Here is a 72,089-nt window from a genome sequence, read left to right on the forward strand (position 1 = left end):
TGTCTTGGTGGGGGTGCCCAAAGCCAACACCAGCCAGCCAGACATCGTGGAAGGGGGAGCCGTCTATTACTGTCCGTGGCCCGCTGAGGGGTCTGCACAGTGCAAGCAGATACCGTTTGACAGTACCAACAACAGAAAAATCAGAGTTAATGGAACCAAGGAACCTGTAGAGTTTAAATCAAATCAGTGGTTTGGAGCAACAGTGAGAGCGCACAAGGGGAAAGTCATGGCCTGTGCTCCTTTATATCACTGGAGAACTCTTAAACCAACACCAGAAAAGGACCCCGTTGGCACTTGCTATGTAGCAATTCAGAATTTCAGTGCATATGCTGAGTACTCTCCTTGTCGAAACAGTAATGCTGATCCTGAAGGCCAGGGTTACTGCCAAGCAGGATTTAGCCTGGATTTTTCTAAGAATGGAGACCTTATTGTAGGAGGACCTGGAAGTTTTTACTGGCAAGGTCAGGTGATCACTGCCAGTATTGCAGATATCATTGCAAATTACTCCTTCAAGGATATTCTAAGGAAATTGGCTCGAGAAAAACAGACAGAAGTGGCTCCAGCTTCTTACGATGGTAGTTACCTTGGATATTCAGTTGCTGCTGGGGAATTTACTGGAGACACACAGCAAGAATTGGTTGCTGGCGTTCCAAGAGGAGCACAGAATTTTGGATATGTTTCAATCATTAACTCAACAGATATGACCTTTATTCAGAATTTCACTGGTGAACAGATGGCATCTTATTTTGGATATACAGTTGCAGTATCAGATGTTAACAATGATGGACTGGATGACGTATTGATCGGGGCACCTCTCTTTATGGACCGTGAGTTTGAGAGCAACCCTAGAGAAGTAGGGCAAGTGTACTTGTATTTGCAAGTGAGCGCTCTCGTCTTCGCAGACCCGCAGGTCCTCACAGGCGCTGAGGCTTTTGGGAGATTTGGTAGCGCGGTGGCACACTTAGGAGACCTGAACCAAGACGGATACAATGACGTTGCCATTGGTGCACCCTTTGCAGGCAAGGATCAAAGAGGCAAAGTGCTCATTTACAATGGGAACAAGGGCGGCTTAAATTTTGAGGCTTCCCAAATTCTACAAGGGGTGTGGGCCTCACAGGCTATCCCTTCTGGATTTGGCTTTACTTTAAGAGGAGATTCAGATATAGACAAGAATGATTACCCAGATTTAATTGTGGGTGCATTCGGCACAGGAAAAGTAGCTGTTTACAGAGCAAGGCCAGTTGTGACCGTGGATGCCCGGCTTCTGCTGAACCCAATGATTATCAATCTGGAAAATAAAACCTGCCAGATTTCAGCGTCTTTGACACCTGTGGCCTGCTTTTCTTTAAGAGTATGTGCATCTGTAGCTGGCCAGAGCATTTCAAACACAATAGGCCTTACTGCCGAGGTGCAGTTAGATTCCCTCAAACAAAAAGGAGCCATTAAACGCACTCTCTTCCTTGATAACCATCAGTCACATCACGTCTTCCCTCTGTCTATAAAGTGGCAGGAATCCCTCCAGTGCCAGGATTTTATCGTTTACCTTCGAGATGAAACTGAATTCCGAGATAAATTATCCCCAATCAACATTAGTTTGAATTACAGTTTGGATGAATCCACCTCTAAAGAAGGCCTGGATGTGAAACCAATATTGAACCACTGCAAGGAAAATGTTGTTACTGAACAGGCTCACATCCTGGTGGACTGTGGAGAAGACAATATGTGCATTCCTGACTTGAAGCTGTCAGCTAGACCAGATAAGCATCAGGTCATTATTGGAGATGAAAATCATCTTATGCTCATAATCAATGCAAGAAATGAAGGTGAAGGAGCCTATGAAGCTGAACTCTTTGTGATAATACCAGAAGAGGCGGATTATGTTGGGATTGAACACAGCAGCAAGGGACTGCAACCACTGAGCTGTGAGTACAAGATGGAAAATGTAACCAGAATGGTGGTGTGTGACCTTGGGAACCCTATGGTGGCTGGAACAAATTATTCTCTGGGCCTCCGGTTTGCAGTTCCACGTCTTGAGAAAACAAACATGAGCATTAACTTCGATCTCCAAATCAGAAGTTCCAACAAGGACAACCCAGACAGCAATTTTGTAAGCCTGCAAATCAACATCACTGCTGTTGCTCAAGTAGAAATAAGAGGAGTATCCCATCTCCGCAGATTGTTCTGCCCATTCATAACTGGGAACCAGAAGAGGTGCCCCGGAAAGAGGAGGGAGTTGGACCACTGGTGGAACATATTTACGAGCTGCACCATATTGGACCAAGTACCATCAGTAACACCCTTCTGGAGGTGGGCTGGCCATTCTCTGCCCAGCATGAATTTCTCCTTTACATTTTTCATATTCAAGCTCTGGGGCCTCTGCAGTGTCAAACAAATCCTGATATCAACCCACAGGATATAAAGCCTGCTGTCCCCACAGAGGACACCCCTGAGCTGAGCGCCTTTTTGAGAAACTCGACCATCCCTCATCTTGTCAGGAAGAGGGATGTGCGTGTGCTGGAGCTCCACAGACAGAGCCCTGCAAACATACTGAACTGTACAAATATCGAGTGCTTACAAATCTCTTGTGCAGTAGGACGACTAGATGGAGGAGAAAGCGCAGTCCTGAAAGTCAGATCACAGTTGTGGGCCAAGACATTTCTCCAGAGAAAAAATGATCCGTATTCTCTTGTATCCCTGGTGTCCTTTGAAGTTAAGAAGTTGCCTTATAAAGATCAGCCAGCAAAACTCCCAGAAGGAAGCATAGCAATTAAGACATCAGTGATTTGGGCAACGCCAAACGTTTCCTTTTCAGTCCCATTATGGGTAATAATACTAGCAATACTTCTTGGATTATTGGTTCTGGCCATTTTAACCCTAGCTTTATGGAAGTGTGGATTCTTTGACAGAGGAAGACCCCCTCAAGATGATATGAATGACAGGGAGCAGCTGACAAATGAGAAAACGCCTGATGCATAAAAAGGAAAACCAAAGACCAAAAAACTCAAGCACTGGTCCTGTTCAAAATAGAAAAAGAACATGAGGGTGAAGCAAAGATTATCCTAGACCTGCCAGTGCCCTAGGAAATGGAAAGGTGCCAGAATATACCACCTCATCTACACTGTGCTTTGGAGAAGTTGCCAAGGAGCTCAGTGACCCTTTTGGGAAAGGAAACATACTCAGCGCTGTAGAAACAACCAACGATCGTGAATAATTTATTTTGCTTGAGTCATTCTGTATTTGACAGACTCTTTGAAATGGGTATGGGAACTAAGGTTGCATTCCAGGTAAATCCAACTTCAGTCACAAAGACAAAATGTCTGAACTATGATAGAATTTAGAAGGTGAACTAGGACTAAACCTTCCAACACTACTGTACCCAAAGGAACATTTGACACCTCCCTATGGAAATGACATTATGGCTCAGGGAGACAAGCATATGTTGTTGGTACTGTAAAAGTACTTTTAAAATGACAAAGATAATTTTGTAAGTGAGGATAACAATTTATTTATTTATTTTCCATTTCTCTAGGCTAATACTCTAGTCACCTAGAGGATTTGGAAATTAAGACTTGGTTAGCTGGTTTTTGAAATCATACACTAAATTTCCTTCTAAGATAAACATTGTGTGCAGAATAAATCATTTAACAGAGCCTCTTCAGGATTTAGTGTTAAGGAAAAACAAATTGGTATTAGGTGACAGTTTCACTTAATACCTTGCTGCCTTCTACCTGAAACTACTTTTACTCACACTTTACAGGGACTCACATCTGCTTGATTTAGCTTTGCAAAAAGTTTCATTTATATTTCCTTTTATTTAAAATAAAAATATTTCCATAGATTTGATTAGCAATATACACATTTCAAGATACTGTTGAGCCTGTGTGGTGTTTAAAAGTAATGGTAAATGACTAGAGTCCATTAGTAAAAAAGCCATTTAACTAAATGAGTAAACATATTATATTTGTGATCTATGAGAAGCAACACCAATAGTTATCTTGGGATTAAATGTTTTATTACTATACCTCAAACTTATATACACAAAGAAGACATGTTAAACATAAATAGCAAGGGAATATAAAGTTATGCAGATGTGAGATAAACCTAGAAATAGACTCCTAAGGATTTTGTTTAGAATTGCCTAGTCCAACTTCATTTTCACTGCTAATCTTTATAGTTATAACTTTAGAAAATAATCATTATTTAAGCTATTTTCCCAATATCTTGAATTTAACCATCACAAAAAACTTGATGTTTAAAACTCTTGTAAATAATCCATAATTGTGTGTAATATTACCATTTTTGAAGTAAAATTGACCAGCCAAATTAAAAAAAAAAAAAAAGATTTCATTTTGTTAGATTTACCCATTATTCCATCTTGTCATTCTCAGATCCTGACTTATCTTCAAACATGTTTGCTATCCTTCCTATTTTTGCAAATTGACCTGGCATGATATCAATATTTTCCAAGTCAGTAATAAAAGGTGTTAAATAAGCAGAGAGTTCTGTGACACAACACCCCTTCCACCCATTGACACCAACCAATTAATTAGTTTCAGTGGGTCTTACTGTTTAACAAGTTATACAAAACACTTAACAAACATTCAGGCTATATACTCCCTTTATACTCATAGGTATATAATGGGAAATTTCAACAAATACCACACTGAAGTCCAGATTCATGTAATTTCCCAACCCACCATTTTAGGATTCTCATTAAAAAAGAAAGTCATTGTATGACCTAATGGGCACTCAAGACCAAAAGGGATGTCAGATACTATCTGATTAAATCTTTTTTTTCTTAAGAGAATTTAAGTAATTTTCCAAAAATAGCATAGGTAGTGAACGGTATAGCTGATTGGTTATTTTTTAATAGTTTTTGAAAAGATTACATTAAAGAGTCTAGTACTTAATCGGCCACCCGTGTTTTCTATGCTCAAGATTTGGCTTTTAAGTTATATCTCACAATGTGCCAGCAGAAAGTATCCAAGCATTTCAAGCAAAAATTTTAATTCAAAATTGGTCATCATGATAATCCAAATAATTTAACAAAGTTAATATTGATTTACTTAACATATGTACATCAAGTGCTTACTGTGTATTCAAGGCATGCATTTTGTGCTTGTAAGTATAGAAGTGTTTATGAAAATATTATCTTATGGTAATCAAAATCAGAAAAAAATCTTAGAATTATATGAAATAAGTATAAAATGAGAATGAATGAAGTTATATCTTAAGCATGTTTATAACCCTAAATAAGTTACAGAATGCTTTCACACACATTATCTCATTTAATCCTTACAGTAATCAAATGAGAAAGGACCTCCTGTCCAAATTTTACAGAAGGGTAAAATAGACCTGAAAGAGTTTAGGTAGTTTGCTCAGACTCCAAACAGCTAATTAGTGGTAGAAGCAGCAATCTGGACTCCAAGTCTGATGTACTCCGATGTAATATTGTTGCCTCGGGATACAATGCCTTTTAAAAATTGTCCTCTAACAGCTCATTTAGTATCTTCTTGTGTCAAGATTTTAGTTCTAGTCTGCTATGAAGAATTGATTATACACTACAGCAAGTAGAATTCATGCCCAACTTCAGAATGATTAGAAAAACACATGTGATTTAAAACCAGCAATATTTATTGTATTGTGTTATTATAAAATACTTGTGTGCTTCTAGATTATCCTGCTAAAAAAAGTGTTGAAATAAATTCTTAGGAACAGTTTGCCCTCTTAACGTTGGAATAAGTAGAACCAATCTGTAACATATAATTTCAATGAACTCTCAGTATAAAGACTTCTTCTCAGATGGAAATGATACACTTAATTTTTTTGGAAAATAGAAAACAGGACAAAATAGGCCTTAAAATTAGCAGGATTTTTTTTGTTTATCTGACCTTCTATAGAACTTTAACTCTTCATGTACCAAACTGATGAGAAAAATTATTTTGAAGTTATATACAAGGTTTAAATACGAAACTTTGCAAATTATTAACTAATTTAGTTTACTGTTTTAAGGGTTTAGGCCTCTTTTGATTTAAACAATAATAGATGTACTAGGAATGGAATTGCTTTTCTGATTTATTAAAACTTAAAAAATGTCAGATTCCCACACAATAAGTGCTTGTATATTCCATCCCCAAATAAGAGTTTTTCAGTTACAAAAATTTTCATATGATTAAATAATGTATCTTTGCACTTTATGTTTAGTTTCAAATACGACAGTAGTCAAAGAAGTAGAATTTGGGATGTTCACATTACATGTGGCCAATGGCATTTAGCAGATAAATAATATTGTGATTTTGAGAGGAGGGAAGGTAAAAGCACTGTGGGAATTTTTATTTGTAATTTGTACACTCTGTCAAGAAAAGGGAGACGATTAATGTACAGAAAGGAAGTTGTGATGCGTCTATTGTCCTCAACAAATAATTCATGCACACAAAAAAAATGTCTGAATGAAAAAGAAATCAGTGGACATTATAAGTAAGCATAAAATCCTCTCAATTATGGCAGCATTTCTCGACATATCTTGCTATCATCATATAAAGCAACAATTTGCATTACTACCTTTGAACATTTGCTCATGTAAGTTTCACTAGACAGAAATACTAAAGTCCTTCATTGTGGGAGGAAAATACCCACTATAGAGCCTAGAGGATTGATTTCAAATAAGATATATATTTATAAACATATAGACAGGTAAGAAAAATAACAACTAGTATATATGGTACATATGTCTGTAAGAGCATGATTTAAATGATTGTTGCATAATCCTAAAATTTTTCTATCCAAGAAAATTAATTCTTGAGTACCTTTCATTTATTTAAATGCACTTGATATTTTCACAAACTGTGGAAGATGAATTCAAAGAAACGTGTTCCTTTTTTGTGTTTTATTTCCTTTAAATCATAAAAAAGAAAACCCCACACAACCTTGATATTCAACATCCAAGTTCATTTTCAACAAGAATCAGAAAACTGTCAAGGACAAACTATTTTCCATCAGATAAATGACTTGGCCACAGAAAATAGTATTATACAAACCTCAGAGCCTGAATGACCACATAAAATGGGTTCCAAGCTTTCTGATCACAGCAGTGACGGGTTATGAATTGCTAAAGGATTGTCCTCCAGAAAATAACAAAAAAAATGACTGGAGAGTACATTTAAAATAAAGTGAAACTGAAATAGAAAAATCACCTCAGTTTTAAGAGATCAAGAAGACAGACACAGGGAGCATATAGATTATATTAGAACCACTCTGGAAAGAAAACCATTTTGAATTGAAATGTTATGCATATGTTAATAGATGGAAATTGGAATGTATTTCAACAGAATGAGTAATGTTACCTGCTTCATTTCATGTCAAGTCTAGATTGTAGAAAACTATGGCCCACTATGTTTACCACCCACCTTATCACTTGCTGCTGGCCCAGTTATGCCCACAATCCTGGTCACTGCTAGGAACTCTGAAGCTCCTGTGTCTAAGTCTTAGCTGTGTAATATGAGAGTGAATTAGGAACTGTTACGGAAGAGAATTAAAGTCTAATTAATGAGATCTTACATTTCAGTAGGACTCAAGGAAACCCAGATTAAAGTATAGACTACCTCAACTACGTAAGGATCAACAATCGTCGTCTGTAAAAAAGCCAATAATAAATGAACTCCAGGAAGGCATGGACAAATATGGTGTAGACAAGAAATCAGGAGTATGAATTTCAACACTGAATCCTTTGATATGTATTCTCAGGTCAGTTAGCTATTTTATACGTATATGTGCACACACACACACACACACACACACACACACACACACACACACATCTCACATGTTCCTGCGTACAATTTCAGCCTCATCTACCACCACTCTTTTCTCATTTCCTTACACTTCAGCCCAGCTAGCCTTCTCTCGGAATGTGTCATGTTCCTTTCTGACTCAGAATCTTCACAACTGCACCTCCTTCTACCTAGGCCCTCCTCCCTGTTAACCAGGGTAGTAACACCTATTCGGGCTTTAAGACTCCTTAAATGTCATTCCCTGCTACAGTTTCACAGAACCCTCAATATATTCAAGCTGGTTGTGGTTAATTGTAATTTCTGTGTCTTGAGTAAATGACATACTCCAAAAGAAGAGGAATATTATCTTTTTTGATTTTTTGCACAAACTGTATTCCTAGTGTCTAGTATAGTACCTGGATCACAGGAATAGCTCAAGGAATGTTTGTTGACTGAAAGGATGATTGAAGAATTCTTTTGATTAGTAGGGTGTTGTGTGAACACTTCACAAAATCCTGCTGTTGCATATGCAGGGACCAGTGCCTTGGGGACTAACAGGAAGGCCTCTTGCTGACACATAATTGCTTGGTTTTATTTACTTCCTGGATCCAGATGCAAACTCCAAGGCTTTCCCTGTAGATATTTTGGTGATCAGGAAAAGTAACAGATGCCTGGAATTTAAGAGTAGATACAAACTGGAAGAGGCCTCTGGCCTAGTCTACCTGTAGAGGGAAGCGACTGACCCTATGAATCTTTGGTGGTGTGCAATGGAGACCTCAAGGTCCCCCACAGAGACTATAACCAAGTGGCAAATGACAGAGGGTCTTCATGAGACTTGGAGTAATTTCATCGAACTCTGGAGCATAGTATAATCTACTTCAATATAAGGCTTGTTGATTATTTTAACCTAAAGCAGTGTGGTCACCATACTTAAGAGAGGAGCCCCTGGTCTTGGGAGTAGTATGATTTCGAGAAAGGCCATCAAGATGGGTCTGGACCAGTAAAAGGTCTAAGTAACACCCACAGATCTAAGAGGGAAAATGCTACTATTGTCAAGATGCATTGCTGATTTGCTGTGTGTTATACATTATGAAAGCCTGGCTCACTCAGCCCTGACTCCTCAAAAACAGACCAATCAGTTAGTCCTGCTCTGAAGTATATTTCTGAGTTGGTGTAATATTAACATTCATGCACACTTTCCATTTTGTTCCAAAGACCACCCATACATTTGGGAAATATTGCACCTATATTACCTTCTTGAAGAGTCACAGTGTGTATATCACACTGATGGGGAGCCCTATACTGAAGAAGCCTTCAACTCATTTGGCCATGAAAACTTATTCTTCAGAAAACATTCATGTGCCAATCAGGATAGCCTTAAGAAGGCTGCTGTATCAACCTCTAAGCCTCAGAGGCTGAAAATAACAAGGTTTCCTTCTCTCTCATGCTACATATCCACTGTTGGTTGACTGGAGATCCTGTTCCATGTAGTTCTCGCTCTGGGATCCAAGGTTAGAGCAGTCACCGTCTAAGCATTTCTGGATGCTCTAGCAGAGACAAGGTAAGCTCTGCATGTTTCCACAGTGAGGTGGGCTAGCCTGAAAGTGACACTTGGAATTTTGGCTTACAACTCATGGTCCTACCACATGCCTGGAAAGTAGACAACCGGAAATATTCAGTGAACTGCGCTGACAACTAAACCTGTTAACCTGACTGAACATCAGTGGTCACTGAAGTACAGTGGACATCCCTGCTGTTCATGATTTTGAAAAGAAGGATGGATGATAATTACTATTTGAGAATGTTTAACACTTTTGCTAAACTTGCATGACCATACTTAATCAGAAATAATATGTGGAAGGATGATTTTTGTTTTCATACTTGTCTGAGGGGGAGGAGAGGTGTCACAAAAAAACTATTCTTTTGGAAGATTTTATTAAAACAATTTCTTTTCACTTCAAGTCTCTAGTGGAGTTCCCACAGCAGATAACAAAATAGTTTTCTAGCCAATTCTTCATGGTTTCTTTCAAATACAAATGCTTAAAACAGAAAGCATGGGTAACTCTGGGCAGCCGATTTCTAGGCTACTAGAGAGAGGTATGCCATAAATGCCCATTTACGATGTTTTCACAAATGTGCAAAGTTAATGCTATCATCAGATGAATTCCATAATGAAAGCAATAAAGTTGGCCTAGAGTTTGTCTAAACAGTTAAATGTATTTTGTGCCACTATTATAACCTCTCAAAATTAATTTCTGATGAATCTGCTAAACCAAATGATCTGATGCTTTGCTATCTTGATTGATAATTGCCCATAACTCTATCACATAATGACACAGCACAAAAAGGCAGTGACAATATTCAGAAATGAGTACCTAAGTTTTGAGATGTTATCGCCTGCATTCCAAGCACAGTGAAGGTACGTACCAATAGCCACTCAAAAGTCTTTGACTGTTTTTCTGTGAGAAATGAAGGGCATGTTAAATTCATGTCATTTATTCAGCCATCTCCAAGCTCTTCCCCAGTTGTTCTCTATATACAGCCTATATACAATCATAATGAAATTGCCTAATACATGTGAAATGCTTTGAGCAATGCTTGGCACACGATAGTCACTGACTAACTGCTGGTTATTATAGTTGTTATTATTACTTCATCTCTTACAAGTGCTGCTTTGTGTTACATGCCCTGCAGAGATTCTAAAGTATGAGTGCTCTAGCAAGTTCAATCCAGTGCTCTCAGTTGGGATGAAGTCTGATATGTAAGGCACATTTTTCTTGCTTGGGACAGAACAGGAAAATCACCTTAGAACTGATCAAATTGTTTCTATGAGACTCCGTCTGTGTGTGTGTGTGTGTGTGTGTGTGTGTGTGTGTGTGTGTGTGTGTCTCTAGATAAATGCTACCAAGTGATTATCTGAAATAGTAAATGTTGAGAATTAAAAATAATTCTTGATAATTACCACCAGAAAAATGCACTGAACCTAAACAGCCCCTTCTCATATTGCACTACGTTCAGACTATGGTAAATCATGTACAATATTATTAAACTATTGCACTATATATTTTATTTTTATAATAATGCATCTGACACGCTCTAATTTCTTTTGTTTTGTTACATATCATCTGTACATCATTCATTCCATTCACCCAAAGCACCATCTTCACGTCCAGGTATTTCTGTGGGTGACTGGTCAAGAGAAGTGGTATCTTTGTATTTCACTAAATTCGGCTCGGATTGTATCTCAGTTGTTGAGGCTTTTGTCCCCCAGAAGGCCTTGACTGCCACCCTGGGAGAATAAGCAAAAACAAAAACAAAAACAAAAACATCTCTCATGAAATGAAAACTAAAACTAAGACTTATATTTAGTTGTCTAGATAGAGACATGCCTTCTTAAGCATGATTTTAGTTTGTGATGCATTGTGATAGCAGATGAGCCCTCAGAGGGACATACCAGGGTATAACGCTCATGTAGTTATTAGAAATATTCTCATCCTCACATCAATGAATTAGTAGGTTACGGTAAGTTTTAGAGTTTGGACAATACAAAATTTATTCAATAAACTTATTATTTTTTTCTGTATTTTTCTAGAGTTGTTTATCAGATATAAACTTTCAATTCAGATTTCCATTTCTTTTTTTTTCCAGTAGTAATAATCATCAGGTGTGTGTTTTTTTCTCTAGAGTTGCAGATGAGAGGATCAAGCCGACCAGAAAGTGATGCAGTCCTAGTGTTTGTGCTGACCATTGGAGTTATTATCTGTATATTCATGATCTTTATACTGATCTTCATAATTATAAATTGGTAGGTGAAAAACTGGAACTTAGTCATCATTCTTGATTGACATCCTCTTTGTCTGCCCTTCCCTTTTTCAATGAATCCAAAGCCCTATTCATGATGCCTCCCACCTGGCTCTTGAAACTGTACAAAACAAAACCCTTCCTTCCTCTAGCCACCATCCTAGTTCAGGCTACCTAATGTTATGACTTGCTTCCAAGCCATAAGAGAGCTTAAAATGCAGTTTTTACAATTTTACAGAGTAACAACATGGATGGAGCTAGAGGGTATTATGCTCAGTGAAATAAGCCCTGCAGAGAAAGACAAGTACCTAATGATTTCACTCAACTGTGGAGTATAACAAGAAAGCAAAAACTGAAGGAACAAAACAGTAGCAGGATCACAGAACCCAATAATGGACTAACAGTTACCAAAGGGAAAGGGGCTGGGGAGGATGGGTGGGAAGGGAGGGATAAGGGCAGGGAAAAAGAAAGGGGGCATTACGATTAGCATGTATAATGTTGGGGGGGGCATGGGGAGGGCTGTGCAACACAGAGAAGACGAGTAGTGATTCTACAGCATCTTACTATGCTGATGGACAGTGACTGTAATGGGGTGTGGGGGGGGACTTGGTGAAGGGGGGAGCCTACTAAACATAATGTTCGTCATGTAATTGTAGATTGGGATTTAGTGTGCAAATGATTCATCTTCCTGGAACCAACCTCAAGAGTCCATGGTGTCCTAAGATAGGGCAGTGAACAACAAAACAGAATCACTTTTATGGCCACATACATGCAGCACCAGTAATAGCTATCCAGGGGTTGTCTTTAATTTCCTTCCCCCTTTCCAATGTAGCATTAGCCGTGCAAATGCCTCCATGAGCTCTCCTCTTACTTATCAGTGTAGACACAACAAAGCTTAAGTTCTAAAAACCCCAAGTGGAAAAAGTCATGTTTGAGGCAGTCACGGAAATCTACATCTGGGGGACTAGGTGATGATATTACCAAGGGCTCATTGTTCCCATTCAAGTGCCCGGACAGCACTGGTTATGCAGGCAAAGGTCTCTGTTTTTTCAAAAGTGCACACAGATAAAGATGTAGAGATGAAAGGACCCATATGTCTGGAGTTTCACTTATCACAGCAAGAAGAGGAGGTGGAGCGAGGAAGAGAGGAGGAACGCAGGAAAGAAGGAAGGATGGGAGGGAGGAAAGAAGGTGGATGAAGCAAGTTTGGTCAAATCCTGGTGAACGATGAAGCTCGGTGATGGTTTTTATGGGGGTCTGTTAGAGTTCTCTGGCCATTGTTTAGTGTATTTGAGTATTTTCATGACAAACTTTTTTTTTGTAAAAGACAAACAAGTGGAACCTCTTCAAATCGCAGCGATGTAAATCACCCCTTATGTGTGTAAATTCAAGTTAATAAAATGTCTTTCCAGACTTCATTCTGATGCCATAAGAATTCTGGGCAGATTGTTTTTATTTTAGCAAGCACCACTAGTCATAGTGATGGTCCCCCTATATGCGTCCAGGAAAGTGAGGCTCAGATGACTCATGCCACCCCATCTTGCACATCTCTGTGGGCCCAGTGGTGCAGGGTGGGGGCACATGGGTGTTGGGGAAGGAGGTGGGTCCGTTGGGAAATTTCTGAGATGTGCACGGCCTCCTGAGGGTGAGTCGGGAATCTGACTACAGGAAAGGAGGCATTTCCTCAGATTTATTAACTGAACAGGACACAGAAAACAGAATTCACAACTTTATTGAAAATACAAAAACATGCCCTAAAACAGAGGGGCAAGAACTTTGGGCTGCTGAAACTTCAGCGGGCATTTGGGGAATGATGCTTGATGGTGAGATATGAGTGCGAATGTGGCTCAAAAGCACGCAGTGCCACACAGATCATTCCTGAGAAAATGGGGACTTCAAAAAGAACACAGATGGTAAGGCACCAGGCCTTGCCCCCTAAGGCCAGGCACGGGGAAGCCTACGTGGGAGCAACCAGGGCAGAACAGGCAAGACAAGAGGAGGAAAGTCCCGCAGGTTCAGCAGAGGCTGCCCCGGTGGTCCTGGCTCCGGAAGAACCCATATGACATCCAGCTCTTGAAGAATGGAGGCATCGCACAGTCCGAACAAGGTTAAGACCACGGTGCGGCCGAGCAGCACGGGCTGCGGCAATCTAAACCTTAATGGCCTCTGTTGTCTTCTCCAAATGGCCCTCCTCCTCCTGAACCAAACCTTCAATCGCAGAGAAGAAAGGAATTGGTTGAGTACACTGAGCATTTAATGTGCTCCACGTAAACACACAGCAGGCAGTGCTCCAGGCCCGTGACATTTAAACCGCATCCGGACAAGCTTTTCCCTTCCTGCTAAGAGTGCAGGAAAGTGGCCACTGTGGCCTCCCTTCAGCGCACCCCAGTGACCGCCCACTGTGTGCCAGGCTGGGGCTTGGCTTTCTGCTTCGACCCTCTCCTCCCGACTGCCATGTCACTTCCCCACGCTTAGAAGCTGAGGAACTGCACTCTGCCCCTGCCGGGACTGCAACTACCCCTGGGATGGCTGTGCCCTGACAACTGCCCTCAGCTGTCCAGCTGCCACTGACCCGTACTCACTAGACCAGTGGCACCCTGCTTGCGGGGGAACAAGTGGGTGCCTTTCAAGTCATACTGAGGGGAACAGCACCCATTTGGAGAAGGCTGTGTTCAGGGTCCACTAAAGAGCCAAAAGGATGAGCCCGTTGAATCTTTCAACAGAAGCTTTCCGCCAAGGATGAAGGAAGGCCCATCCACCCTCTGAAACCTCTCCAGAGTGAAAACGATGGTACCGCAGGGAGGCTGGGTCACGGGGGCCCAGGGAGTTTGTGGCTTGTCTTGCTGGGACACAGTGTCCACCTGAAGCCTGGACACTGCCTTCGCCTTGCAGAAGTCGGGGGTAACGGGTGCTTACGCTAAGTGCGACCAACCTCAGCAAACCTCTTAAACCCTTGCCCAGCCCAGCGTCTGGGGGGAAGGAGGCACACCGCGGTCAGGGCCGTCAGTTCTGCACGCTCCACCCTGTTCCACCCTGCAGACCTTTCTGGGCCCAGGCCTGGGTTGGCTCTCTCTGCTCTGGCTGCAGGTCCAGGATGCAGGGCCATAGCCTCTGTTGCCCAGCACGGTGGGGTCCCCAGGCCCTGCTCCTCCCCCAGGAGATCCCCATGCCCTCCCTCATTCTGAGGGCAAGGACGTGGCGCTGACCTTTCAGGCAGGTAGCCAGCAACTGTGTGGGTCACAGAAGGGCTCCTCCCCAATATCTGCCAACAATTAACAGCCACAAATAAAGCCTGCCCTTCGCACTCCACTGTCCCCTCAGCATCTGAGTTAGGGAACTATGTTGGATCTCACATTTCTGGGAGTTCCTGGTCTGCGCCATTGTCAGGAGACAGAGGGCCCCCCCTCCCCCATCTGTGCCCTCAGATTCGCTCTGCCATCTCAGCATGTGGGTCCTTCTGCTGCATGAACAGGCAGTCTGCAACAGCCAGGGCCAAGGAGCTCGTCTGGGGGAGCCCAGGTGTACTAGTGGTCAAATCTGCATAAACATAACCAAAACGCAGAGCAGGCGACTGAGGTACAGGCCACTACTGGTTCCATATTACTAATCCTGGTTTCTTATTCAAACAGCTCCTGCTGTATGTGCAAAGTAGAGTGTGGGGCAGCCGCCATTAAAATACCGTCGGGGCAAATACTGTCTGAGCTCGCTCATACGTGGGACCTTACAAACAGAGGAAAGGAAAAACAAAATCCTAGAACAGGAGATGAAGATTTGCAGTTACCAGAGGCAGGGCTGCGGGAGGGGGCATTTGGAGTAGGGCGGTCCTCTTCCAAAAGACACAAGCTACCCTTTACAGTGTTAAGTGAGTCCTGGAGAAGGTAATGTACAACATGATGCCTGTAGTTCACACTGCTGTATGGCACACAGGGAAGCCAAGAGAAGAAATCCTAAGAGTTCTCATCACATGCAAAACACACTTTTTCTTTCTTTCTCCGTAGCCTTGAAACACAATTTTTCTTTCTTTCTTTGTAGCCTTATGGTAGATGTTAACTACACTTACGGTGGTAATCATTTCACAACATGTATAAGTCAAGTCCTATTGCTGTGCACCTTAACCTTATACAGTGCTGTATGTCAACTATATTTCAATAAAACTAGGGACCACGTCCTAGGGAAGTTCGGGCAGTAGAGTTTGGAAATGGATGGAAACCTCAGGTCGCTCTCCTTATTTGTTTCTGCCGTGTCCCCTTTCTTCCAGACCCCCACTGACCGAGCACTTTGCCTCCAGGGAGGGGAACCGACTCGCCGGGACGTCAGGGTTGCTCTTCCTCTGAGCTTGCTTCGCCTGCTTGAGGAAGCAGAGGCCTGGGCCTCCCTAGTCCTGGCCTGACCCGCCTGGGAGCCCAGCCCCCGGCCTTAGGCTGCCAGCACCCAGCGGCCTGCTTTGTTGGGCTGCTTTCCTGGCCCCCTGCCTGCCACCAGATCTGCTGCCTGCTTCCTTCACTGCACTCAATATATCTACCTGTGTGTGTGTGTCTGTGCGTGTGTGAGTGTGTGTCTACCAGGTAAAGGATGCACGGATCCAAGACCACGTGAAATTCTCATTCACAGTTTCTTTTAACTTCAAAATGACAAACTCTCAGCCTGAGGGAATCTCGCCGCCACCTCTCAGTTACTGCTCTTACCCATTTTATGGATTAAATTAGAGCCTTAAAATACTTTGATTGCTCGCTCGTTGGAACCTTCTGTTTATGTATCTATCAGGGCCAAAGAGGATGAAGTACATTCGTATATACATATTCCTGTATACAAGGAATGGTATATTATGGCAATTTGTTTTTCCTTTAGGAAACCAGGTTCCCCTGGTAATGGGAAATTTCCAAATGCTGCCGTTCATCTGTCCTGTTTGGCACCCACCAAATCCCCAAAGTTCAAAACTTATTTCCTAAATAGGAAGAAGGCAACAGAAACACAGGAATGTCAGAAAGCGTAGGACAAGGGTGTCCAAGCCCCGCAGCAGGTTTTAGAATTGCTGCCCTGACTAACTGCTTTTTCGGGTGCACTCACCTGCACTGTGGCTTCAGACACATCCACGATTCCTGCAAGTTCCTGTCTGAGGGGACAAAATCACAAGTGTTCAGCGTTTGGACTAGTGGATGAATTTAAGTATAGGATGCGATCTCATTAATACTTTTTCCTTTTCAGGGAAATGTCAGTGATTTATTTTATGGACCAATTTCTGCAGTAGGAAAACTCACACCATGTCAAGATTTACAGTGAAATTAAGTCAACACAAAGCAGTTAAGAAAAGCCAAGTGTCCCAGGAAAAGGAGGCACGGTCCAAGACCACATGAAAATCTCATTCACAGTTTATTTTAATGGTACGAACTTCAACATGAGTAAAACCCTCGGCCTGAGGAAATATCGCCCCACTTCTCAATTACTGATCTTACCCCTTTCTATGGATTAAATTAGAGCCTTGAAACACCTTGATCGCTCACTCGCTCGACGTAACCCTCTGTATCTGTGTGTCTATCAGGGCCAAGGAGGCTGAAGTACATCCCTGGTAGACGTGAATGGACGGCACAAACTCTCTGCAGTTCACTCTCTGGTTCTGCTTAGCTTCCATTTTTCTGTGAGCCGCTGCCCCCATCCTCTGCACTACACTGTTCTGTACTATCCAGGCTGAAGCTTCCTTTAGGGACAGTTTTACCTCAAGAGCGAACGTTATGGAATGCAGAGAAATTACTAAATCATGATAAACGCTTTTCAGATGCAGCGCAGCGTTTACAAATGTAAAAGTCAATACCGAAACGACCCACAGTGAACTGATTTATCAAAATGTGAAAGAAAGGTAGGGACCCTGCCCTGATTTGCCCCTGCCGCGATTCTAGCACAACAGAGGAGCGCGGCTTGGTTTACCTCAATCCTGTGCACAACTATTTCCCTTGATTCCCGAAAGGCAGGGCCCTGACCCCCACCCTAGGACCCAGGTGTACAGGAGGGGACCCCAGCAGTCCTCCAGGTGGCTTTTAGCTCGAAAGGGGCGGAGGCATGTGGGAACCAAACGGGCCCCTGGGGCAGCCCACAAGCCCGGGGGTAAATTCGCGCCAAGCGGGGCTGTCGCTTACCGCAGGGCCGTGCTGGGATAGCCAGTGTGCTGGAAAACGTACTCCATTAGCAGCAGTTGGGAGTACGTGCAGGGGTGACGCTGGGCCCGCTGCGGCTCTTCTCTGGGCTCTGGATCCCCGATGGCGGCCTGCGCGGGCTGCTCCTCCTGCCCCGCCTCTCCAGGCTCTCTAGCTTCACGGCTGCCAGTGCCAACGGCCTCGAGGTTTCGCACCTCCACCAGGCCAGGGGCTTGGCCGCCATGGTCGCCGCCGCCGCCTTCTTGCTCTCCGCCTTCCGCAGGCCTCGCTTCTGCAAAGGAAGAAAGCCAAAGGTGAAGATCAGGGCGCTGGGGCCCAGGCTGTGGGAAGGAGGACATGAGGGGCAGCATCTAAGGGGTGTCCTGTCCGCCCGCCTCCCCCATGGATTCTTTCTTGGGAGTTGGCTGCAGTACATGTCCCGTCTGGCACCGACCACGCAGCTCTTCGCGGTCGTCCTCGGCTTCCCGTCTGCGAAAGCGGGCAAATTCGCGGCGGCACGGGGGCAGAGGCTCCATGTCCTGAGTGCGCACTCGAGGAGGCTGTGTGCGTCTGCAGATTCTGCGCTGGGCTCTCCTCAGATTCCTGGGACACAGAAAGCGCCAAGATGGCGGCCAACCTCCTTCCCCTTCCTTCTGACGCCTAGAAAGGCTTACAATGTGTCTAGCTGTACACGGGCTATGGTTTTTGCAACAACTCCTGGGGATGGGGGCAGGCCGAGGTGCGCATGCGTCCATCGACGGTTACAGTGTATCTAGTTGTACCGGGGCTCTGATGTTTTGCGACACTTCCTGGGGCTTGGGCCTGCCGGGGGGGGGGGGGGGGGGGGGCGCCCACCACCTGCTCCATCGCCTCCTCCCCAAGGCCTCCCACGACCCCTGCCACTCTGAGGCTCTCGGGCGCGGGCGGCTGGGCTGCTTCCGGAGGCGCCGCTGTGGCCGCCACGCTGACGGCTGAGGCCATTCTGGTCCCGGCCGGAGAGCCAACGCGCGAGCCAGAGCGGCGGCCCGGCGGGGGGCGGGCGGCTCTCCTGGGCTCGGCGCTCCTCGACCAACTGCGGCGCTTCCCCGCGGAGCATCCCCTTCACGGCTGCGCGAACCAGGCTCCGGAGCCGTTGTAGCCGCGACAATAGGGGGCGCTCTCGTGAGCGGGGCCTTGGCGTCCCGAACCTGATGCCACGCTCCCGCCCGAAGCCACGGAAACCCGGCCAACAGTTCCAGGCAAGCCGACAGACTGCAGCCCAGCGCAGTCTCTCTCCCCGGCTCCGGAGGAAGCAAACACACAAGCCAGCCCCTCCCCCTCACCTCTCCGGTTCAGACACGCCCTCACTTGCCCAGGTAGTCACCCATTGACAGTGGGGTGAGCTTCTCTCCACCCCCGAGGATATGCAAATGCACCAAAGCCAGGCCAGACACCCGCGAAATGTTACAATTTTACCCACGATGCATTTTTAAATGTTTTTTATTTACACCCACTTATTCTTTTATGTAATACTATGTTAGTTGTAAAACGGCGATTGGCATGATGAAAATTGAAGGAATTCGTACAAGTCCCAAACAGAAAGAACAAATCCACTCACATCTCACAAAGATGAAATAATCAGGGCTGATATCGGTGATATTCAATGCTGGTTGATATTCTCACAGACATCCCTACGCACACAAGTATAGAGAAGAAAGGGTGAATGGATGAGTGTACACAGAGAGAGAATCTAGTAAGACTGGAATCATACCGCATATGCTTCTAAAAAATAAAAAGTACTAAATATAAAATTTACTTCATTTAACAGAAGAAAAAGAAAGAAAAGAGATAGAAAGAACTGCTGAACCTGAGAAAAGTATTTCTTGACCACAAGAGACATTAGTCTCACAAAATTCCCTTTTCTCCAGGCTCCAGTGAGCTTGTCCCTGAGACATAATGTTTCTTAATAGTCTCCCAAGATGCCCACCTATCATTAAAAACAGCTGCAGAAATGTGCCAACAAGTGCAATTAGGTCAAGTGAGGCCTGCTTCATTACCATGGGGCCTCCTGTCCTGGACACTCGTGACGTCCTGGTCCTCACTGGTTAGAAATTGGAGATCAGAACTGGGCAAGCAGAGTGAATCGCTAAAAGAACCAGAATATGTGACTCCTTAAGCGAGCTTCTTTCCATTACGCCACATATGCCTCAGGGTATGCGGTGGCGCTAAGATATATATTATGGAGTAATATTTCTGAGGACTTCCTCTGTAGCTAGACATGGTGCTAGGTACTTAACGTATGTCATGTCATTTACTCTTCTCATCAGTTCTATGACATAGGTATTGCTATTATTCCCATCTTGTAGACAGTCTCCACACAGAAGTCCTCCCTAATGTATATATGCATGCATATACATACACATATATTTACTTATATTACATAGAATATATTTATACTTTACTTACATATAATATCCATATATATACATACACTTACTTATATACAAGGACCAGAAGTATTTTTTTCTTTAGAAAATCACATTCTCTGGTAGTGGGAAATTCCTACAAGCTGGGTTTTACATATCCCATTTTCCACCCACGAAGAGCTAAGGTTCAAAACTTATTTTCCAAACATGGCTAATTGTTTTTTGTTCAATATTATTTTCATTTACACTGACCTGCCTGCTGGCTTCAGTCACATGCATGCATCTTGCAAGCTCCTTTCTGAGCGGAGAAAACCACAAACATTCAGCATATGAAGTTGTAGATGAAATTAAATACACCATAGTCAGTTCATGGTTGCTTTCATTTATTCATTTTTTATTTTTTTAAATTAAGGTATCATTGATAGACAGTCTTACGAAGGTTTCACAGACAACATTGTGATTTCAACGTTCATCCATACTACATGATCGCTTTTAAATACTCAACCCACAATACCTCTCCCCTTGTATATTACTCTGTAGTACCCAGATGGTCTTCTCTCCACACTAAATTTAAGGGGCACCAAAAACTCAGGATTCTGGATAAATGACGCTTTTTGCACGACTTTTAAAAATCCAAATTATTATTATGAACGCGTTAACAAAAACTTGAAGATAGGATCTGACCCGCCACTTGCACAACCAGCCATGCCTTACTCTTCTCACCTTGATCATGACCCTGGCTCCAATCAACCACTGTATTCAAAAACCTGGCTTCTGCTGAAGTGTCCCTGCTTCATTCATTTTAATGACACATGAAAATAATTACCTTGGTGCCCAAGGGCAGGAGGTCTCCCAGTTGCCTTGGGACCCCCAACTGGCCTTTGGCTTAGGAAGGGAGGGAAGAGGCTCCGAGAGAGAGAAAGAAGCCTGGGTCCAGCCAGTGCTCCCTGGAAAGTGAGCGTGCCTGAGCATGCTGCTTACCAAGCCAGCATGGCCAAGTAGGGAATTCGTTGTAAAACGCTCTCCCACTCCTGTCGCTGCAACACATGAAAGTGGGACGGTAGAGGGTCTGCTGCCTGTCCCCAGGCTGCCTGGGCTCCAGCCCACCGTCCTCCCAGAACACTCCATCCACAGGGCTAGCAGCTCCCACGCCAACATGGCCCTTTGCTGGTGCTCCTGCTCCTTCCTTAGGTTTGCACTGTATTTCCTCCTCGTCTTCTGATGCAATCAACGAGATCACAGGAGGTTTTGCATCTGGAAAGGGGGAAAGGCAAATAGACAAATGCTCCGCTGTCCCACGGAAAGTTTATTTCCTATTGTTGGCTGAAGCACCTGTCACCATCCAGGCACTGACCATACAGCTAATTCTCCCCAGTACTCATTGACTCCCGGGTAGTCATTTTCATCCCTGCTGCACCAGGGCAGAGACTATCTTCATGTAGCCGTGCCTCTCTGCAGACTCTGCGTGGGGATCCATGGCAACCCCAGGCTGGGGTCCACAGGTGTAGCCAGCAGCCCAGTCAGGTGCTCTAGGGGTGTCTGGGCGCAGTGACAGTGTGTGGGTCTCAGGTTCAAAGCACGCGTACTACATGTTAGTCACGGGCTACTCGCTTTTTCACTGCCAGTTGCAGTAGGTGGGGCCTGCTGGTGCATGCATGTTAGTGGGCGACCATCAAATATAAAATGTTGTTCATAAATATAAAGAACCCTTACAAATATAAATTTTATATGGCATTTGAATGCATGGTAAAAAACATATTTGCTCTTAGAATCATGTGCACTACTAAGAAATCTTACAGAGAATGCCCTTAGTGGTTCTTATCAACTTCAAAAAAGTTTTAGATGTTTTTGCATTTTATATGTTTATGTAAATATAAAAACACTTAGGAATAACTTTGTTTTATATAAAATAAATATAACCAACCTAAAATTTTTATATTCAGAATTATTGAATTCTTAAAATATGGGCATATTTACATTTTAATATATAATTAAAACCTAAATGTATGATTAACATAAAATGTATTTAGAATATAATTATTGAACTATCAAAATATAAATATTTAAATTTTTTATATAAATAAAATCTAAATATATAATAGAATATGGTAACATAATTTATAATTTTCTATTATGAACATTTTGTATATTATTTACAAATGTTTTATATATTTATGCATACTAAATTTATAAATATATACCATATAAAAGTATTTTTTAAATGTTTGAGGCTCACTAGATTTCTTAAAGGCATTCTCTTTATAGCATTTCTTATTAGTGCACATGATTCTAAGAGCAAATATATTTTTCACCATTCATTCAAATACTATACAACAATTTATTTGAGCATATATCCATATACACCAAAAATGTGTTAGAAAGACACTAGAAACGTCTCTGACCAATGAAATCATAAGTTGAGGAAGAAGAAGGGTGCCTGTAGGGTGTGTGGGTGTGTACTGAATGGGGGATCTATAGTGCAGCTCAGCCAGGTACACCCAAGTTAGTGGGGTGCCTGTCCAGAGCACGGGGCTTTGCTTGGTTTTACAAGCTGATTTGGATACGAAGAGGAAAGAGAGGAGACCTCATTCTAGCTCTTGGAACAAAGTTTGGAGATGTCTTTTGACCCAGCCCTCCATATCCAGCAGCCAGTAACGTCAAAGGGGCTAGTAATTAAACTGAAATGATTGGCCTGGAGGCTGCTTGCTTTAAGTATTTGCAGTGATGCTGAAATCAAAGCCCTCCATGCAACCTGTAGCTCTAGGGGATGGATCTTGGGGAGAGATTTGCCCAGCACTCTGGATGGTCACATGCAGTCTGGAAGAAACCCAGTGTGCCCCTTGAGAAAGTTTAAGTGCTCCAGAGTTTTACAAATGAAATCCACGTCAGAGGACAAGTACAGATCCCTGCCCAGTGCCAGATACTTGGGTTCTATCCTCAGCCAAGGAAGAGTGAGGAAGGAGAAAAAGCAATGAAGTAGGGTAAGAGAAAAATAGGAAGAGAAAGGCCACCAATAATGAGAAGAGGCAGTTAGGAGCACAGGTCCAAAGCCTGGCTCACTGTGTGTCCTGGGCCAGTACATGAGCCTGTCTGACTCTCAGCTTCCTTACCTGAAAAATGGCGATAATGACAGTGCCTACATCATAGAGAGTTTTCGTGAGGGTTCAATGACTTAATGCATGTAGCTTCTTTCTGCAACTCCAAACATCCAGCTCATTAGTATATCTTAACTGCATCTCAAAAACACATCCCCACACCTTTCACTTTTCCCACATGCCTTAAATCTAACCACTATCATCCTAAAGCGGGGCGTTGCATTAGCCTCCTGTCTCCATGTTTTCACCTTTCCTGCCTATGACCCTTCTCCACTTGGGAGCCAGAGTGATGTGATGGGTAAAATGTGAATTAGACTCTGTCATGCCTGCAAATTATGAGTCATATAGTGCTTGTCCTCCTGTTGGACCCAGAATAGGCACGTAAAACATGGAAACTATTATTTCATTACTATTTTCTGGCTCCTAGGGATAAAGTATCTAAGGCTCCAGAAAAAGAACTGTTGATTGACATAAGCACTCTTCTGATACACTTGCTGGCACAGAGCTTATACATGAAGAAGCCAACATAGGCTTATTGGCTGAAGCACACTGGTTAAAAAAAAAAAAAAAAAAGACATGATACAAGTGTCATTTTCACACGAAAATGTCCCTATCTTCACTGAACACTGCCAGAGGATAGCAGTCTCTCCTCTCTTGGACCCTTGTGAATAAAAAATATGAAAGTGACTGAAGTAGGAAATGTGAGGCTGCACAGTGTAATGGTCATTTAGGAAGTTTTATTGTCATCAGCGCAATTCATCCTCCTAACACCCCATTACAACTACTAGTTAAAACTGTTATCCCCATTTTAAAGATAACTAAACCAAGGCAAAGTGAGAATAAGCAGCTCGTCAGAGTAGCCAGAGAGCAAGTGGCAAACAAAGCCAGCATTTGGAAGCCAGCAGTCTGGCTCCAGAGCCCTTGATCTCCCAATCAGATCTGTCACATCAGACCATGATTCCTAGCTACTTTCGCTTGGAATAGAACACCACCTTTATTTTAAAATAAAAATTAAACTACATCTAACTTAAAAAGTTGAAGTAAATACTGGAATAGCTGGTATGGAGGTAGAGCAACACTCACCTAGAGGAGAGGGACTGGAGGTTAGATAACAGTGGAGCCCACTGTGGAAATCTGTGGAAGGACACACCCCCTGTGCTGTCACAGATTTCCTAACTAGTCTATTGCAAACCATGAGGAAAACCCGTTGGGTCTCTCGTGTAATAACTGATTCAAGGTTGAAAATCCATCATCAATAATCTAGCCAAGAGGAGGGGAGGCCTGCTAATCCCCAAGTGCCAGCCTGCAAAGGAAACAATTTGGTTGAAGTCAGAGAGAGGTTGTGGGATTGCCATCCCTGGACATCTTTTTAAAAGTGAATTAGTCAGTCACCACATTCTAGCTGAATTTTAGGTGTCCTCCAGAAATATGAAATGGGAGGCACTTACCCATTAGGCGCAGGAGGTGAGGTGCCTCAGCTCCATGATACTTACAAGGACCCGCAAAAATGGTTTCTTTCATAAAACGATGCTGAAGACACTGGTGGCTGCCACGGTAAAAACAGGGTAAAGGACATAAAATTCCAAGCCTAGGGCCCACTATTAGAAGCCACTTTAAATATTTGGGATATGAACACCACTGGAGCATCTACAAAACACGTCTTGAAGGGAGAACCACCGAGCCCTCAACCTGGCCCGGATCTTTTTTATTTGACTATAAATAAAATGTTATTTTTTCCTGAGCAAGAGGTCAGGATGTTATTTCCAGGAAAAGGGAGGAAAGGGGCTAGTTTATATAGGGAGGAGGAGGAGGAGGAGCAGGCAGAAAGGTGGAGGATACTCACCTGGGTTCACAACAGGAGCCCACCCAGCACAGGGAGCACCCGAGCCTGTGTGGGGAACATAGCAAGATGCTGGAGTGCAGTGCAGCGGAGGAAGCATCCTCCCCAAGGGAATTCAGATCGTGTACTCCACTATGGAATCCACTGTGCAGTGCAAGCGTTCTTGGATGCACTAAGCACGGGGCTGGGATCTGCACCTGCACTCTGATGCAGATTCATTACTAAAACTTTGGAGAACTTGAACTTTGAGGGACGCTTTGGGTTTCTTGCAGAGCACACCCGACCCAGAATGCTCTGCAGACCCAGCCTCAAGCTCCTGTGCCGACACCCTGGGGAACACGGTGGGCTCTGCCTTGAGTGCACGTGCAGAAAATCAGGAGGAAACAGCCCCCTAATTAATCATTTCAGCTTATTAACTCGTAGCATATGCAGGATGCCAAATGTGGAGGGTTGGACCGTAAGATGGTCTCCTAACTTTTCACAAGGGCTCCCCATAGTTGGTGTGAGGTCTCATGCCTTCCATCTCTCCCCACTCCCGACCCCTCCCCAAAATCGGCTTGCATAATCTCGCACAACAGACACGCCTCCTGACTCATTAGTAAGCTGAGCTGTAGAGCCCTGACTCTGCACACGCCCATCCCCCCACCACACGTCCTTCTCATAGCACCCCTTGTGGCCACGCCCCAGCCGCTTTCGCGCCGAAGCAAGTCCCACTCACTACAACTGGCGGGAAAGAGACAGCCAATAGCAGTCGTCTGAAGGGGTGTGGGCAGGCCTAGAACCAGCCCCAAACCAGTTAGAACCGGTAGCTGGCGCCAGAAAAAACGTCTGTGCCGGCCGCTCTGTTCCTGGCCAGAAGTTTGTGGAAGCGCACGGCTTTTGCCTTGCTCCAGCCATGGAGCGTCAGCCCAGCGGCAATTACTATGACCTGGGCATCTACTATAACCTGGGCTACTTCTGCCTGGGAACATACGAAACCGGAGTAAGATCTGGATTCGTGCAGGGTGCAGCATCAGACGAGGAAGGAGGTGGCCACCCTGGCGAAGGAACTCCAGACCTCCCGGGCGATTCCAACCGTGAAGGTGACGGGAACCGTGAGGGCGACGGGAGCCACGAGGTCGACGGGAGCCACGAGGGTAGTGGGGGTGGCCAGAAGAATCAACAGCCTGAAGACCCGGCTTGTGCGGCGGCGGCTGCCGAGGCTGCGCTGCCCCACCGTGGGAAGCGACGTGCCTGGCGCGTTAAATTCATGCCGGAGCAGGTGCGGGTGATGGAAAGCATTTTTGAGCAAACTCGGTACCTGGACAGGCTCACAAGGTAAGTGGCTTGCTCCAGGGAGCACTCTGTTCTTCAGGAGGTTTAGGTTCATTTCCAAGCACCTTTGTCTCTCCCCCAGCCTCCTCTCTCCCTTCCTAAGCCAAAAAAGCCACCTGTGCCCCAAGGTTGGGGGATGAGAATGCCTTCTGTGCAGCAACAGAAATATTTTCACACAGTAGTTATGTGAATCAAGTCTGGAAACTGGTTGGTGTTTTTTTTTTTTAATTGTAAAATTTACGTAAAGGCAAAATTTAGTATCTCTGCCATTTTTAAGCCTACAGTCCAGTAGTGTTATGTACGTTCGTATTGTTATATGACCGCTCTCCAGGACTCTTCCTCTTGAAAACTAAGAAGTCTATACGCAGTGAGAAACTCGCTGTTCGCCCACCCAGCTCAGCCCTGGCACCCGTTTTGTACTCTCTATTGCCGTTAATTTGACTGAGTGCCTCATGTAAGTGGAATCAGTTTTTCTTTTTGTGACTGGAGTTTTCCTCTTAGTGTAATATCCTGAGGCTTCATTCATGTGGTAGCATGTCTCAGAAGTCTCTTCCTTTTTAGGGCTAATATTCTGTTGTGTGTAAATGCCATATTTTCTTTACCTGTCCCTTTATTAATGGGCACTTGGGTTGCTTCTGCCTTTTGGCTGCTGTGCATAATGCTGCTGTGAACTTGGGTGTGCAAGTATCAGTTGGAGTCAGTTTTCGATTATTTCAGGTATAAACCCAAAGGTGGAATTGTTGGATTGTGTGGTAATTCTCTTTTTAATTTACTTTAACAACTGCTCTACTGTCTTCCGTAATGGCTGCACTGTTTTACATTCCCACTAGCAGTACACAACGATTCTGATTCTCCTTAGTTTTCGACACTTGTTATTTTGTTTTTTTGATATTAGTCATCTCAATGCATGTGAAGTGGTAGCTCACTGTGGTTCTGATTTGCGTTTTGCTGTTGATTGGCGATGTTGAGCATCTTTTACAATGCTTATTCGAGTCCTTTCCCCATTCTTATGGTTTATAAGACTTTTTTCCTAATTTTTTTATTATGGTGTCGTTAATATACAGTCACATGAGCAACATTGTGGTTGCTAGATTCCCCCCATTATCAAGTCCCCACCACATACCCCATTGCAGTCACTGCCCATCAGCATAGTAAGATGCCAGAGTCACTACCTGTCTGTCTTCTGTGTGCCATACCGCCTTCCCCGTGCCCCACCCCCACATTATGTGTGCTAATCATAATGCCCCTTAATCCCCTTATCCCTTCCTTCCCACCCACCCTCCCCAGTCCCTTTCCCTTTGGTAACTGTTAGTCCATTCTTGGGTTCTGTGAGTCTGCTGCTGTTTTGTTCCTTCAGTTTTTGCTTTGTTGTTATACTCCACAGATGAGTGAAATCATTTGGTACTTGTCTTTCTCCGCCTGGCTTATTTCACTGAGGTCCATCAGATCCATACCCTCTAGCTCCATCCACGTTGTTGCAAATGGTAGGATTTGTTTTCTTATGGCTAAATAACATTCCATTGTTTATCTTCTTTATCCATTCATCTACTGATGGACACTTAGGTTGCTTCCATTTCTTGGCTCTTGTAAACAGCGCTGCAATAAACATAGGGGTGCATGTCTTTTTGAATCTGTGATCCTGCATTCTTAGGGTAAATTCCTAGGAGTGGAATTCCTGGGTCGATTGGCATTTCTATTGTTAGTTTTTCGAGGAACCTCCATACTGCTTTCCACAATGGTTGAACTAATTTACATTCCCACCAGCGGTGTAGGAGGGTTCCCCTTTCTCCACATCCTTGCCAGCATTTTTTGTTGCTTGTCTTTTGGATGTTGGCCATCCTAACTGGTGTAAGGAGATATCTCACTGTGGTTTTAATTTGCATTTCTCTGATGATTAGCAATGTGGAGCGTCTTTCCATGTGCCTGTTGGCCATCTGAATTTCTTCTTTGGAGAAGTGTCTCTTCAGATCCTCGGCCCATTTTTTAACTGGATTATTTGGTTTTTCATTGTTTAGGCACATGAGCTCTTTATATGTTTTGGATGTCAACCCCTTATCGGATATGTCATTTATGAATATGTTCTCCCATACTCTAGGATGCCTTTTTGTTCTACTGATGGTGTCCTTTGCTGTACAGAAGAAGCCTTTTAGTTTGATATAGTCCCACTTGTTCGTTTTTGCTTTTGTTTCCCTTGCCTGGGGAGATATGCTCATGTTGGTATTCAAGAGATTTTTGCCTATGTTTTCTCCTAAGAGTTTTATGGTTCCGTGACTTACATTCAGGTCTTTCATCCATTTTGAGCTTACTTTTGTGTCTGGAGTTAGACAGTAATCCAGTTTCATTCTCTTACATGTAGCTGTCCAGTTTTGCCAACACCAGTTGTTGAAGAGGCTATCTTTTCCCCCATTGTATATCCATGGCTCCTTTATCATATATTAATTGACCATATATGCTTGGGTTAATATCGGGACTCTCTATCCTGTTCCACTGGTCTATGGGTCTGTTCTTGTGCCAGTACCAAATTGTCTTGATTACTGTGGCTTTGTAGTAGAGCTTGGATTTGGGAAGCGAGATCCCCTCTGCTATATTCCTCCTCCTCAGGATTGCTTTGGCTATTAGGGGTCTTTTGTGATTCCATATGAATTTCAGAACTATTTGTTCCAGTTTCTTGAAGAATGCTTTCGGTGTTTTGAAAGGGATTGCAGTGAATCTGTAGATTGCTTTAGGCAGGCTGGCCACTTTGACAATACTAATTCTTGGTACCCAAGAGCATGGGATGAATTTCCATTTATTAGTGCCCTCTTTAGTTTCTCTCAAGAGTGTCTTGTAGCTTTCAGGGTATAGGTCTTTCACCTCCTTGGTTAGGTTTATTCCTGGGTATTTTATTCTTTTTGATGCAACTGTGGATGGAACTGTTTTCCTGATTGCTCTTTCTGCTAGTTCGTCGTTAGTGTATAGGACTGTGACAGATTTGTGTGTACTAATTTTGTATTCTGCAACTTTGCTGAATTCAGATAGTAGTTGTACTTTTGGAGTGGATTCTTTCAGGTTTTTTATGTACAGTATCATGTCATCTGCAAAGGGTGACAGTTTGACTTTTTCCCTCCCAAACTGGATGCCTTTTATTTCTTTGTGTTGTCTGATTTCCATGGCTACAAACTGCAGCACTGTGTTGAATAAAAGCGGGTAGAGTGGGCATCCTTGTCTTGTTCCTTTTCTCCTGATGTTTTATTGTGGCAAAATACACATAAAATGTAGTGTCTTCACCATTTTTAAACATACAGTCCAGTAGTGTTATGTACACACATATTGTTGTATAACTGATCTCCAGGACTCTTCATCTTGAAACCTGAGAAGTGAGTACACTGTGAGCAACTCACTGTTCCCCCAGCCCCCTCAGCCCGGGCAACCGTTTTGTTACTATCTGTTCCCATGAATTTAACTACTCTGAGTGCCTCATGGAAGTGGAATCATAGTTTTTTCTTTGTGGGACTGGCTTTTTTCACTTAGCATCATATCCTCAGGGTTCATTCATGTCGTAGCGTGTCCCAGAAGTCCTTCCTTTTTAGGGCTAATAATATTCCATTGTGCGTAAATACCATCTTTTCTTTACCTGTCCATTTATTACTGGGCACTTGGGTTGCTTCTGCCTTTTGGCTATTCTGAATAGTACAAATATCTTCCCAAGACCATTTTCAATTATTTTGGGTATATATGCAGAAGTGGAACATTGGTGATCATAGGCTAATCCCATTTGTAAATTTTGTTTTTTCCTTAGCAGCTGCATCATTTTACATTCCCAAGACTTCCAATTTCTTCACATCCTTATCAACACTTGGTGTTCTGGTGTTTTGATAGTAGCTATCTTAATGGGATGAGGAGGAAATCAGTGTGGTTTTGATTTGCATTTCCTTAATGAATATTGATGTTGAGCATCTTTTCACGTGCATAGTAGCCATTTGTGTGTCATCTTTGAAGAAGTGTCAGTTTGGGCCCTTTGCCCCTTTGTTAATCTGGGTGTTTCTTTACTGTCGAGTTGTAGGAATTCTTAATATATTCTGTATAGTAACTCCTTATCAGATACATGATTTGAAAATATTTTCTCCCATTCCATGGGTTGTCTTTTCACTCCGTTTGTGTCCTTTGATGCACAGAAGTTTTAAATTTTGATGTAGTCCCATGTATGTGTTTCTTGCTTTTGCCACCTGTGCTAGTGGCCCTTTTTAGTAAATAAAATTTTAGTGGAATCAGGGAAGGAGAGTGAGGTACTGTCATGCAACCCCAGTTGATGGATTGTTCTTTTATTAAAAGTTGTGATAATTTGTTCATTAGACTCTTTGCATTAATTTTTTTTAAAGGTGCATTAAAATTATTTTTCTTGGATACTGAGTTGTCAGTGCCACCTTAAATTTTGAGGGGAAGCCATCTAAAAAGGAAGCCTGGGGCCGTAAATGACAGAAAAGTTTACTTGGGCGGTCTTGAGGGGAGACTACAAATTTAAAACAAGCATAAAATGTACATATTGAATGTTATCCACAACTGCGAATACTAAGACATTTGTGGTTTTCTCTCTTCAGAAGCCAACTTGCAAGATCCATAGGTGAGACTGAAGCTAGAGTGCAGGTGAGTACAACTGCATGGCAGGGCAGCCGTTCTGAAGCCTGCTTTGAGGATTGGACGCTTTTATTCTAGGCATTCTCACATTCGTGTTTTTGTTGTTTTTCCACTGGCAAAGAACTTTTAACCTTAGGGATCTTTGCAGGTGGAAAATGGGATATTTAAACTCCAGCTTATGAATATTTCCCATGACAAGTGAGAACATGATTTCTTAAAGAAAAAGGGAAAAAAAGGAACTGCTTCTATTCTGTGTACAAATCTAAATACATATATTTTACAAACATATAGATATGTAGATCTATATATACATATAGAATATATAATACCCATATACATATATATGTGTATGTTCAATAACGTTCCACTCATTCTAACAGTGGTATCCTGTAGGGAACACTTCTGTGTAGAGTGGGACTCATCCTAAATTTGGAAGTACTCAAATTAATGCACAGAGCAGGTTATGAGAGGGTTCAGTTGTGCTAAATCACTTAAAACCAGACATAAGCTGTTAGAAAAATGAGTGTGTTTATAAATGGGGGAGTGAAGGAGTAACTTTTAATTAAGCTGAGACAGAGGAAGATAGCTTAAAAGTCCGGTTGCCTGATTCTCTCACTGGTGTTTTTAAGTGTTTGGTAAGGCAGCGTAGAGCGGCAGCTCTAAAGTTCAATTTTCTTTAATTCTTTGATGTATCAACCTGAAGACATTGCTAGAATAGCCACATTATGGTGAGAATGGGAAGAAAGTTTTGTAAGCTTTGAAAATTTGCCTAAAGAATGAAGCAAGCAAGAAGAATGTTGAATTAATATTAATTTGACCTAACAAGGGAGAAACAGGTCAGGAAAAGAATTACATATAGTCAAAATAGGTCTTTACAGACACCATGCAAATGCAACATTATGAATCTACTAAATGTGCCAGTATTCTCTTGAGGAATTTCTAACATCTGAGGAATTTATTTTTTTCCATTGTGATGGTACTACTTTGAAGAGGTGAATTTTGTGGAATCTGTTTGGTGGGGGAGGGAAGGATGGCCCTCCTTTCAGGGTAGATTCATAGCTGTGTTAATTTCAAGTACTTTTCATTCCCCCAGGAAATGATACTTTTTTTCCCATCTGGGACAAATGGGCGGCCAAAAAAAAATAAAAAGAACCCTAAGGTTTATCAAAGAGGTATTTCCCCCCAAAGAAGAAAAGAAAATCGGTATGAGTTTTGAATTCATTAGCTTTGCTGCAGTGCACATTTGAGTGCAGTGATGAACAAAGAGCTGAAGGTCTGGCACTGGGAGTGCCTGAAAAGCAGCCCCACACAGCCGACCATTGAGTGCTGGCGTCCTAATGCCAGAGGCTGGGCTCACAGGCCTGGCTCGGCTTGGGAAGGGTGGGAGGAGGTTGGGAGCAGTTTCTTAGGCCGGCAAGGCATATTGCAGAGGATAAGGAAAATGTAATGCTTGGTGAGTAGCTTGCCCCCCGCTCCGGGTTTATATAGTGTTCTCTCACTGGCGTTCTGAAGGCAATGGGAGCCACGAGGAACCACAAATCAGGAAAAAAAACGTCAGGGTTCTCATCTATTTCCAAACCCTGCCGCATGCATTTCCATGAGAAAATTAATACACAGTCTTCCTCCTTTCTTTTGCAAATAGAACTGTTTGGTGAAACCAATATTGGGGATAGAGACCTAATATCAGCCCAGACCGCTACAGCCAGCTGTGGGCTTTGGTTATGTTTATGGAGATTTGACCACTGGTGCCTTTGGATCCCGCAAAAATGAGCTCTATCACACTGGCCTTTCTTAAACATGTATTCCTGCGGCAGAAAGACTGCAAATACTAAGACAGGAGAGCGGAAATGAGGCTTCAGGCAGGGAAAAAAGGCCCTTTGTGTCACATAAAATTCGCAGTTTGGAAATTTCCAAAAGGATTTAAGTACAATGTAAAGCCCATTAACTAGGACACTGAGAAGATAGTGAAGTTGGACTGACAGTTTTGCTCTGTTTGCAAAATTAGTTGGCGGATATTTAGGGAGGAGCCATGCTACAACCCCTTAGCCTCATTGTTGTCACCTATGTTCCTAAAATGCCTGTTCCACGTTCTTGCCTTAAGAATAAGGGATGGGATTGGGACCTCCTGGTTGAGTAGCAGCGCCTAGGATAACCTGCCATGCTGGACAACAGCGGCTGTGGTCCAGGATCCTGGAACTGTAGCCAGAGCAGAGTGGGCTGACCTGGTCCTGAGCCCAGGAAGGTTTGAAGGGTGGGGCAGGTTGGAGCATGCAGAATTGACAACAGTGACCATGGTGTGCCTTGAGATGGTCTCGACTTCCCTTAATGCTGCAGGTTACAAGAATCAAGGCAGTGTCCAAGATGTCAGCAACTCTCAGGTCCCAGTTAGACAAGCCACACACTCCTCAGGACCCTATGGCCAGGCCTCCCTAAAAAGGGGCAGACTGCGTTTTAACTCTCGAGAGGTTTCAAAGGACTCATGACCCCTAGGACATCCATGAAGGAAACCTTGTCTAAAAATCCATGTTCCTTCCTATTGATTATTTACTTCTCACTGAAGATAGATAGGCTTTTCAAATAGGGAGCTCTTCCCCTCAATACGAATTTAAATAGGGCCCACTACTTACAATGTCCAAATTCCCCCGCACACAAGCTGACCCTATCCCTAGTGAGGAAGGGGCAAGAGGCAGCTGGACAGCTGATGATCCACTGTCAGGATACAGACCTTTCTTTATCCTGTAATCAGGCCTGGGATCAGCAGCAAGGATTGGTCCAGTTAATAAGCCAGACTTCCAGCCAATACCTGGAAAAAACACTAGAATATTAAAATTGGGAGCACAGAGACAAAGTAATAAACCTATTCCAGAGCTTGGCACATAGCTGGAGCTGAGGGTGAGCCGGAGGGAGGGGGTGTGGTGCTAACTTTGCGGAGTTATTTTAGCAATAATTAAATAGTTTCTCCTGATGCAGTTTGAAATTCGAATGGCAGATATAAAGTTGCATGCTGTGTTTTTTCTATGATGGCATTAACTGTTTCATATACTAAACCAATCCTATTTTCCCTCTGATTATAGATGTGGTTTAAGAATCGGAGGGCCAAGTACAAGCGAAATCAGAGCACCTCGTGCCCAGGAACGCGCCAGCTGACCCAGACCACCCTGCCATCGTAATGATGGAGGGGCCCTAGAATCCTAGTTCCAGAGCTGGAGCACAGATGGATGCTTCTGGCGCCATGGGCCCATGGGCCACCCATGCTGCCCATGCCACCCTTATCCCCTCCACACTTGTGTTATCAGTAAAGACGTACATTCTCAATATATCTGTCTCTGTGTACCACATGGGGCAGGTAGGGTATGAATGGCAATGGGCAAGGAAATGCCGTTTACACAGAATGACAAGGAGGCCTCCTTTCATGAGGGACATCCCCGAGTCACTGTCAGTAGGCCCTGCATGTCACAGACGTTTCCCAAGTGCCTGTGATGAGTTTGCAGCGGCCCATATATTCTCCTCCATCCCTCCCCCAGCACCCCATTTCATCCCCACCCTGCCCCTCTGTGACCAGAAGGAAGGGCAAGATAGGACGAGGGGAGTCCTTAGTCAGAGAGCAGTGTGTTTCCAGACAGACCAGCTCCATTGGTGCTGACAAGGTCAGGCTGCACACTGGACTCTAGGGGAAACGTCCTAAGAAGCTCCTCAAGGCGATTTACGGGAAGGTGGCTACCAAAATTCATTCACCATGACCCAAATTCGGTTCACTACCCTCAGCTTTTGTGGGGGAGATTGGGAAATAGAAGTGACTCAGGCACTTGAAAAGAAAGATGAGAAGCAATTCCATCAAGGCCAGAAAGGGCTCTTCTCCCTTTTCTCCTCTCCTCCCACCAGCCCAGGAAAGCATATTTTCTGGCTCCGAAGCTATCAGGCCTTCAGATGTATGTTGCCACCCTCCACATCCTTGAGAAGATCCCAATTCCTGCTGTTTAAGGAGACCTTTTAGTTTAATGCTGCTCAAAGCAAGAGTAGGGAGACGGTCTCCTGAACAGTGTTCCAGAATAATCCCTCACGGGAAAAAAGTTGTCATACCTTTGCTTTGCTCATCCTGTCTTCTTTGTGTGAAACTGCCAGTGTAAAAACAATGCAAGCATAAGGCTAAGAGGGAAGAGGCCAGGCCCACTTTTTTAAAAGCGTTAGGTTCTTCTCCGCTGAACCTTTGTTTCTGAGTCATAGTCTTTAGCAGCGGGAGGCTTCTTTAATGGAATTCTATGTTAAAATGATGAAGTGTATGACACCCCGTCCCCTGTCTGTCTTTGCGGCACCGTCTCACGAACACATCGTGGGATCGGGACACAGCAAACCCACAGTTCTTGAAGCCATGATCAAAAATTTCAAAAAGGGATTTCAGGGAGAATATGGAATAAGTATGACCCCTGGCAAGTGAAGCATCTGATTGGCCCGCCTTTGATGTGGGGTGGCCTCCTGAGGGGACCCTAGATGTCCCAACAATCTGTCGAGTCTGGCGGGTCATCACTAGAGATCCAGGTCATCCTTATCAGTTCCCATACACTGACTCCCAGTTAGGAGTTGCCCAGACCCTTCCCCCTTGGGTGCAATTTGCTTGCAACAGGCAGGGACAAGGTAGGGTCTTGGTCGCCTCAACAAAGCAGCCCACAAAGAATCAACAGAAGCCTGAGCCGCCACAAATTCTTGCTGGTGATCCAGAGGAAGAGCCAATATTGCCCCCACTTTATGCGCCCCCAAGGCCATCAGCACCCAGCCCCCTGGTCCTGGCCACCCCACCACCATCAGCCTCCCCGCCAACTCCAGAACCAGTGGACCCACTCTCCCCCAGACCAGTAGCCAGACTGAGCCCTTGGCTGGGAGCAGGCGCCCTTCAGATGCCAGCGCAAGAGACGCAGGAGCCTGAAAGGTGTAATAAAGACAGGACCATCCAGCCCAGCCAGTCCATGCTTTACTATCAACCCTTCTCCACAACTATCCTCCTCAATTAAAAATACAACACCCCATCGGAAAAGCCACAAGCCCCGGCTGATCTCATGAAATCCGTCTTCCAAACCCATCGGCCACCTGGAAAGACTGCCAACAGCTTCTCCACAACCTGTTCACAACGGAAGAGAAGAGGCAGCCGGGGTCCTTGATCGGGGTGCATGGGCTGAAATCGCTGTCCCCGAGGAGTGCCCCAAGTGGGACTTTACCACCCATAAGGGACAGCATCAGATCCACCAGTATCAGGACGCCCTCCTTCAGGGGATCAAAGCTGGGTCCAAAAAGCCTATGAACATGACCAAAGTATCTCCAGTCACTCAACAACCAGGAGAGTCTCCTGGGGACTATAATGAGAGACTGTGTGAAGCTTATCGAATCTACACTCACTTCAATCCTGAGTCACCAGGGAGCCAGCAAATGGCCAACACCTTATTTGTAGCTCAAGCCGCCCCAGACATCAGACGAAGGCTCCAAAAACTCGAAGGCTTTGCCAGAATAAATATCACTGAATTGATTAAAATTGCCAACAAAGTATATCTAGACAGAGAAGTTCAGGCCGACAGAGAGGCTGAAAGAAGAACGAAAAAAAAAAAAAAAGGCCCGCCTCCTGGCAGCTGCTCTAAAAGAAAGAAATAACCAAAAGGCAGAGAAAAGCCCACCACCAAGAGGGGGAAAGCCGAGGAACCCCCCCCCCCAGCCAGGGACCAGTGTGCTTACTGTTAAAAGAAGGGGCACTGGAAGAACGAGCGCCCCAACCGAGGCAAAGCCCCGAAGCCCAGTCACTACCGGAAGGAGCCTCACGGGGAAAGGCTCACTGGCCTGGCAGGAACAGACTCAGATTGACAAGGACTGGGCTCTCTCACTCTCGGCCCTCATGAGCCCACGGTCAGAATGAAAGTGGGGGGCCAAAACATGACATTTATGGTTGACACAGGGGCAGAACACTGTGGTCACAATCCCTGTAGCCCCCTTCAGTAACAAGACTGTTACTATTCTCAGAGCCACGGGGACAAAAGCAGTCCAGCAGCAAGTCTGGTACTTGGGCTTCCTCCTCACCCAGGGAGAAAGGGCACTAGGGCCGGAGAGAAACAATGTCATTATCTCCTTACCACAGCCCCAGACGAAGAAAGGCCTACAAGAGTTCCTGGGGGCCGCCGGGTTCTGCAGAATCTGGATTCCTGGATTCTCGGCAATGGCAAAACCCCTCTACAGCCCCCTGGGGTGGGGGTGGGGGGACAGACCGAGAGCCCCCTGTCTAGACAGAAGAGGCAAGAGCCATCTTCCTAGAAAGAGAGGCTGCTTCAGAGGCCTGCCGAATATAAAAACGCCCTTCAATCTCTTCGTACATGGAAAAAAAAAAGTAGCTCTCGGTGTTCTGACATAGACTGTTAGGCCCTGGCAGCAGCCGGTTGCATACCTGTCAAAGAAACTGAACCAGATTGCGGCAGCGTGGCCACCCTGCCTCAGGATGCTGGCAGCCACAGTTCTATTCATTAAAATAGAAGGTAAACCTACCCTGGGACAAAAAATTGAATGTCAAGTTCCCCCATGCTGTTGTGTCCCTTATGAACACATAAGGACACTGCTTCTTCTCCAACTCTCGGCTGGCACAACACTAAAACTCCTCAAGGCTGTCTGGTCCCCCCAAAAAGTAGCAATTGGGCATTGCAAAGAACGCTGAAAGGAAAGCAACATTGTAACACAGGGGAACCAGCTAGCAGATAAAGCAGCTGAAACAGTGGCCAATAAAAAAACAGCTAAAGCTCCTTTCCTCACTATGGCCCTAACACCCCCAGTGGAGGCCCCCCCCGCAAGTACACTAAAAAGCAGAAGGACTGCGCCATGGGTGAAGGAGCCACCCTAACTAAAAAAGGATGGTAGATGGTGCCTAACAAACACATCTTTGTCCCAACTGCAACTGGAAGGCATCTAGTCAGCAAATACCATCAGCTCACCCACCTAGGAAAAACTACACTGGAAGCCCTCCTCACAAAGCGATACTAGGTAGGGCGGAGCCAAGATGGCGGCACGAGTAGAGCAGTGGAAATCTCCTCCGAAAACCACATATATCCATGAAAATAGAACAAAGACAACTCTTCCTAGAATAAAGACCAGAGGACACAGGAAAACATCCAGACCACATCCACACCTGCGAGAACCCAGTGCCTCGTAAAGGGGGTAAGATACAAGCCCCGGCCCCGCGGGACCCGAGCGCCCCTCCCCCCAGCTCCAGGCGGGAGAAGAATAGGCAGAGCGGGAGGGAGACGCAGCACAAGACTGCCGAACACCCAGCCCCAGCCATCCAGGCCAGAGCGCAGACACAGTGCGTGTGCGGGGGGGCCCTGGATACTAGGGAAACAGGGCAGCAAGAACAGTGAGCGGGTACCGGAGGCCTGGTGCCGGAGGACATAAGAAAAGCGAGCAGCCGTTTTTTTTTTTCTTTTTTTTCTGTTTTGTTTTGGCAAGCACTTTTTGCACGTCTTAAAGGAATAGGGACCCCAATACTAGGGAAACAGGGCAGCAAGACTGGTGAGCAGATGCCTGAGGCTGGCGCCGGAGAATAAAGTAAAAGGAGCGGACATTTTTTATTTTTATTTTTATTTTTTTAATTAAAAAATTTTTTTTTTTTTTGTGGTCATTGTTTTGTTTTGGCGGGTGCTTTTTGGAAGTCTTAAAGGGGCAGCACGGGACACTTAATCCAGAGGTAGATTCTCTACCTGGGCTGCAGGGAGCTCGGAGGCCCCTTACGGAGATAAATAGCCTCCAGGCCGCTCCCCCTCCAACGCGACTCTACCATTTTGGAGGAGCGGCCCGAGCCAGGCAACGCCCACAGCAACAGCGGAGATAAACTCCATAGCAGCTGGGCAGGAAGCAGAAACCCTGTCTGTGCACAGCTACCCAGCACAAGCCACTAGAGGTTGCTGTTCTCCCTGGAGAGGTGGGCCACAAACCAACAAGAAGGGAAGGTCTTCCAGCCGTCACTCGTCCCAGCTCTGCAAACTATTCCGATCACCATGAAAAGGCAAAACTACAGGCAGACAAAGATCACAGGGACAACACCAGATAAGGAGACAGACCTAAGCAGTCTTCCTGACAAAGAATTCAAAATAAGAATCATAAACATGCTGACAGAGATGCAGAGAAATATGCAAGAGATATGGGATGAAGTCCGGAGAGAGATCACAGATGCCAGAAAGGAGATTACAGAAATGAAACAAACTCTGGAAGGGTTTATAAGCAGAATGGATAGGATGCAAGAGGCCATTGATGGAATTGAAACCAGAGAACAGGAATGCATAGAAGCTGACATAGAGAGAGAAAAAAGGATCTCCAGGAATGAAACAATGTTAAGAGAACTGTGTGACCAATCCAAAAGGAACAATATCCGTATTATAGGGGTTCCAGAAGAAGAAGAGAGAGGAAAAGGGATGGAAAGTATCTTGGAAGAAATAATTGCTGAAAACGTCCCCAAACTGGGGGAGGAAATAATCGAACAGACCACGGAAATACACAGAACCCCCAACAGAAAGGATCCAAGAAGGACAACACCAAGACACATAATAATTAAAATGGTAAAGATCAAGGACAAGGAAAGAGTTTTAAAAGCAGCTAGGGAGAAAAAGGTCACCTATAAAGGAAAACCCATCAGGCTAACATCAGAATTCTCGACAGAAACCCTACAGGCCAGAAGAGAATGGCATGATATATTAAATGCAATGAAACAGAAGGGCCTTGAACCAAGGATACTGTATCCAGCACGACTATCATTCAAATATGACGGTGGGATTAAACAATTCCCAGACAAACAAAAGCTGAGGGAATTTGCTTTCCACAAACCACCTCTACAGAACATCTTACAGGGACTGCTCTAGATGGGAGCACTCCTAGAAGGAGCACAGCACAAAACACCCAACATATGAAGAATCGAGGAGGAGGAATAAGAAGGAAGAGAAGAAAAGAATCTCCAGACAGTGTATATAACAGCTCAATAAGTGAGCTAAGTTAGGAAGTAAGATACTAAAGAGGCTAACCTTGAACCTTTGGTAACCACGAATTCAAAGCCTGCAATGGCAATAAGTACATATCTTGCAATAGTCACCCTAAATGTTAATGGACTGAATGCACCAATCAAAAGACACAGAGTAATAGAATGGATAAAAAAGCAAGACCCATCTATATGCTGCTTACAAGAAACTCACCTCAAACCCAAAGACATGTACAGACTAAAAGTCAAGGGATGGAAAAACATATTTCAGGCAAACAACAGCGAGAAGAAAGCAGGGGTTGCAGTACTAATATCAGACAAAATAGACTTCAAAACAAAGAAAGTAACAAGAGATAAAGAAGGACACTACATAATGATAAAGGGCTCAGTCAAACAAGAGGATATAACCATTCTAAATATATATGCACCCAACACAGGTGCACCAGCATATGTGAAACAAACACTAACAGAACTAAAGGGGGAAATAGACTGAAATGCATTCATTCTAGGAGACTTCAACACACCACTCACCCCAAAGGATAGATTCACTGGGCAGAAAATAAGTAAGGACACGGAAGCACTGAACAACACAGTAGAGCAGATGGACCTAATAGACATCTACAGAACTCTAAATCCAAAAGCAACAGAATATACATTCTTCTCAAGTGCACATGGAACATTCTCCAGAATAGACCACATACTAGGCCACAAAAAGAGCCTCAGTAAATTCCAAAAGATTGAAATCCTACCAACAAACTTTTCAGACCACAAAGGCATAAAACTAGAAATAAACTGTACAAAGAAAGCAAAGAGGCTCACAAACACATGGAGGCTTAACAACACGCTCCTAAATAATGAATGGATCAATGACCAAATCAAAATGGAGATCCAGCAATATATGGAAACAAATGACAACAACAACACTAAGCCCCAACTTCTGTGGGACACAGCAAAAGCAGTCTTAAGAGGAAAGTATGTAGCAATCCAAGCATATTTAAAAAAGGAAGAACAATCCCAAATGAATGGTCTAATGTCACAATTATCGAAGGTGGAAAAAGAAGAACAAATGAGGCCTAAGGTCAGCAGAAGGAGGGACATAATAAAGATCAGAGAAGAAATAAATAAAACTGAGAAGAATAAAACAATAGCAAATATCAATGAAACCAAGAACTGGTTCTTCGAGAAAATAAACAAAATAGATAAGCCTCTAGCCAGATTTATTAAGAGGAAAAGAGAGTCAACACAAATCAACAGTATCAGAAACGAGAAAGGAAAAATCACGACGGACCCCACAGAAATACAAAGAATTATTAGAGAATACTATGAAAACCTATATGCTAACAAGCTGGGAAACCTAGGAGAAATGGACAACTTCCTAGAAAAATACAACCTTCCAAGACTGACCCAGAAAGAAACAGAAAATCTAAACAGACCAATTACCAGCAACGAAATTGAAGCGGTAATCAAAAAACTACCAAAGAACAAAACCCCCGGGCCAGATGGATTTACCTCGGAATTTTATCAGACATACAGGGAAGACATAATACCCATTCTCCTTAATGTTTTCCAAAAAATAGAGGAGGAGGGGATACTCCCAAACTCATTCTATGAAGTTAACATCACCCTAATACCAAAACCAGGCAAAGACCCCACCAAAAAAGAAAATTACAGACCAATATCCCTGATGAACGTAGATGCAAAAATACTCAACAAAATATTAGCAAACCGAATTCAAAACTACATCAAAAGGATCATACACCATGACCAAGTGGGATTCATCCCAGGGATGCAAGGATGGTACAACATTCGAAAGTCCAACAACATCATCCACCACATCAACAAAAAGAAAGACAAAAACCACATGATCATCTCCATAGATGCTGAAAAAGCATTTGACAAAGTTCAACATCCATTCATGATAAAAACTCTCAGCAAAATGGGAATAGAGGGCAAGTACCTCAACATAATAAAGGCCATCTATGATAAACCCACAGCCAATATTATACTGAACAGCAAGAAGCTGAAAACATTTCCTCTGCGATCGGGGACTAGACAGGGATGCCCACTCTCCCCACTGTTATTTAACATAGTACTGGAGGTCCTAGCCACGGCAATCAGACAAAACAAAGAAATACAAGGAATCCAGATTGGTAAAGAAGAAGTTCAACTGTCACTATTTGCAGATGACATGACATTGTACATAAAAAACCCTAAAGACTCCACCCCAAAACTACTAGAACTGCTACAGGAATACAGCAAAGTTTCAGGATACAAAATCAACACACAGAAATCTGTGGCTTTCCTATACACTAACAATGAACCAACAGAAAGAGAAATCAGGAAAACAACTCCATTCACAATTGCATCAAAAAAATAATAAAATACCTAGGAATAAACCTAACCAAAGAAGTGAAAGACTTATACTCTGAAAACTACAAGTCACTCTTAAGAGAAATTAAAGGGAACACGAACAGATGGAAACTCATCCCATGCTCATAGCTATGAAGAATTAATATCGTCAAAATGGCCATCCTGCCCAAAGCAATATACAGATTTGATGCAATCCCTATGAAACTACCAGCAACATTCTTCAATGAACTGGAACAAATAATTCAAAAATTCATATGGAAACACCAAAGACCCCAAATAGCCAAAGCAATCCTGAGAAAGAAGAATAAAGTAGGGGGGATCTCACTCCCCAACTTCAAGCTCTACTATAAAGCCAGAGTAATAAAGACAATTTGGTACTGGCACAAGAACAGAGCCACAGACCGGTGGAACAGAGTAGAAACTCTAGACATTAACCCAAACATATATGGTCAATTAATATTTGATAAAGGAGCCATGGACATACAATGGCGAAATGACAGTCTCTTCAACAGATGGTGCTGGCAAAACTGGACAGCTACATGTAGGAGAATGAAACTGGACCATTGTCTAACCCCATATACAGAAGTAAACTCAAAATGGATCAAAGACCTGAATGTAAGTCATGAAACCATTAAACTCTTGGAAGAAAACATAGGCAAAAACCTCTTAGACATAAACATGAGTGACCTCTTCTTGAACATATCTCCCCGGGCAAGGAAAACAACAGCAAAAATGAACAAGTGGGACTATATTAAGCTGAAAAGCTTCTGTACAGCAAAAGACACCATCAATAGAACAAAAAGGAACCCTACAGTATGGGAGAATATCTTTGAAAATGACACATCCGATAAAGGCTTGACGTCCAGAATATATAAAGAGCTCACCCGCCTCAACAAACAAAAACCAAATAACCCAATTAAAAAATGGGCAGAGGAACTGAACAGACAGTTCTCCAAAACAGAAATACAGATGGCCAACAGACACATGAAAAGATGCTCCACATCGCTAATTATCAGAGAAATGCAAATTAAAACTACAATGAGGTATCACCTCACACCAGTAAGGATGGCTGCCATCCAAAAGACAAACAACAACAAATGTTGGCGAGGCTGTGGAGAAAGGGGAACCCTCCTACACTGCTGGTGGGAATGTAAATTAGTTCAACCATTGTGGAAAGCAGTATGGAGGTACATCAAAATGCTCAAAACAGACTTACCATTTGACCCAGGAATTGCACTCCTAGGAATTTACCCTAAGAATGCAGCAATCAAGTATGAGAAATACCACTGCACCCCTATGTTTATCGCAGCACTATTTACAATAGCCAAGAATTGGAAGCAACCTAAATGTCCATTTATAGATGAATGGATAAAGAAGAAGTGGTACATATACACAATGGAATACTACTCAGCCATAAGAAAAGGACAAATCCTACCATTTTCAGCAACATGGATGGAGCTGGAGGGTATTATGCTCAGTGAAACAAGCCAAGCGGAGAAAGAGAAATACCAAATGATTTCACTCATGTGTGGAATATAAGAACAAAGGAAAAACTGAAGGAACAAAACAGCAGCAGAATCACAGAACTCAAGAATGGACTAACAGGTACCAAAGGTAAAGGGACTGGGGAGTTTGGGTGGGTAGGGAGGGATAAGGGGTGGGAGAAGAAGGGGGGTATTAAGATTAGCATGCATGGGGGGTGGGAGAAAGGGGAGGGCTGTACAACACAGAGAAGGCAAGTAGTGATTCTACAACATTTGCTATGCTGATGGACAGTGACTGTAAAGGGGTTTATAGGGGGGACCTGGTATAGGGGAGAGCCTAGTAAACATAATATTCGTCATGTAAGTGTAGATTAATGATACCAAAAAATAAAAAAAGGCAGTTACTGTGTGGAGACCTCCAATGAGTTGTACACAAGGTATAAAGGGCATATAAAAGTGTAGGCAAAGGGTCTGTTTGTGTTTATATAGAGGATCAAAGCCTAATTGGGCTACCCCAAAAATGAACTAAGATACGATATGAAAAAGAACTTCCAACATCAGCACTTTGGAAGACTCATGCCAGAAGATGATCATCAAAAAACCCCAACAAAGATCCACGCACTGCTACAGCTGTAGATGCACTCATCCCACCAGTTCCTAGACTTGCCATGGGAATGAAGAAGGAGATATCTAAGCTGGCCTGTGCATACAGTAAAACAACAAATTTGACTGGATCTATACTGTTGGAACTCAATCAAGAATTAGGAGAAGTGCAAATTGTAGCGCTCCAAAATCTTACAACTACAGACTATTTACTGTTAAAAGAGCATATGGCATGTGAACAGTCCCCAGGAATGGGTTGTTTTAATTTGTCTGATTTCTCTCAGACTGTTCAAGCTCAGTTGGACAATATCCACCATATCATAGATAAGTTTTCACAAATGCCTAAGGTGCCTAACTGGTTTTCTTGGTTTCACTGGAGATGGCTGGTAATTACAGGTATGCTTAGGTTATGTAACTATACTCCTATTATGTTAATGTGTGTGCGCAATTTAATTAGTAGTTCAAAACCTATACATGCTGAAGTTACTCTAGAAGAAGATATGTCAAAGAAATAATCAATCTTCCCATGTTTTCTTCTGCCTGCTTCTTCTATAGCTTTTCTTCTTCCTTCCTAATTACAACCCTTAAATAGAATTCGTGCCTCATATCAAATTTACCGAGTATCATAATTCTTCCAAGTGGTAATGATACCTCAAGACAAATGCTGGGCATAGAAGCCACAGGGCATAAATATGCAAAGAAGTAAAAAGCTAACCTTTTCAAACAATAAGGCTTCCCTCTCACTTACCAACTTCACATTTCCCTGTATGGCCCCGGAAGATGACTGGTTAGCCAGAGACGGGTAAGATTCCTCAAGGGAGGAACAACCTAAGACAGGCACAGTCGCAGGGGGGCCATCAGGTGAGAAATTGAGGATCAACAGAGGTGAGGCTCAGAACCTCACCCCCCCTGTTCTTAGAGAAATCTTCTGCATACGTGGATGTTTTATTGCCCTTGTCTAGCTTGGATTAACACATAGTCTACAGGCACACACCTGATCATCTACATTTGCTCTCTTACAACACTAAACTATGTTTTCTACCTTTATCTTGTATCTACCTACCACTTCAGCATTTTATTAAAAATAATAATAATAAAGAGAGAAATGTGGTATCCACATATAAATCCAGTATAAAAATCAAATGAGTATTCAGATTTGAACTGACTGTTTATAGTTCATAATGCATGAGCAAAACCAAAAGTTTCTGTGATGACTGCCCTTGTACTGTTCACCATGTAACTTATTCGCTATGTAAGAATTTGTTCTCCATGTAAGAACTTGTTCGTTATGTTTGAGAAGATTGTAGACTGACAAAAATTAGGCCTGGGGTGGATTAATGATTGTGCATTGAGCATTGACTCCCCTATACAGAATTTTATTGTTGTTAACAACCATTTGATCAATAAATATGAGAGATGCCCTCACAACAACAAAAAAAAAACAAAAAAAAACAAAAACAAAAAATAGTACACACTTCCAATTGTAAAATAAATAAGTAACCGGGATGTAATGTATAGCATAAGGAATATAGTCAAAATATTGTAACAACTTGGTATGGCAATAGCTGGTACCTAGAATTGTCATGTATATAAATGTTGAATCACTGTGTTGTACACCTGAAACTAATGTAATGTAATACTGTGTGTCAACTACCCTTCAATAAAAAATAATTATCTACAAAAAAAAAAAAAGTGATACTACACCAGCCAGTTGCCAGCATTATTAAGCTGAGCGAGTAAGTGAGCAGTGTGTAACTTGCATCAGAAATAATGCTTGATCTGCACCACAACCCCCGCCAGGTGTCCAAAAAACAGGAGTTGCCCCCTTTGAAGACCTTGAGATAGACTTCACAGATGTAAAGCCAAGCAGAGGACTCAGATACCTTCTAGCATTACTCTGGGTGGGTCAAATCCTTCCCGACCAGGACAAAACAAAGCCGAAAGATAGCCAAAGTCCTGAAAAAATTGTGCCCCAGATGAGCCTACCGTCTATGATTCACAGTGACAATGGATCTGCCTTTGTAGTAGATGCAGTACAGATTTTCACTAAATCTCTCAACATTACCTGGAAACTCCACACTGCATATAGGCCACAAAGTTCAGGGAAAGTGGAGCAAATGACTCGCACTCTCAATTGGACCCTAGCCACGTTTCACCAAGAAACTGGCCTCCCGTGGCCGGACCTACTGCCCCTGGCTCCCTGCGTGCTCACTACACACCTGAAACTCAAGGCTTTTCCCCTTTGGAGTTAGTATATGAACGCCCTCCCCCATGTCTTGGAAGCCTCCCAGGGAACCTATGCCAGATAGGAAATCAGGCAGCAAGAGAACAGCTCCAAACCTTAAGAGCCACCCTAAATAAGCTGCAGCAATATACCTCAGAAAGCCCCAATCTCCTCCCTTAGGGACCCCAGTACACTCCTTCCAGGCTGGGGAGTCAGTCTGGGTCAAAGTTTGAAAAAGGGACCCTCTCATACCTCAGTGGCCTAGTCCCCACATTGTTGTTCTTAACCACTCCTACTGCCCTCAGAGTTGCAGGCATCACTCCGTGGGACCATCACTCCAGAGTGAAAAGGGCCCATCATCCGGACAAAGAAATACATCAGTGCAAAGCCCAGCCAGTCCTCCAGAATCCTCTCTGCCTCCTCATCTGACGATTACCCTCTGACTAATGAACACCTGCACGCATAGATCCTGGCCCTCACTGGAATAGAGGCCTCACCTGGGCATTAAGCTCTCTGCTGCTGCCCCCTCTGACTGAACTGTTCCTCAAAGAGTTGCCCTTTCTATTGTCTATTGAGTAATCGTAAGTTGTTTTGCTGTGCTTACCTGTCTCTCCTAGCTGAACTCAAGTCTCAGCCTGCATTTCCAAAGTACCTCTCTGTAGTGTTACCTCTATCAAATTAACTGTACAAAGTTGGAAAGTGCATGGTCATCACCCAAGAGAGCTGCCCTCGGTGGCCCTCCACCCTTAGCACTTGTCCTCTCACACTCAAATAAGCCAGCCTGAGTGTTATGCTCGGCTGCATAAAAATAAATTAGGACTAAGAAAAACTGGGTATTTTTGGTTAAGCGCAGGCTTATCAAGAGTCTGAAGGACTCATTTCAACTTGTACACACAAGGCCCATACAGACAGATGCGTAAAATCATAACTATTTGTGTTCTTTACAAAGTGCTCAGGACTTTAACGAATAAAAAGTCACAAAGAAAAAAAGTCCTAGCTTAAAGCAATTAAAAGTATAAATACAAGCCATTTATGACCCTATCATAAACTAAGAAGATGATGCCCCCTAAAGCAAAGTGTTTAAAGGGGCATCAGAGGGGGGAGTGATAAAGAAAATATTCAAGACAGCCGTCAAGGTCAGCAAACTGCTTCTTTCCTCCAGTTGGCAAAGTCAGCAGAGCATCCCCAGCTCCCTCCTCCACTCCTTCTCCGGGCTCCTTTTTTGCCCTGCGTGCACCAAAATGCCACATTTCAAAATAATGTAAATTGCTCCCCTTGCTTGTGCTCAGGGCTCAGACCTTGGGAGATTACTCCCCTCCGAGCCCTCCGGGGTAAAATAAAACCTCAACTCTCCAAGACCTCCGAGTGCTGCTTGGTTCTTCTGGCAGCAATCCAGACCAGGTTTTCCAGTTTTTTCCATAACACTAGTGTTGACTGCTTTCCTTCTTTTTCAAACATTTTGTTTCTCAGTGCTTTTAAGTACTCTCAGAAAGGCAGGGTCTGTGCAAAGAAGCTCTAGGACACTATCAGACCCAGTCGTGACCCCTTCTCTGCTCTGGCCACAGCTGAAAGGACCACATTTAGCCTTTCCAAACTGAGAATGAGAGCCAGAGAACACTGAGCCCTCAAGCCCCCACTTAACCCTCACATCCAGTGTGACACACTAACAAAGAACATTCTTTTCTCATGCCCAGGCTGCCTGGAAGAAACAAACAAAAAACGTGAGATCTATCCTCTAAGTGGATGGTATCTTCATCATATATATACTTTCTTCAACATGTTCCTACTTCTTTCAGGTGCCACATACATTAAGGCAGAGTGGGTGTCAATGAGGCATAAGAAGCCAAACATGGCTGCAGATAATTTACACTTATTCTAGGTTTGCAAAGAGGAACGTCTTCTAAATTAATCCCTCAAATGTCTCTCAGTGTACATGTCAAATATCCCAAAGGCATAGGTCAGAAATTAATTTTTCTAATATGAGGAAATAACATTGATCTATAAAAAATCCTTAGAATCTTTAGAAACAAGTAATGTTGACCCAAAACAGGTTGCCCTTGCAGACATTAGTTTGGACTGAAAAGTCACAAGCATGATCCTGTAAAGGGTATAGTCGATTCAGTATTTTACAGTAACTGAATAGTTCTGGGTATAGTCCTGCTCTCTAAACTTTTTCACAAGAACACATGCCAGTGAACTTTCAGAATAGAAAGGCTGATGGTCGAATTAAATAGGAGGAAGGTGTAAACATATGGAAATTACTTACTTAACCTGGATCTTGATGCAAATGAACGTACTATAACCAGAACCTTGGAGAAATGCCTGACAATCGAAATTCCAGCAACTATTCTAACTACAAATACTAGAAAGATAGGGCAGGGGGAAAGGAAGGGACCAGAAACAGTTCTTTGCTGGGCAATGTAAGAGTGTGGTCCTTCCAAATAGATGTGAAAAGTGACTTTTTAAATAAAGATAAGAATTACCACAAATGTATACAAAACGAGGGAATAAAGTCTGTTCTAAGTTGTCTTCAGAAGAACAAAAACACATTTCCTTAAATTCTGGTCATGGGCAGCTGTGCTTACCACTGGGCATGGTCTGAGCACACATGGATGTAACTGATCTACTGTGCAGTCACTTGACGCTGATGTGACTCCCCAGGGAAATGTTGGAATCCTGCAAGTGAAACAATGGAGCAAAAAGACAGTTCTTCACTGCATTTCCTGACTGGTAAGTTCACTTGGTCTCATTTGACTTCCTATAGCCCAGGGCATAGACTCAGTTTCTCAAACCCTTGAGTGGACACTGGAGTCAGCTGCTATGGTAACTTCATCACATACCCCTCATCCTAAGAATGCTGCATGCCATGACTTTCATTTGGGGACTCACTTGGGACTTTCCTTTCCCTCTGTCCCATTAAGCCAAGACAGTAGGGTGTTCTAAGGAAAGCGAATCCTTGCCTCGGCCACCTTCTGTTAGTGTTTTCTTCCAATTGCATCATTTAAGTGGATTTCCTTTTCTCTGCATTATGCCCTTTTTTTATTTGATTCATTCACGCATTCGTTTATTCTGTGAGAAACACACTCACTGGTCCAAATTCAATAAGTGGACACGGAGACAAAGAGAACAGCGGAGCGAGGCTTTAATGACGGTCTTGCAAGATCGGGTGTCTGGTGGGCAGGCACACCTGGGGAGTTTGGCGCCAGTAATTTATCTCCTAGTGCACGAGTCCCTCCCCTGGTTCCTCACTGGCCGAGGACTACAGGGCTCACATTCTTTCCCGGACGACGCCTAGGCCAGTTATATCTTTCCTTTACATTTGTCTTAATCTTATTGTTAGGTTTAAAAAACTCAAACAGGTATCGCCAGGCCCTTATCAATTCCCTCACCCCCACTCTCAGCCCGAGCAGCTTCCACCACGTGGCCCTTTGTTAATACCTTACTGTTAAAGTGTTTAAACATCCTAGTGGGAATAAATCACATTTAGGTTTTATACTCTTTCCTAACATTCTATCTTAGAATCTAAGGCCACAAGTAATGTATAAGATACGTACAGTACAATAAAAAGTTAACTGTGGGTTAAGTGTCCTTTTTTAAGAAAGTGATCTCCTTTTCCCTTTAGTATGAATGGTAAGCACAATATTATCAGAATCGGTAAAGCTCACATTTTAAAAAGCAAGAGCAGAGGAAAGTATGAATGTGGTCAGCATTTCTGCTTGTTTGAATCCAAAGTTTTCAAGGTGCATGACCCTTGTTTTTTTTACAGTATCTGTATGGTTTATTTGGCTATCTGTTTTATGTATACCTGAAGGTAGTTCATGGAATGTTTTGTGCAATTTCACAGACCTGCATTCAGAGAAGTCCAGTTACTTCACATTTAAAGCAAAATAAAACAACAAAAGAACTGAGTGCAGCAAATACCAATGCTCCTTATTTAAAACATCTACTTGCCCTTAAAGAGTAGTAAATGAGTAGCCCTTTTATCCTTTCATATCAGCTATACCCTAAATGCTGCAAATAAAGAACGTCAGTAAACTGGAGTTAAGCAATACAACAGCAGACAGCTATACTGACTCATCTCTGTATCCACTGCTCTTTCCCTTTCCGCTCTTTCACACATAGATATGACCTGACAGTTGCTCAATTTCATTTGGGATCCGTGACACCATGAGCCATTAACTGTGTTTGGGATTCTGGGTCATTGGCCAAGTTTCGGGGTTTCCTTGTTCTCAATCCCTCTCAGTTTGAGTGAGGATCGGCTTCCCACACCCAGCATTAGCCTCTAGCACAGTCGCCCAGCATCCTAGGGGCCTGGCGGGCAGCGGAGTGGTCCAATTCCTCATCCAAGTCAGGAGCTAGGCTCTGCGTTATTGCCTGTTTCCTCTCTTTTGTGCGTGCACGCGCGCGCGCACACACACGATTTTCAGCTAGATGATAACCTGCAATGGTCATGCTGGAGGAGCGTTGTGTATTTCCTCAGTCCTTGTCCCCGCCGCGACAAAGAATTGAAGGGCAGAGACACAGTAGTGAAGCAGAGTAAAAGTTTTACTTAAAATAACTTAAGGAGAAAAGAAGTGCAGCAGGCAACCTCAGAAAGGAGAGGCGCCCTGAAAGGTTTGGAGAGAGAAAGTTTAAGATTGGAAGGTTACACACTTAAAAAGTGCAGGCAACCTCAGAGAGAGGTGTGCCCCGAGAGGTTGGGGGTTCCACCTTTTAAGAATCTTTAGGAATGTGACTAAGGGCTGGGGGTGCAAACTTGTTAAGTGGTCTTTGAATACTCACAATTAACTTAACACAAGGAAGTTCCTGCTCTGATTTCTCCCTGGGATACCAGCGTCTTGGTCTGGGAGCAGATCAAACAGGCTGCCCGCCCAGCCCACAAAGTGGGCTGAGTTATTGTCTGTTTGCTAAAGAGTAAGTTAAGGATCTTACATTTTTAACTTTCTGGGTATTAAAATACAATCTTTAAGATGGAATCTTTCCTGCCTTTTACTATGTTGTTTACGGCTGGGCCTTCATGCTAAATTAGTTGCCTAGGTTATAAAACACTTAATTAGGGCCCTAAGGAGAAAAAAAAACAGCATATAGGTAAAGGTAAAGAAAGTAAGCCCGGCCTGCATGATTAACAAAATAAAGACTTGGGCTATGCTGAGGTACCTTCCTTTATCTGGGAAATATTCAAACATTCCAGGCCAAGTTGCTCTTGGCTTTTTGAGCTTTAATCGATTAATTTTGGGTCTTTTTTAGTGGACTTTCTGTCATTTTTCTCTTTCCACCCCACTCATATCTATTTTCCTGCCTAACAGTCACATCAGTCCATTTCATCCAGCACACATTCTAGTTATCGGAACACCCCACAAGCTCCAGACACATTTCTCCCTGTTGGCAGTCACAGCTGTGGCGCTTCTCCCACTGAGGAAAAACAAGAAACAATTGTGTCTCCATGGGAGGGCTTTCCCAATGTGAAATACCAACTGGCTGAACCGGGAGTTGGGGAAATTTCCCATATGTAGAGTGGCATAATATCAAACTCCTTCCTATAAAAGCAGAAGCAATGTGTCATGCGAGAATAAAGCCTGGCAGGCCAGGTGTTGGAAAGACAGAGAAAGCCAGTGGCCCAGTAGGGTGTCAAGGTTCATGAGTCTGTATTGACTAGGAAGAATTCAGGGGGAAAATGAACTTTTACACTACATTGTCCGGCTCCTTTCAAAAACAGGTTAGTGATTAAAAGCTTTTTTTTTTTACTCTTGCAATCTCTTCAATAATTGTGGGTATGATCGTGTATCGGCTCAGAATTAAGTGGCCCAAGATGTGCCCTTTGGCATGCACATTATTTAGATTTGAAAACAATCAAGGTGTCACCGGAAGACACATTGACCTTCCCCCTAACAGCCTAAACAGAATTTGGATAGATGACTTGCTTCAGGAAAAGCCCTATCATCACAGATAGTTGCATTATAATATCAACTAGAGGTAGCAAACAGGGAGGAATTGAGCAAAGTTTGTTAAAATTCTTCTCTCATGTCCCAATACTTCTGTTGGCTCAACAAACATCTATTTACCAAACATTTACTCTTTTTCGTCTTCCTGGCTACTAGTCCCTTTGAAGTCCCAGACCCCTCCTCCCTTCTCCTTGGTGCAGGGTGGTATATATTCCTTATTTTACCTGTCTTTGAAACTCTCATGTACATGGAGTTTGTAAGATAAATTCTAGCCGAAATAAGCAGGCGACGAGAGGCAACAAAGGGCCAGGTAGTTTATTTGAGCGCAATTCCCAGTGAGGTTCACCAGTCTGAAACACAGGCTGGGGAAGTCGCATGCAACTAGACAGGCGGGGAGTTTTTAAAGAAGGTAGGGGGAGGCAGAGCATAGATTTACAGCGGTGTGAGGATTGGCTAGCCTAAGGCACATTTTTCAGGTTGGGAGGGGGCAGCAGCTGGGGACTTTGGCACGTCATCAGTGTCCGATGTGCTCACCCCACCCTCTGGTGCCTCCAACCTTACAGAGTTCCTGTACATATGATATGAAATTTTATTTTTTCCCCATTAACCCCTTGTGTCCATTTGATTCTTAGACCAGCCGAAAGAACCTTGATGGGTAAAGGAAAATGTTTCCTCCCCAACAACTGGAAACGGGCTGCAAATTCAAATGAACACAGACTAATCAATGCCTCTGCACCCAGCTCTCCCAGGGATTTCCCCCCTACTGGCATCCTGCCTGGGGACTCCGGGTGGTAGCCATGCACCTACCTGCAGCTGCTGCAGGGTCACAGACTGTGAAGAGGAGTAGAAAACGGAAGCTAAATGCCTGAAGTTCGTCATGCACAAACCGTTTAATTCCTGCAAAGACTGTGTAAGTGAGAATGACTCCTTCTGGGCTGGCCTAGAATTCCTCAGGAGCTGCCCAGACTCCACTGGCTGCCGGAGCCTGGGAAATGCTCAGTGCACCCCTCACTTCCCGTTCAAGGACACAGGCTGCTCCTGAAAAAGGTGGCCAGCACAGGGCAGCAGCACATCCTGCCAGTGGGTGGGAGGTGGGGTGGAGGAAGGCGTGGAGGTGGGTGTGGGAAGGGCTGGGCTTGTATTTCCCTTAATACCCTTCTCCCTCCCTCCCCACCTGCCCTCCCCCACCCTCACCAATAAGGGCAACTGCAAAGGTGTTATCACGAGGGGAAATTTTCCTCCTTCCTCTCTTGGTTCTTTCAGCTGGTCTGATAATTAAATTGATACAAGACAGGTTAATAGAAGAAAAAATTCTAATTTCCTACATGCGGATAGGTCTCATAGATCTGGGACCTAGGGAAGGGACCAAAGCAGTCCCTGTCTCTGTCATTAAGGACATCTCTACCTCCTGGGGCAGGGAAGGCACCTTCCACAGGGAAGATTTATTTGCTGCCTTCAGGGGGACAGAAAGAAGGGTCAGTTTGTTTCCTGCCACAAAATGAGTGATGAACAGATCCCATTTGAATGAATGAACACCTCTGTATATATAGCTCTTTTCTTTTAAATTATTTTCTTAGGCTAACTAATGCTCCAGGCCTGAAATATGTAATTGAAATAGCAGGAATCTTTTCAATGTTCTTGCTGCATATTACCATGGGAGGCAATGTCAAGTTTTGGTTCAGAACATAGGGTTTCTTTTAAATTAAAGTACCATTGATATACAATCTTGGGAGGGTTTAACATGAGCAACAATGTGGTTTCAACATTCACCCATATTATCAAGTACCCCCCACCCCATTGCAGTCACTATCAGCGTACTAAGATGCTACAGAGTCACTACTTGTCTTCTCCATGCTATACTGCCTTCCCTGTGACCTACCTATATTGTGACTATATTGCCCCTTAATACCCTTCTCCCTCCCTCCCCACCCACCCTCCCCAACCGCTTCCCTTTGGTAACCGCTAGTCCCTTCTTGGAGCCTGTGAGTCTGCTGCTATTTCAGAACACATGGTTTTTAACTTCAACAAAGCTTCATTCAGTTGGCTCTGCCCATACTAGCTGTGTGATGGTAGGCCAGTTTACCCTTTCTTTCTGAATCACAATCATCTGATCCATGAAATAGGAGAAACAGTCGTTCTCCTACACAGAAGTGTTATGATGGAGGTGAGCACAAGAAATGTTGGCTATTGAAATGATTTCCCTCATTTGTGAAGTGTAACAATGAAGCAAACCTGAAGGAACAAAACAGCAGCAGACTCACAGACTATGAGAAGGGACTAGTGGTTACCAAAGGGGAGGGCTGGGGAGGGGAAGAGAAGGGGATTGTGGGGTATCATGACTGTTGCACATGGTGTGTGTGGGGTCACCAGGAAGACAGTGTAGCTCAGGTAAGACAAATAGGGACTCTGTGGCATCTTACTACACTGATGGCCAGTGACTGCAATGGGGTATAGCGGGAGATTCGATAATAAGGGTGAAGGTAATAACCACATTGTTCTTGTGAAACCTTCACAATAATACCTTACTAAAAAAAAAGAGAGATTCATTTCAGACCGAAAGACATACACAGACTAAAACTAGAAATACCATATGACCCAGTAATTCCACTTCTGGGAATTTACCGGAAGAAAACAAAATCACTAAATGGAAAAGATATATGCACTGCTATGTTTATCACAGCATTTTTTACAATAGCCAAAATATGGTAACAGCCTCTTCATCAATAGATGAATGGATAAAAAAAAAGTGGTACATAAATATGACAGAGTATTATTCAGTCATAAAAAAGAATGAAATCTTGCCATTTGCAAAACATGGATGGACCTAGAGGGTATTATGCTAAGTGAAATAAGTCAGACAGAGAAAGGCATATAGTGTATGATTTCACTTATATGTGGAATCTAAAAAACAAAACACACAAACAAAACTGAAATAGACTCAGAATCACAGAGAACTGACTGGTGGTTGCCATAGGAAAGGGGGTTGGAGGGCTGGGTGAAATATGTGAATGGAAAAAAATTATTGAGAACGTTGCTGTTTTGATCTGGGTGATGGTTACATGAGTGTATACACTTGTCAAAATTCATCAAGCTGTACACTAAGATTTGTGTATTTTATTCAATGTACCTCAATGTTATAAAACCCCACAGATTTCCTAATTCAGAATTTATCCCATATTTTCTTATTTTGAGGTCACATTCACTTTTATAAACTTATCATTAATAAAAGTTAAGAAAATCTTAAAATAGTCTGAGGCAGCCAGGCCTTTACTTATATTCCTGCAATTCTTTTTTGCTTTACTTGGTACCAACAAAAATGTTTGGGAAAATGAGCCCAAATGGGAAAAAGAGTGGTGCTAGCAACATCAGTCAGAAGACATCCACCTCATCTTTGTACAATGAAGGAAAGTCAATCACTGAAATGCCTGAGGGATCTGTATTCTGATTAACAGGAGGTTAGAATATGTAATTAACTATGTTTTGGCCCTTATAAAATTACCCCTAAAAATGTGTGAATCCACTCTCCTGCCCTTGTCCTAATATGGATGCTCTTCTCAGTGAGGTCTCACTTAGACCTTCTGTTGAAAAATCTTACCCTTACATTTCCTACACTTCTTTGCTCTATTTTTCTTCATATCCCTTATCATCAGCTAATATATCACATGATTTCTGTTCATTGTCTCCCCCCACTAGAATGGCAGGTTCATGAGGCAGGGATTTTTTTCCATTTTATTCATGCCTATATTCCTTCCCAGTGCCTAAACCACACTAAAAACTAAGCACATGCTAACCACACAATTAACTAGTTAAATAACCTTTTTATTTTGGAATAGTTTTGGAGTTAAGAAAATAGTTGCAAAGAGAGTACTAGAGAGTACCTGTATACTTTGTATATTTCATATGCTTTGCCCCCAGTTTCTCCCACTGTTAACATCTTACACTAGTATGATGCATTTGTTACAATTAGACAACCAATATTGACACATCGTTAAAATTAGACAACCAATATTGACACATTATTAACTGCAGTCCGTAGTTTATCCAGATTCCCTTAGTTTTTACCCACTGTCCTTTTTGTTTTCTAGGATCACATTAGGATAGCACATTATATTTAGTTGCCATGTCTCCTTAGACTTCTCTTGGCTGTGACAATTTCTCAGACTTCCCTTGTTTTTGAAGACCTTGATAGTTTTGAAGTATACCAGTCTGATATTTTGTTGACTGTCCCTCTCTGAGATATATCTGATGTCTCCAACATGAGTTTATGGGTTTGGGGGAAGAAAGACCGCAGAGGTCTTTCTCATCACATCATATCAAGGGTACATCAGTATAATTTATCACTGTTGATGCTGACTTTGGTGGCCCAGCTGGAGGTAATGTTTGTCAACTTTCTCCACTGTAGCATTACTCTTCCCTGCCCCCTCTTCCAAACTGTACTCCTTAGAAGGCAGTCACTATGCCCAGCCTCCACTTAAAGAGTGGAGTTATATTCCATCTCCTCAAGGGCAGAGTATCTACATAAATTATTTGGGATTTGTAAGGCTGGAGGCACTGGAGGGAGGAAAGTGAGGACAATGCAAACGGAACAAAGACAGCACCAAATAGTTCTGTGCCATATAAGGAAGGAAGAGACAGCTCTTCCAGGATTCCAGTCCCATGATGTGCCAACAAACCCCGGATGCAGACCCCCTCCATCCAAAAGGAGGAGACCTCTGGCTGTCCATCACTCGACCCTGAGTCAATAAAAATTCCCCACATACCCCTAGCATGGCCCACTTCCCCCTCCCTTCCCTGTTCTCTTAAAAACTCCCTGCCTCCCCTCCTGGGCACTTCCCCAGCGTGTGTTTCAGACTGCTGAACCTCGCCTGGGAATTGCGCTCAAATAAACTACCTGGCCCTTTGTTGCCTCTCATCACCTGCTTATTTTGGCTAGAATTTATCTTACACGATTCTCCTGCACAGATTTGTCTGCCTTACATTTAATTAATTAATTAATCCATCAAACCATCTAAAAATTAATGAATCCAATCGTCTAATTAATCAAACCATCTAATTAATTTGAACATGTTATCAATAAATTAATCACCTAATCATTTAATCAATCCAATAATCTAATCAATCATTTCAATGATCTAATTAATTAATCTGACCATCTAATTAATTAATTGATCCAACCATCTAGTTAATTAGGTTCTGCCATCTAATTAGTTGGTTCAGTCATCTATTTAATTGATCAAATCATCCATCTAATTAATTAATTTGATTGCCTAATTAATGCAATCTTCTGTTTGATAGATTAATTCAGATATCTAATTAATTAATTGATTCAATCATCCAACCAATCAATTAGTTAATTCGACCATCTAATTAATTAATCATTTAATTCAACCATGTAATTAACAAACCAAGCATCTAATTTATTAATTCAACCATCTGATCTATTATTTAATGGATTCAGTCATCTAATAAATTAATTGTTCAATCATCTTATTGAACAATCAATTAATTCAATCATCTAATTTATTAATTGATTAATTTGACCATCTAACTGATAGATTTGGTCTCCTACTAGTTAATTAATCAATCCAATCTTCTAATTGATTAAACAATTTGATTGATCAATAGATTGATTCGGTCATCTACCTAATTAATTAATTTGATCATCTAATTAATTAATCGACTGATTCAATTGCCTAATTATCTGACCATCTAATTGATTAATTTGATAATTAAACAAATCAATTAATTGACTCAATCTTCTAATTAATTCAATCATCTTGTTAATTGATTGATTAGCCCCATCATTTGTTTATGTCGGTGTGGACTAATGGATATTTATTTTATACTTTGGGTTTTAATCCAATACTATCACTATGTATTTTGTCACTCAGCTTGTTTCAGCTTTGCTCACTGGAAACTTTCAGACTCACTCCTGTGTCCCGTTGATGTACCCTCATCATTTGGGAATTTTCTTTAGCACTTCCTTATTTTCTGTCATTATAAGATGCTCCAGTCTCATCTTGTATATTCCCTGTCCCAGTTCTAGAATTAGCTATTTGTCCAAGGAGCCCTGGTTCCTTTTACTGGAGAATAGCATTAGGAACCAATATCAGGGGACTGGGTGTGCTCATTGCTACTAGAGTGTCGTTGCTTGTAGGCCCTTTCAGCCAACAGAGCTAGGTCATAAATACATACATACTAACCATGTATACACACTTATCAATAACTATTTCTGTAATATATTCATTTGTACCTGTATTAAGCTGACCATGAGTTCATACTGATTTCCCTAACTAATTCATTATCACATGGGTCATTCTAGCCCCAATCCTTTGCCTATCCGCAGCTTCCCACAACAGATGGGAACTTGGCTCCTACCATCTGCCATCCATTTACTTAATTGCTCAATGTATATATGTACAGAAATTTCAGATTTTTACCTGTACCCCATGAGAAACAACTTTAGCAGCTAGAGTGTTTATGTACTCTTTTGTCTTATCTTTATATTAACCAATCAAAACACCATTTTGCAAGTTACATAGATCAGCATCATTTCCCACACTCTCTTCAAGCAAGTTATGTCATACCTTTCAATACTGTTAGATTTCTTAGACACAGACTGCACTTCATCCTGGCATCCACCAAACTCCTGGTTAGTTTAAACATTTTTTTCAGACATTTGGGGTTATGAATAAATCACACAACCACAATAACAAATTCAAACTCATACTCCTGTACCAAAGGTTTACTCTTTGTGCTGCAAAGTTCTAAGGGTTTTGACAAATGCATAGTATCATGTATCCACCACTATAGTACCATACTGATCAGTTCTATCATGCTAAAAAACATCTCCTGTGCTTCCCCTAGTCAAATTCTCTTTCTCTCCAAACCACTGGAGACCATTAGTATGTTTTCCATCCCCCTAGTTTTACCTTTTCCAGGATGTAATATGAAAGGACTCATATTATATAGCCTTTTTTGGTCTGACTTCTTTCACTTAGCAAAGTGCATCTAAGCTCCATCCATATTATTGCGTGAACTAGTAGTCCATCTATTTGTATTATTGGATATCATTGAATAGAAATACCACAATTTGTTTATACATTCCCCTATTGAAGGACACCCTTGGTTGCTTCCAGTTTTATTGTCAGTATAATGCTGTTACTATTTCAAACTTAGCCAGCCAAATTCAGGAACACTTGCTGGGCATTTCAGTGTCACTAATCCTAACACAGGTTTTTCAGTACTTGTTGGGAGCTGGTCCAAACCACTAGCCTGATGTCACAGTCTGGGCAGTCGGATGGAAGGGACTGCACAGCGACCTTCCCAGAGGAGCAACCCCGATATCCCTCCTGCTCAAAATGTCCCTCCTAATAAATTTGCTTATTTCAGTTTCAATTCAAGCTGACCCTTCAGGGAAGAGGCCATATCCAATTTTCTCTGAAAAGTGTAGGTACTGGCCCTAAAGGAAATTGGAAAAAAATCACTACTGCCCTTGTGACTACCCCCCAATGATGGGAAAGTGAGACCCCATGAGAATTGAACCCAAGTTTATGGGAAAAAGATATGGGAAATTTACCTGGGTTGAGGTTCCTTTCCCCACCCCTATGTGGCCTCCAAATAACATATCCAATGATTAATAGCAACAGGTGGGTACAGAGAACAAATGATATTCTGTGGTTAGCCAGTCAGACAACAACCTGGCAAACTGTAAAACAAATGAGAACAGGGCATTACCTAACTCCAGATCAGAAAATCTCCATTGTAAGTCTTACTGAAAATCGGTCCAAGGCACAGTCCATAAAATTTGTCCCTGCCTGCCAAAAAGTCATCATGTTCTTTTAGAGAGAGCCTCCTTCTTTCCTACTGGAGATGAAGAATAGGAGTATAGCTATGAAAGAATGAGGGCCCTACATAAAAATAATAGAATAGTAAACTTTAGATAGTCATCTGTAAAGAAACCAAGAGTCTGGCACCTACCTAACCTTTGTGAGATTTTCTGGCCACAATAACCAAAAACCAAGCTTACTTATAAACAAGTTAACTGCTAAGACCTGCTAAATGATGTAATCTCATTCTCCAAACTCATGTAACCATGCTATGTGTCAATTATATGATTAATATCTGTACTTTATGTAATTTAAGAGTATATAATCAAGATGCTACTTTTCATTAAAGGCCAGGTTCAGCTTTTGCTAGTGTCTGTGTCCTCACTCATTCAGTCAGTCGCCGATGCCGTTCATCCTTCAGGGACTCCTAGACTCGCTGGAGCTGGACTCCGGCAAGTACTTCTAAGGCAATCTGATCTCTACTGCTCAGTGCTTCAGTTTGGAATGAAAAGTTGGATGCAGTGGAGTAGGAATAGATGCACATTGCCATGTGATACATTTCCATCTGTGTTGTGTCATCCAGAGCAACTCACTAGGAGACAAGTCTATGGGGGAAAAAACATGGGAAATGATGTTAAGCAACTGAAAAGTTTCCATAGTGAGAGACTGGAGTCCTTAATAACTGGTTTTCTGTTAATAACTCATTTATGACATACAGATACTAGGACTGAACACTTTACTAGCAACAGTCACATATTTCAAAAGTTTCCAAAATCATGGCATACAGACCTTCTCTTCACTGTTACAGTGAGTGGGTTGCTCCTGTGAAAACAGAAATCTAAATTTAAAGTTTCATAGATAATTGGTACAGGAATATGAGTTTGAATTTGTTATTGTGGTTCTGTGATTTATTCATAACTACGGAAACACTATACTCAGTTTTGGAAAAAACTGCAGAGTATTGATTGAAAAGATGATGCATTACAATGTTAAAGAACATTTAAAAATAAATTATGCTTAATAGCTGTGCTCAGAGCTAACTAGCTTGAAAATTTTAAATATGCCACAGCTCAAATTGAGTATTTTTAATTGATACAACACAGAAATTCCTATTCATATACAGTAATGTTCTTTCAGTTGCACAGCTTAATAATTGCCATTAATTGTAGTTCAAATACTTGAGATTGTGACTTTTAAAGATGGAGTGAAAGCTTAGCAATTTCTTCTACTAGAGATATTTTAATACTTAGATTTCAGAAAAAGTCTTGAAAATATATTATATGAGCATGTTCCTTCAGTGTAGATTAGGCACATAAAATAAAACTAAAATATTTCTATGCTTGAACACTTTGTTAACATACAGTTTTTCTCCCACCCACCTTTGACTTTCTGGTCCATATATTACTTTGATTCTAGTGACATTGGTGAAAAGTGACTACAATAAACACAAGGGAGAAACAAATTAGACAATATTAGAAAAGGAAAACCAACCAAAACATTACTGGTATTATAGTGTAAATAATTCACATTAAAATTAATTTGAATTAAATTAAAAAGTCAAATGTAGAGTCTACATGCATAAAAAGATTCAAAATATTAACACTACATTTTACAATAAAAGAAATAAAAATCTATAAAATAACAAAATATTTTATTTACTTTCAGTAAATATATATTTATTAGGTGATGTTTTCCCTCATATATTATATTGAGTTAGCCTTAATAATATGTTTTTCTGATTTTAAAGGCAATATATACCCATTATAGAAAATTAAATTTAGAAAGTTACAAAGAAGAAAATTAAAACTATCCACAACCTTACTACCCGGAAACCACCATATCAGTTCTAGTCTCTTTTTTGCATATATATTGGGATCCGTTTTAAAAATAAAATGAAAATCATGGTGCATATACAAAGTAATTGAAATGTCCTATACTTACAGGAAAAGGGAAAACATAACCACAGGAATAGTAATTCAGCACTATTCAAAACACAAAAAAAATTTATTGCACCTTTCAGCAATGAATTTTAAAAACCAAGAAATCTTTTTAACTGTGTAGCTAAATGGGAACTTATTTTCACAGTTGGTGGACATGTTAAGCAGTTCAAATATTGTGGAATGAAATTGAGCATGTATAATAAATGTGACAAACACACATCTCTCTCTCTCTCATGAGGACTGTAACCCAAGAAGCTTAAGATGAAAAACACAGACAAAGAATGATGTAAGTAGTTGGAGACATATGAAAACAGAAATACAACAGTTCTAAGAGGAAAGTACATAGCAGTATAGGCCTACCTCAAGAAACAAGAACAAGCCCAAATATACAATCTAACCCATAACTAAAGAAACTAGAAAAAGAAGAACATACAAACAATTAGCAAGAGGGACATAATAAAGATGAGAGCAGAAATAAATGAAAGAGAATTAGAAAAGAAAAGAAAAAATTAATGAAACCAAGACCCACTTCTTCAAGAAGATAAGCAAAATGGACAAACTCCCAGCCAAACTTATCAAGAAAAACAGAGAAGACACAAATAAAACCAGAAACAAAAAAGAAGTTAGAACTGACACCACAGAAATTCAAAGAATGTAAGAGAATATATGAAAAGTTATATGCCAATAAATTGGACAACCTAGCAGAAATTGACAAGTTCCTAGAAAAATATAACCTTCCAAGACACCCAGGAAGAAACAGAAAGTCAGAACAGACCAATTACCAGCAATGAAATCAAATTGGAAATCAAAAAACTCCCAACAAACAAAAATCCATAACCAGATGGCCTCACAGGTGAATTCTACCAAACATTTAAAGAAGAGCTAATACCCATCCTTAAAAGCATTCCAAAAAAGTAGAAGAGGAGGAATACTTTCAAACTCATTCTGTGTCCAGTTTCACTCTAATACCAAAACCAGACAAAGACACTACAAAAAAGAAAATTACAAACCAATATTTCTGATGAACACAGATGCAAAAATCCTCAACAAAACATTAGCAAACCAAATAAAAAATACATCAAAAGGATCATCCATCATGACCAAGTGGGATTTATTTCAAGGATGCAAGGATGGTACAGTATTCATAAATCAATCAATATCATACACCACATTAACAAAAAGGACCAAAACCACATGATCATCTCCATAGATGCTGAAAAAGCATTTGACAAAATTCAGCATCCATTCACGAAAAAAACTCTCAACAAAATGGGTATAGTGGGAATGTACCTCAACATAATAAAGGACATATATGACAAATCCACAGCCAACATTATACTCAATGGCAAAAAGCTGAAAGATTTTGCTCTAAAATCAGGAATAAGAAAAGACCCTCTCACCACTTTTTTTATTAAAGTGTCATTAATACACACTTATGTCAGTTTAAAATGTACATCACAGTGGTTCAACAGTCCATGTGATTAGCTTATATTGTGAATGCAAATTATTGTGCTCCTTTATCCCTTCCCCCCACACAAACCCATCCCAACCCTCCCCCTTGGTAACCACTAGTCACTTCTCTGTGTCTATGAATCTAATCCTCTTCTGTTCCTTCTGTTTTGCTTTGTTTTTATACTCCACAAAGAAGTGAAATCATATGGTATTTGTCTTTCTCTGCCTACTTATTTCACTGAGCATAATACCCTCTAGATCCATCCACGTTGCTGCAAATGGCAGAATTAATTTTCATCTTATGGTTGAATAATATTCCATTGTGTGTATCTACAGCATCTCCTTTAGCCATTCATCTATTGATGGACACTTAGGTTGCTTCCATATCTTGGCTATTGCAAATAGTGCAGCAATAAATATAAGGGTGTATACATCTTTTTGAATCAGGGATCTTGTTTTTTTCCAGTAAATTCCTAGGACTGGAATTTCTGGGTCAAATAGTATTTCTATTTTAGCTTTTTGAGGAACCTCCATACCGCTGTCCACAGCAGTTGCACCAATTTACATTCGCACATACAGGGTAGGAGGGTTCCCATTTATCCCCGTCCCCACCAACATTTGTTATTTCTTGTCTTTTGAATAGTAGGCACCCTAACTGGTGTGAGGTGATATCTCATTGTGGTTTTAATTTGTGTTTCCCTGATGATTAGCGATGTGGAGAATCTTTTCATGTGCCTGTTGGCCACTTGTATCTCTTCTTTGGAGAAATATCTGTTCAGGCCCTCCACCCATTTTTTAATCAGGTTATTTGGGTTTTGGGTGGGGAGGTATATGAGTTCTTTATATATTTTGGATGTTAGCCCTTTATCAGATGAGTCATTTGCAAATATATTCTCCCATACTGTGGGATTCCTTTTTGTTCTTCTGATGGTGTCCTCCACTATACAGAAGCATTTTAGTTTGATGTAGTCCCACTTGTTCATTTTTTATTTTGTTTCCCTTGCCCAAGGGGATATGTCCAGGAACAAATTGCTCATGCTCATATTCGAGAGATTTTTGTCCATGTCTTCTTGTAAGAGTTTTATAGTTTCATGACTTACATTCAGGTCTTTGAACCTTTTCGAGTTTACTTTTGTGTATAGAGTTAGACAATAATCCAGTTTCATTCTCTTACATGTAGCTGTCCAGTTTTCCCAATACCAGTTGTTGAAGAGGCTGTCTTTCCCCATTGCATATTCATGGCTTCTTTATTGTATATTAATTGACCATATATGTGTGGGTCTGTATCTGGGGTCTCTATTCAGTTCCATTGACGTAAAGGTCTGTTTCTTGTGCCAGTGAGAAATTGTTTCGATTACTGTAGCTGTATAGCAGAATATGGAGTCAGGGAGCATAATCCTCTCAGCTTTGTTCTTCTTTCACAGGATTGCTTTGGCTATTTGGGGTCTTTTGTGGTTCCATATGGATTTTAGAACTATTTGTTCTGGTTCATTGAGGAATGCTTTTGGTATTTTGATAGGGAATGTTTCACCTCCTTGGTTAGGTTTATTCCTAGTGGATTCTTTAAGGTTTTCTATGTACAATATCATGTCATGTGCAACTAGTGACAGTTTAACAAAGCTTAAGCTCTAAAAACACCAAGTGGAAAAAGTCATGTTTGAGGCAGTCACAGAAATCTAAATCTGGGGGACTAGGTGATGATATTACCAAGGGCTCATTGTTCCCATTCAAGTGCCTGGACAGCACTGGTTATGCAGGCAAAGGTCTCTGTTTTTTCAAAAGTGCACACAGATAAAGATGTAGAGATGAAAGGACCCATATGTCTGGAGTTTCATTTATCACAGCAAGAAGAGGAGGTGGAGCGAGGAAGAGAGGAGGAACGCAGGAAAGAAGGAAGGATGGGAGGGAGGAAAGAAGGTGGATGAAGCAAGTTTGGTCAAATCCTGGTAAACAGTGAAGCTCGATGATGGTTTTTATGGGGTCTGTTAGAGTTCTCTGGCCATTGTTTAGTGTATTTGAGTATTTTCATGACAAACTTTTTTTAAAAAGATAAGTGAAACCTCTTCACACAAATCGCAGCGATGTGAATCACCCCTTATGTGTGTAAATTCAAGTTAATAGTATCTTTCCAGACTTCATTCTGAGGTCATAAGAATTCTGTGCAGATAGTTTTATTTTAGCAACACCACTAGTAATAGTAATAGTTTCCCTATATGCATCTGGGAAACTGAGGCTCAGAGATAGGAAGGCTTGCCAGGGTCATGTCCTGAGTATACCGGGCCCAAGCTCTTCCTGTGAGCAGGAAATTAGAGTAACACGCCTGTGCCCTGAAGCCAGATGCATGTGCCGCATCTCCAGAGCCAGCTTACTTTACTGAATTCCCTGGTCTTTTCTGTAAAATGATTTTAGGTGGGGGTGGGGGTGGGTGGGTAGGGGCACTGTCCCCACTTTATCTGATGAAAGGTGCACACTCCTCTCATGCCTGTCCACAGGGAATTTGATGCTCAAATTCATGGGGACTCCCAATCCCCCTGCAGGACAACTGTGGCCCCCACATAAGGCCTGCATTTAGACTGTGCTCCCCACTGCCAGTAACTGCAGTGAATGGAACCATGGCAAGCCTCGAGCTGCTCTTCTGTCAGCATATCCTAAAACACACCTTCATGAGGGCGCTCCCCTGCACAAAACATACAGCTTTCCATGACCTCACAGGCAGACATTCTAACTCTTTCTTCAAGTTCCACCCCAAACAAACTTTCAAAGTTTATATTGCACCCAACAAAGAGTGCACTTTAGCCTCTGCTTCCAGCTCCTGCTCACGGTCGCACTGCTTGAGCATGCCTTCTCCTGACCACCCTCAGGGTCCCTGAGACAAGCTTTACACTTGGTCACTGCTGGGCTTGCCCATACTACCTCCTTTTACTTAAGTTCCATGCACAGCCTGCTGAGCATTTACCAAAGTTGGAGTCTCTGTATGAGGTGTAAGGGAAACCCCACTACCCCCCAGGGAAGCTGAATCTGCTTCTATCATGGGCTGCGAAGAACAGAGTCTCCTCAAAGGGTTGACCCCTGGCCCATTTCCACCAAGCTGTGTAACCTTAAGAAAATCACTGAACTGAGAGAAGGATTAAAGATGGTGGCGTGAGAGGCAAGACAGAGGCTTCCTTCTAAAACTGTACACAATTAGAAAATACAGTTGGTGCAACTAATCCTGAGAGAGCAACAGGAAAGAGGATGGCACCAGACTGTACACACCTAGAGAAAAGAGCAGAACTCACGGAACAGGGTAACATACCAAAGCTGTGGCCAGGTGGGATCCAAGCCCTTCCCCCACCCCAGCTCACCAGCGGGAGGAAGAGAAATGGAGCAGGGAGGGAGTGGAGGCCTGGGACTGCTGAATACCTAGCTCCGGAGATCTGCTCTGGGAGCACAAACTACATTTCATGGTGCTTTCATGAGACTCGCATGATTACTGGGTTGGAAAGCTAATACAGGCAGAATTTCTGGAGAGACTGAGATTCCAGCCACTTGTGGAAAGCAGGGATCCATATCCAGTTACTCTGGGACAAAAGCTTATACCTGTGTGCTCAGCCCACTGGTTAAGGCAGTGGAGATAGGCACAGCAGCTGGGAAGCAGGAAACAGCTCTTTCCTCCCCCCAGGCACCAGTACCGCTCCCTTGCGACCCCCAACATTGCTTCAGGGGCTGAGCAGCTCCAGAGTAGAGCTTCTGGACACTAGAGGGCCCCATATACAAATATGAAATGCCAAAGGAACCTGGTCCAGAGTAAAATTAATATAACTCCAGAGAAAGATTTAAATGATATGGACCTTACGACTCTTCCTGAAAGGGAGTTCAAAATAAAAATCATCAACATGCTAATGGGAAGATATCCAAGAACTCAGGAATGAATTCAGGTCGGAGTTCCAATCGTTGAAGAGCACAATGGAGAGTATTAAAAGCAGGTTGGATACGGTGGAGGAGACGGTAAATGAAATAGAAACTAGAGAAGAGGAATACAAAGAAGCTGAGGCACAGAACGAAAAAAGGATCTCTAAGAATGAAAGAATATTGAGAGAACTGTGTGACCAATCCAAACTGAACAATACTCCCATTATAGGGATACCAGAAGAAGAAGAGAGAGAGAAAGGGATAGAAATTGTCTTTGAGGGGGTAATTGCTGAAAACTTCCCCAATCTGGGGAAGGAGATAGTCTCTCAGGCCATGGAGGTGAACAGATCTCCCAACACAAGGGACCCAAGGAAGACAACACCAAGACATATAGTAATAAAATTGGCAAAGATCAAGGACAAGGACAGACTGTTAAAAGTAGCCAGAGAGAGAAATAAGATCACATACAAAGGAAAGCCCATCAGGCTAACATCAGACTTCTCAGCAGAAACCTTACAGGCCAGAAGGGAGTGGCATGATGCATTTAATGCCATGAAGCAGAAGGGCCTGAAACCAAGATTACTTTATCCAGCAAGATTATCATTTAAATTTGAAGGAGGGATTAAACAATTTGCAGATAAGCAAAAGCTGAGAGAATTTACCTCCCACAATCCATGTATACAGTATATTTTGGAGGGACTGCTATAGATGGAAGTGTTCCTAAGGTCGAGTAGCTGTCACCAGAGGAAATAAAACCACAGTAAAGAAAGTAGAACATCTAATTACTAAGCAAATGCAAAATTAAATTAACTACCCCCAAAGTCAATCAAGGGATAGACAAAGAATACAGAATATGATACCTAATAGAAGAAGGGTGAAGAAGGAAGAAAAAGGAGGAGAAATAGAAAAGAACCTTTAGATTGTGTTTGTAACAGCATCTTAAGTGAGTTAAGTTAGAGTCTTAGATAGTAAGGGAATTAACCTTGAACCTTTGGTAACCATGAATCTAAAGCCTGCAATGGCAATAAGTACATACCTATTGATAATCACCCTAAACATAAAGGGACTGAATGCACCAATCAAAAGACATAGAGTCACTGAATGGATAAAAAAAACAAGACCCATCTATATGCTGCCTGTAAGAGACTCACTTTAAACCCAAAGATATAAACAGACTGAAAGTGAAGGGATGGAAAAAGAAATTTCATGCGACTAATAGAGAGAAAAAAGCAGGAGTTGCAGTACTTGTATCAGACAAAATAGACTTCAAAACAAAGAAAGTAACAAGAGACAAAGAAGGACATTACATAATGATAAAGGGGTCAATCCAACAAAAAGATATAACCATTATAAATATCTATGCTCCCAACACAGGAGCACCCACATATGTGAAACAAATACTAACAGAATTAAAAGGGGAAATAGAATGCAATGCATTCATTCTAGGAGTCTTCAACATTCCTCTCTGAAGGACAGATCAACCAGGCAAAAGATGAGTAAGGAGACAGAGGCACTGAACAACACACTAGAACAGATGGACCTAACAGACATCTACAGAACTCTACACCCAAAAGCAACAGAATACACATTCTTCTCAAGTGCACATGGAACATTTTCAAGAATAGATCATATACTAGGCCATAAAAAGAGCCCCAGTAAATTCAAAAATATTGAAACTGTACCAACCAGTTTCTCAGATCACAAAGCTATGAAACTAGAAATAAATTACACAAAGAAAATGAAAAATCCCACAAACACATGGAGGCTTCACAACATGCTCCTAAATAACCAATGGATCAATGACCAAATAAAAACAGAAATCAAGCAATATATGGAGTCAAATGACAACAATAATTCAACACCGCAAAATCTGTGGGACGCAGCCAAGGCTGTGCTAAGAGGAAAGTATATTGCAATACAGGCCTACCTCAAGAAAGAAGAAAAATCCCGTATGAGCAGTCTAAACTCACAGTTAATGAAACTAGAAAAAGAACAACAAATGAGGCCCAAAGTCAGTAGAAGGTGGGACATAATAAAGATTAGAGCATAAATAAATAAAATTGAGAAGAATAAAACAATAGAAAGAATCAATGAAAGCAAGAGCTGGTTCTTCGAGGAAATAAACAAAATAGATAAACACTTAGCCAGAATTATCAAGAAAAAAAGGGAGTGTACACACATAAACAGAATCAGAAATGAGAAAGGAAAAATTACTATGGACACCACAGAAATGCAAAGAATTACTAGAGAATACTATGGAAAAGTATATGCTAACAAACTGGATAACCTAGAAGAAATGGACAACTTTCTAGAAAAATACAACCTTCCAAAGCTGACCAAGGAAGAAACAGAAAATTTGAACAGACCAATAACCAGCAACAAAATCGAACTGGTAATCAAAAACCTACCTAGGAACAAAACCCCTGGACCAGATGGCTTCACCGCTGAATTTTATCAAACATTTAGTGAAGACCTAATACCCATTTTCCTTAAAGTTTTCCAAAAACTAGAAGTGGAGGGAATACTTCCAAACTCATTCTATGAGGCCAGCATCACTCTAATACCAAAACTAGGCAAAGACACCACAAAAAAGGAAAATTACAAACCAATATCTCTGATGAATATAGATGCAAAAATACTCAACAAATTATTAGCAAACCGAATTCAAAAATATTAAAAAAGATCATGATCAAGTTGGATTTATGCCAGGGATGCAAGGATGGTACAACATTTGAAAACCCATCGACATCATTCACCACATCAACAAAAAGAAGGACAAAAACCACATGATCATCTCCATAGATGCTAAAAAAGCATTTGACAAAATTCAACATCCATTCATGATAAAAACTCTCAACAAAATGGTTACAGAAGGCAAGTACCTCAACATAATAAAGGCCATATATGACAAAACCACAGCCAACATTATACTTAACAGCGAGAAGCTGAAAGCTTTTCCTTTAAGACTGGGAACAAGACAAGGATGCCCACTCTCCCCACTTGTATTCAACGTAGTACTGGAGGTCCTAGCCACGGCAATCAGACAACACAAAGAAATACAAGGAATCCAGATCGGCAAGGAAGAAGTTAAACTGTCCCTGTTTGCAGATGGCATGATATTGTACATAAAAAACCCTAAAGAATCCACTCCAAAACTACTAGATCTAATATCTGAACTCAGCAAAGTTGCAGGATACAAAATTAATACACAGAAATCTGTGGCATTCCTATACACTAACAATGAACTAGCAGAGAGAGAAATCAGGAAAACAATTCCATTTACAATTGCATCAAAAAGAATAAAATACCTAGGAATAAACCTAACCAAGGAAGTGAAAGACCTATACTCTGAAAACTACAAGACACTCATGACAGAAATTAAAGAACATACCAATAAATGGAAACACATCCCGTGCTCATGGATAGGAAGAATTAATATTGTCAAAATGGCCATCCTGCCTAAAGCAATCTATAGATTCAATGCAATTCCTATCAAAATACCAACAGAAGTCTTCAATGAACTAGAGAAAATCGTCCTAAAATTCATATGGAACCACAAAAGACCTCAAATAGCCAAAGCAATCCTGAGAAGGAAGAATAACGCACGGGCAATTACGCTCCCCAACTTCAAGCTCTACTACAAAGCCACAGTAATCAAGAGAATTTGGTACTGGCACAAGAACAGACCCATAGACCAATGGAACAGACTAGAGAGCCCTGATATAAACCCAACCATATATGGTCAATTAATATATGATAAAGGAACCATGGACATACAATGGGGAATTGACAGCCTCTTCAACAGCTGGTGTTGGCAAAACTGGACAGGTACATGCAAGAGAATGAAACTGTATTATTGTTTAACCCCACACACAAAAGTAAACTTGAAATGGATTAAAGACTTGAATGTAAGTCATGAAACCATAAAACTCTTAGAAGACAACATAGGCAAAAATCTCCTGAATATAAGCATGAGCAATTTCTTCCTGAACCCGTCTCCTCGAGAAAGGGAAGCAAAAGCCAAAATGAACTCATGGGACTACATCAAACTAAAAAGTTTTTGTATGAATGCAAAGGACATCATCAACAAAACAAAAAGGCATCCTTCAGTATGGGAGAATATATTTGTAAATGACATATCTGACAAGGGGTTGACATCCAAAATATATAAAGAACTTACATACCTTGGCACCCAAAAAACAAATAACCCAATTAACAAATGGGCAGAGGATATGAAGAGATGGTTCTCCAAAGAGGTTATTTGGATGGCTAACAGACACATTGAAAAATGCTCCACATCACCAATCATCAGGGAAATGCAAATTAAAACCACAATGCCATATCGCCTCACACCAGTAAGGATGGCCAGCATCCAAAAGACTAAGAACAACAAATGCTGGTG

General features: G+C 42.2%; 2 protein-coding genes and 1 pseudogene across 2 annotated transcripts; 2 read left to right on the top strand and 1 right to left on the bottom strand.

Annotated features, from left to right (window-relative positions):
• The window catches only part of LOC130681874 (integrin alpha-8-like), a 4,033-nt pseudogene extending 371 nt beyond the window's left edge, over positions 1–3,662 (top strand).
• A 9,644-nt stretch (positions 3,663–13,306) lies between these two features.
• LOC130681888 (rhox homeobox family member 2B-like) lies at positions 13,307–18,482 on the bottom strand. The gene is made up of 4 exons (XM_057495609.1): positions 18,153–18,482; positions 17,702–17,990; positions 16,638–16,683; positions 13,307–13,778 (listed from the first exon to the last, which is right to left on the bottom strand). The coding sequence occupies exons 1-4, from the start codon at positions 18,451–18,453 to the stop codon at positions 13,506–13,508; spliced, it is 909 nt and encodes a 302-aa protein (XP_057351592.1). The 5' UTR covers positions 18,454–18,482; the 3' UTR covers positions 13,307–13,505.
• A 7,451-nt stretch (positions 18,483–25,933) lies between these two features.
• LOC130681813 (rhox homeobox family member 1-like) lies at positions 25,934–34,261 on the top strand. Its single transcript, XM_057495389.1, has 3 exons — positions 25,934–26,355; positions 30,930–30,975; positions 34,041–34,261. Exons 1-3 carry the CDS (start codon positions 25,934–25,936, stop codon positions 34,134–34,136), a joined length of 564 nt encoding a protein of 187 aa, XP_057351372.1. The 3' UTR covers positions 34,137–34,261.
• Positions 34,262–72,089: the final 37,828 nt, after the last annotated feature.

This window comes from Manis pentadactyla, chromosome X, assembly GCF_030020395.1.
Source record: "Manis pentadactyla isolate mManPen7 chromosome X, mManPen7.hap1, whole genome shotgun sequence".
NCBI lineage: Eukaryota > Metazoa > Chordata > Mammalia > Pholidota > Manidae > Manis > Manis pentadactyla.

What these genes read in the sequence shown, in the direction of transcription:
- LOC130681888 (XM_057495609.1), bottom strand. Translation starts at nt 18,453, where the DNA reads ATGGACGCATGCGCACCTCGGCCTGCCCCCATCCCCAGGAGTTGTTGC. An exon ending in CGACCGCGAAGAGCTGCGTG is followed by an intron (nt 17,991 to 18,152) that starts GTCGGTGCCAGA and finishes CTTCCTTTGCAG; the next exon opens with AAGCGAGGCCTGCGGAAGGC. An exon ending in TATCCCAGCACGGCCCTGCG is followed by an intron (nt 16,684 to 17,701) that starts GTAAGCGACAGC and finishes TTGTCCCCTCAG; the next exon opens with ACAGGAACTTGCAGGAATCG.
- LOC130681813 (XM_057495389.1), top strand. Translation starts at nt 25,934, where the DNA reads ATGGAGCGTCAGCCCAGCGGCAATTACTATGACCTGGGCATCTACTAT. An exon ending in TACCTGGACAGGCTCACAAG is followed by an intron (nt 26,356 to 30,929) that starts GTAAGTGGCTTG and finishes TTCTCTCTTCAG; the next exon opens with AAGCCAACTTGCAAGATCCA. An exon ending in AGACTGAAGCTAGAGTGCAG is followed by an intron (nt 30,976 to 34,040) that starts GTGAGTACAACT and finishes CTCTGATTATAG; the next exon opens with ATGTGGTTTAAGAATCGGAG.